Source organism: Rosa chinensis, chromosome 1, assembly GCF_002994745.2.
Source record: "Rosa chinensis cultivar Old Blush chromosome 1, RchiOBHm-V2, whole genome shotgun sequence".
Taxonomy (NCBI): domain Eukaryota; kingdom Viridiplantae; phylum Streptophyta; class Magnoliopsida; order Rosales; family Rosaceae; genus Rosa; species Rosa chinensis.
The window spans coordinates 60,652,002-60,722,044 of NC_037088.1; the positions used below are offsets into that span (position 1 = coordinate 60,652,002).

Consider the following 70,043-nt stretch of genomic DNA (forward strand, 5'->3'; position numbering starts at 1 on the left):
CTATCCCTACTTCAATTTCTCAGTTGTATAAGCAACCTTGTACTATATGTTAAAACACAAGAATGTAGCTACTTTCTTTCACAGAATCACAGCTATGTGCAACTGTAGAGCTTTACGTGGCTAACACAGCCGCAGAGAACTCATTGCTTACATGAACAGAACCATGAAAGAAAGTGTTTCTATTATGCAATAACTTCTTCGGATCGGAGTTTGATTGGGGTTTTACGTTCTGCGCTTTTAATCTCATACTATGATCTAAAATCTGAAAAGTACGTGTCTCCTATCTTCATGGGGCCTAAGAAATGCAGGACATCGATCAAAAGGAGACGGTAGAATGTGTGCCTTTGATTCAGCATCCAAAAATCAACAAGAAGACAGCACCAGTTGAAAACACTAATCCTGAAATGTCTTACTGAAATGTACATATGATGGGTTCAGAACCTCTTCTACAATCGCTGTAGGATCTTGCAGCAGCCCTTACATGTGATGAAGAAGACGCAACTACTCTTTCATGCATTCACAAGGGACTAACTGGCATGATCATCATCCAGGGTTCTCGTATGCTCCATACAACTTTTACAGAATTCATTTCTGGATCATTGTAAATCCAACTGTGTCATGTTCGATGGCTACAACCAACCCCGTGACCTAAATTTTGCGATGTCTCTTTTGTCAAAAAGAGAAGTGGGGTATGAGATTGCTCTACTCGAAGTAGAAGAATTAGCTACTTCCCTCGATCTGTGACCTAATGCCATGCATAATGATGCTATATATATGGAGAGATTTTTGTCTTATACATGGGTCACCTCCAAGATGATGGGTACAGATTTCACGTCCTCGAACGTCACACACAGGCCACCACATGCACTCATTATGGCTCGAAATTACGGATACCCTTTATCAACTCTAAGCTTTGTACGACAATGTGTATTCTAATTTTAATGTCGGATTTAGAAGTTTTTCTTTATGGTTACACACTGTTTTGCTAATTCACCCTCCTTGCCTTGAGAGGTTTTAGCAGTTAAAACATCTTATCCGCACACATTAGAAGAAAAAAAGAACATGAAGCTAATTGCCTACTACAATGGCATCATAAAGACATCAACACTTTGAGTGCCGACGATTCCTTAGACTCGTACACCTCTACACCTATAATCAGACTTGTGAATGGATTAGACTTTCGATATTAATCCAATCCAAATCCAATGTTTGTAATAAAGATGGACGAGGTTTTTGAATCTGATCGATAATCGATCTATCTCAAACTTTATACTTAGCTCTTGAACATAGTATCTCAGAGAATTCTCTACATGCATCACTCTGATATGCCACACATAAGGGATGGCTTGAAGCCAAAGAGTCAATGACCTAAATTGTGAATAATAAGTAACTCCCCATTTTGCATAGTACTCGTACTTTTTCTTTTATGGCCTACCAGAGAGAATAGGGTCATAGACCGATTGACCGCTCATGACCAAACAACACACCCTTTATTCATTTATGTGAAGTAACAAGAATAATACACACGTAATCTGGTATTATTCATTGAAGATAATCAGGTGCTGGTCTGAATCTAATAGTATATTCAAGAACATGCATTACAGAATCAATGAAAAATATATTAGAAGCTAGAAAACAATGCGTGCCGATATCGATCGCTTTCAATACAATATATCACAGAAGAATTGTTTTGGCTGGAATGAAAGAGGACAAAGCGATATAGCTGTATGAAGTCTAAAGCTTTCTTTGTAATTGCATGGCTGCTCTGCTGCTTTCTCAGCACACAACAAGCTTATATTACAGCAAAGCAATTAGTAGGGGCGTTCGATTATGTAAGCTCCAATTCTGGAATGACGACGTTTCGACAGTGACCCTTTTTATTCTTCAGGGAAGAAGAAGAAGAAGTTATATACATACATGCATAATGAGAAGATCGACCTAGCTAGGTCATTTTCATTGCGTTAAACTAATTCATATATACTAACATGAAATATTATATGCAAGTATATATCCAACCAAACATTTGGGTAATGGGCACTATTATTTATATTATCCTTGCATGTATATGTAGATTCTTCATGGATTGCCAACAAGAAAGTCTCTGTGTATATGAACAACAGAGGCACTTATCACTCAACTTTATACTTCGATTGTGTTTTGTTTTCATTGTCACATTTGCATGTGAATGTACTTTCCCGAAGTGCAGCTAGCTCACGTGAGGTTTTGCTAGCAAGTCACAAGAATCCCATAATACTACTGTACTATACTACAGGATAATTTATCTTAAAACAAGTAAAGGAAAAGAATGTACTGCTAGATTGGACAGAATAGTTGTTGATTTGAAAGAAAAGTTTCTACATTGTGAAAATTATTACGGTACAATACATTAATAAGTTTATTTGTTGCATCCGAATTTCGTATGTATGTATGACGGTATAAAACCATGTTGGGCAGTAGAATGCATGGCGATAATGATTTAGGGTTGAATGGTTGATGAATAGTTCATGTAATAATATTAGAGTGAAGTTATACACCACTTTAGCAGTATATTGGATACGCTAAATAATCACTTATTCTATAAATAATGTAATGGGTTTTCTTGGATAGTGAATTACCAAATTTTGGAACCCTAATGAAAGGATCACAGATGTTATGTGAAGCACCGTAAAAACATGGCTCTATGCATGTGGAGATTGGTGGTGGCATTCCTTGTCATTTTATGAGATTTATATTCCATTTTAAAATAATATGGAATGTCACGAGAAACATTTCTGAATAAAGAAATACTTTGGTTGCATGATTGTGCCCTAATCAAATGGGGTTCCTTCTTTGTTGTTATTTTGTTTTTCATTTTGATTTGTTTAGTCACAAGATTGGATTATATACATAGACACCAAAACGCGTACAGGTCATGAGTGTGCATCATAATCACTCACATCACTAATCACTCCCTAATGCATGAGATTATTATAATTAATCAGTCTATATAGAATAGGGTTTAGCACATATGCCTTATGTAAATTAAGCAAGAAATAAAAAGAAAGGAATGTCTTATATATTTTTCGCTTCGCTAGTGTTCATAGTCATTCCAAAAGCTTTCTTGTCATCATAAAACATGTGAAGGAGAACAATCAAATCTTTAAAGAATCTTCTCCATATATCAACCTCCAACTTTGTGGCAACTAACGAAGACCTCAAGAAGACCATATGTTAATTATCAGCACAAAACCTGTGATAATAAAAATATATAGCTTAGTTAACCTTTCCTTTCATCTGCAATTAGTCTTCAGAATAAGAAAACAAAGCAAAAAACAAAGATCAAAAGGAATGGGGGTAAGCTAGCTATTGGTTATTAAAACAAATCATGCAAGTACCTGAGAATAATATGGCCTGCAATGAACCAGAAAGAAACCAATTACTTCCACATTTGATGATGAAGAAATGTATTACTAGCTAATAGGTTTCAAATGTATTATGTATGAAGACAAATTGCTTATCTGTTTAATTTGGTTTCTTGCTACTTTTCCTCAGAATTGTGATTTCGATAAGCATCAAGTCACGCTCATTCGACAAAATGTTGAAGGTGGGTATTTTGTTGATTCACGCCCTTAGAGCATATTACAAGTGGAGGATATTTCCTGGAGATAAAACAGACTAATCATGTACTACCTGATTAATCAGTGAGGACCGAGCATGAAATATCACATCAGTATATTACATATAAATTGAAAGAGTGTGTGTATGTGTGTGTGTGTATTTATATATACACGGTCCGTCTCAGGTGCGGATGGTACGGATTTCCTGTTTTCGACCACTTTCCGGCCACATTTTCACATCTTAACCGTTCACCTTTTAGGTTCTAATGTATAGATCACCTCTGCAAAATTTCAGCCAATTTGGTGATCGTTAAGGCATCCAAAACTGCAATTTACCATTATAAATACGAACGGTTCCGATTCGACAGATTCGGTCCGTTTTTGTAAATTGCAGTTTTGGATACCTTAACAATCACCAAATTGACTGAAATTTTGTAGAGGTGATCTATACACTAGGATCTACAAACTGAACGGTTAAGATGTAAAAATGTGGCCGGAAAGTGGTCAAAAACAGGAAATCAGTACCGAAATTTCAGTACGGAGGTCCGCACCTGAGAAAATTCCTATATATATAGACACACACTGTGTGTGTGAGAAGATAGCAAATATAAAGGAATTACTAATATAATTATATAATGTGTGTGTCTATATATATATATATATATTTATATTTATATGTGTGTGTGAAGATAGCAAATATAAAGGATATATATACACACACATGTGTGTGTGAAGATAGCAAATATAAAGGAATTACTAATACATGTATATAATTCTATGGAGCTAGGGCAAGAGACAAAGGTCAGAGCAGGGTGTGTGTATGGAGAGTATTGTTTGGTTGTAATGATTAAGGGGCACACATGTGAATAGGGTTTGGTACGTGATTTGTCTGTGTCGAATGGCGACAATGTTGGAAGCAACAAAGGACTAGCTAGCTAGTGCAAAATTTTCTTATAATATATGTATATCATTTTTGTGATATAATCATGCATTCATGCTAGTAACCAAAAGACTATGATACATATTCTAAGGTCTCGTGATATACATAGTACTTTCTCCTCATCTACCTGTCCATGGAAGTAGTAATAGTTTTGGGAAATTAATGTTTAACTAAAATTCCAAGATTCATATATGCAAGGAGGTGGTGCCGTGGTGAAACACTGAAACTGAGTAATTGTTCTAGATATCGGAATACTATAGTGTACTTGATGAATAACTGTATGACATGTTCCGTAATCTACAACTTCAATCTCACTCAGCGCTTTAGGTTTAGAATGAGTCCTGATCACATGGTCAGCAACTGACCATGGATTTTCTGGTCACTGACCGTCCGATTGAGATCGGACGGTTGACAGCTCTCATCTTAAATCTCATTACTTAGCTGTCAACCGTCCGATCTCAATCGGACGGTCAGTGACCAGAAAATCCATGGTCAGTTGCTGACCATGTGATCAGCACTCTGTTACTTCATGGTTTTGTTGGAAGAAGAGCAGCTAGCGTTATACCCAAATTTTAGCAATTCTATATCCTAACATAATCAACTAAGTTTTTAATCTTCATGATATTTCAAATAATAATTTGGATCGTTACATACACTATTTGATATACAAAATAAATTTTCCGTGTAACATAAACTTAAGAGTATACAGATCTAATCAAGAGTTGCCTCAAAATTAATTCCATGCATTTCACTCGTTTGCAGTTACTATTTTTTTGCTCGGATGAGTTTTCATAATTGCTCTCAAACATATATATAGGTTGTGATTGGACTGGTAAAGATAGAACTAGCTAGTTAGATTGATAGAACATGATGGAAAGCTATTGTCCTCATGCATGCACAGGGATATCCTAATATTATTGCATGGTATGTTTTTTTAGAGTCTCCAAGAAATTAAATAGACTGTGAAATTCAACTTGTATGTCATTAACTAGCTAGAGACGATCTATGAGAAGGTTTTGAAATGGCGCACGTGTAGAGAGAGAGAGAGATACTGAGAGAGAGATCGAGAGGGAGAGGAGAGGTTTGTGATGTGCCTAAAAAAGCCCCCGTGAGGAGTGTTTGGAGGCATTCCAAAATCACAAAACTAAAACATATATACATATCGATCCTTTGTTTTTGTTGCTTCCTCGATCCCTCTTCTTCACTCCTTTCGATGTGGTTTGCTCGAATGGCCTATTAACATTCACAGAGTTACCTCCATCACGAGTTCATGATTCCTCCATTCCTATTCCCTTCCCGCCTTTACTTCTTTACCCCATCGTTTCCCATTCTACCCCTTCTATAAATCATTATGCTCGTTGTTTTTTTTTATGGAATCATTATGCTCATTGTTTTCCCTTCATTATTACATTACTTTGTTAGTGAGAATCCAATATCTGAATAGAGCAATTCGACAACATTATTTCGAGTCATTTATTTATCAATAATTGATTTTAGGTTCAATGCTCTCTTTTATTTGCAAGTTTTGTATTTGATTATTAGAGATTGTTAACATTTTCCTTAATTTGTAGCATAATCAAGTGGCTTCTTGGCATTTGATTGGAAATTTTTGTTGGGGAGTTTGTTGCATATCAACTTGCAGATTACTCCAAAAACAGGCATGTGAAAGTGATCACTCTTAATCTACATCAATGTTACTGTTTTTAGTATCAAAAAGCATTAGTTGGTGTTGATTTATTAGCTACTTGATCAATAATTAGCAACATGTTTTACAGTGTTTATATTCCAAGGTTCTTTTCTCGGAATCATTTTCAAATGGAACAGATTGGGTATTTTATATGGGGAGTGAAATTCAACTCCTCATTTTACAATTCACACTTCATGTTATTTTTCAGTATCTTAATATCACATTTTTACAATCCACATTACAAAAATACGAAACTTAAGATATTAAAAAAGGAAATATAGAGTGTAGATAGTAAAATCAAGAGTGTGAATTTCAATCGCCTTTTGTATATGCATGTCCTTTTTAATCTAAAATGGGAGAAAACTTGAACTTAAGACCTCATTTAACGTGATGGAGAAAACTTATTGTAGATCCAGTATTTAATTTGTTTCTGGGTGCAGATGTCAAAAGGTGATGACTTTATTACAAGGGGACACTAAATTGATAACAATCAAGTGACAATGCCATCAAATTTCCCTAGATATTGGATCACTAGTCAACATCTAAAAATCTCTTATAATGTATATTTATTTCACCTCTTACAAATAGACACAAACTTAAACAGTTGACGTTTATAGTTTCTAATATACGTACGAATTAATCTTTGATGTTCTTTAGGGTTCTAGGAAATGCTATAGATTTAGTGTAAGAATTTATCCACAATTAAAGGAGTAAATTCTTACATTTAGATCGAAATTACACATTGAAACAATTTCACCTCCCTCAAATTTAGGGCTGTTAACGGGTCGTGTCGGGTTGGGTTCGTGTCGGGTCAAGATATTTGTCGTGTCGCAAGAGAAAACCCAAACCTAACCCATTTAATAATCGTGTAAAAAACTTAAACCCAAACCCAACCGATTTATTAAACGGGTTATCCGTTTCCAACCCGCTTAACCCATTTAATAAATAGGTCGTGTAGTGTTAGACAAAATGATCCATTTAAAGGTTAATAATACGACCCATTTAACTAAAAAAATGCATAAATTGATTAAATTCACAAAAAAAACTCCATAAGACGAATAATATAAATAATTATATATAATTCATAAATAATTAAATCCAATAATTATAAAGCAAAATATTTCAAATTGTTTAATCCGATGATCAAATACTCCCAGCGTCCAAAATTTTAAGAACAAGTACAGCATAATTGGGTTATACGGGTTCACTTCGTGTTGGCGGTTTGACCCGTGGCCGACCCATTTATTAAATGGGTCATGGCGGCTTGACCCACGGCTGACCCGCTTTTTAATCGTACGGGTTCCGAGTCGTGTTTTCGGGTCGTGTCGGAATTGACAACCCTACTCAAATTGATATCTTTGTTGCCTTTTAGCAACAAGTAGAGTTCATAATAATTTCATATCAATTTATACGTCTTTGCCTCTGAAAAGTAAGTATTGATTCCACCATTACTTCATTTGTTTGATTAGTTAGCTAGAGGAGTTGATTATTAGCAACTTTCCAGATAATCAAATTTTTATGCACAACAGCAACGATACCTATTTAAGTAATTATTTAATATGGCTCTTTAAGAATGATAAAATACATATGAGCACTGAAATATATATATATATATATATATATATATATATGAGCTTTTGGATTAATGTAAGTGACAGAAAAATGTGAAAAAAAAATCAAACTAAGATAGGTCAGAGTTATCGATTCTTTCTGATATGAAAAATACAAATAACCATCAGTATCATTTATAGGGTAACTCATCTAATTTTAGTATTTCTCACAATAATCTTTTCCCACTTTTCCTGGAATTTATATGGCCAATGAAATCTGCTATATCTAGCAAGGAATTAAGAAATAAGAATTAAAGATGATTTTTTTTTTTTTTTTTGAAACGATTAAAGAATAAAGATGATTAAATAGGTGCAGTCATCCCAAGGAACAAGGAATGTTTTCACTAGGTTTTCCATATTTGCCAATGTAGCTCGCAACACAGATATAAAAACCTAAAAGTACGTCTTAAGGCATTAATTTGTACTATGATCAGAAGGGCAGTATAGTAATTGGCTACATAATATAATTATTCATATTATATATTTTGTTGTGAAAAAACTGAGGCAGTCATGTGGGAAGCAAACAGGTGATCATATAGATTTGAGAGCTCATCCCCCTCCTATATAAACAGCTTTCAGAGCTTTTCAGAGTTGTAAGGAAGAGAAACAAAGAGAGAGAAGCATAAGAGAGGAAGGGAAATCAGAAGCTGAAAGATAAAACTCATAAAAGAGAGAAAGATATCGAATCCGATATGGTTTCTAGGGAGCACAAGAGAGCAGCACTTTATGAGAAGCTGCAACTTCTTCGTTCCATTACTAACTCTCATGCTGTAATTCCCTGAAGCCTTTGCTTCCATTGGCTTAAAGCTTCTTATCCTTAAGCGAGCACCGAATTGCATGCTTCTCATTTTTGTTTCCTTTTGCATCATATTTCGTTTATCAAAACTATATACTTTGATTTCCTTACTTTGTCTTTGCATACCTCTCAGAAACCTCTGAAACTCTAGCTCATCCCCAGTATAATTGTCTTCCTTCTATGTATCTATATGTTTTCCATGGTTTTCCTTCCGTTTGTTATCATACGAGAGATTAATTGTTTCTATAATCTATAAAATCTACTTATAGAGAAACACTAGCATGTAAATGCAGCTATAGCCATTGTGTTTATTTCATGATTAATTTTCACTATGTTCTTAATTTCTTTCTGAAAAGTCTCATTCTGTAGGCTTTCTTGATTTTTAAACTGTTGAGAAATCTAGACTTGTGTTAATCAGATAGTAATTATTGTTTATCTACTTCTATGATTTACTTTAAAGAGAGGATTGGAATTTCCTTAAAATTAGGAAACCGTCAGTTGTAGTAGGCAAAAATTTCTTACACATGTCAGTACTTCTTGAATTATCTAAATCTATGATGGAGACTGGGAGAGCATGTAATTCTACAAATCTAACTGTACATTTTTATTTATTTTTTATTTTGTGAATATCTGGGTGACAGCTAAACCAAACCTCAATCATAGTAGACGCATCAAAGTATATTGAAGAGCTAAAACAGAAAGTGGAAAAACTCAATCAAGACATTGCAAATGCAACTTCAAGTCATGACCAAAATCAATTGCCAGTGGTACTTACTATACTGTAAACTCGATGAAAGCATGCACTTAATTGCTTCTTTTTTTTTTGTTTGCCTCGTTTTTTATATTCTCATTTGATATTTGCTTCCAGTATTTCTTTATGATCATTGATATCTAGTACTAATTGGTACAAGGATATATGTATGTCCCTTTTATCATATCAGCAGGTTACAGTGGAAACCCTAGAAAAGGGGTTTCTGATAAATGTGTTTTCGGAAAAGAGCTGCCCCGGTTTGCTTGTGTCTGTACTGGAAGCCTTCGAAGAGTTGGGTCTAAATGTGCTTGAAGCTAGGGTTTCCTGTGCAGAAAGTTTCAGACTGCAGGCAGTTGGAGGAGAAGTAAGACATTTAATATAAACATATAGTAGAATGTACTATTTATTAATGAAAGAAATAACTTACTTTAGTATTGCAGAATGAAGAAGAAGGCGAAGGGATTGATGCTCACGCAGTCAAACAGGCAGTGGCTGTGGCTATTAAGAGCTGGAGTGAAAGTACCGAACATGAGTAATCAAGCTTCGGTTAACATATTAATGCTCTACCTAAGTACCTAGCTAATTATATATCTCAATTTGGGATCATCAATTTCCATCCCCTTCTTATTTCTTGTGTAGCTAGCTAGCTAAGCTACGTTGGCATGAATGATCTTGATCAAGGAATCAAGCTTTTAAAAGAATGAGTAATTATGTGCGATTATTTGATCATATAACAAAATTCGACTATATGAACAAGCTTCATCAGAATAAAAAAATATCCACATTGGGTTACCAACTAGTGAATAGAGTTCTTAAATCACGACTTCTCATCTTTTTTTTTTTTTTTGAAATAACGACTTCTCATCTTTGCATAGCATAATATGAAATTTCGGGCCTCTCCACTCATTGCTAAAATTTGAGTAGAATATATATTGGTATCAAAAGTAGTCAAACTCCAACAGATCTTCCAAAAACTTTAATAATTAGGTCCGAAGAATTTCGACTGAAGGCTTTCAATCATGCCTTTGTTGGAACAGTCGATGAATGTCATTATTCTCATATGTTTGATGTTTCAGACTCCAAATGCGGACCTACATGTAAAGCCCGGTGAAGGAGGTTGCCATGCATCACTGAATTTTTTTATTTTTTATTTTTTAAAAATTCTTTTTCTAGCGATGCATACCAAATATTAGACTTAACTTTAGTTACTTTACTATTTCCTAATGCGCGGTGGTGCGATCCGATCAAAGCTATCTCATGGGGAGGTGTGGTTGGCCAGTCGGGCGATCCAGTTCGTTTTTTCTTTGGTTTCGAGTTTTGATGATGGGTTGTGCGACGGTGTTGAATGGGACGTTTGGCTGAGCTGCGTTTGGTTTGATGCGGCGGCGGGTGTCTAGTGTCGATGCTTTGACGGCGGGGTTCAGTCATGAATCTGTGTTGATTCTGGGCCTGAGCTACGCTTGCTATTTTGTTTGGGCCTTGGGCTGGATATATTGTTGGGCTTTGGGGTTCTTTAGGATTTGGTTATTTCCAATAACTTCCTAACTTTGTTTGGGGAAGCTAGTGGGCGTAGGCCCAATAAAAACACTTTGTGTGTTTTGTAGTCTACAAGCTATGAGTTTTTTTTTATACCTAATTAATGAATCTCCCGGAGTACTACAATTGAGTGCATTGACGAAAGGAAATTCACAGTATTTTTTTTTTTTTGAATAAAGGGCTGGTGTGGCTGCCCTCAAGCTTTGATTAATGAAACCGTCGAATATAAGAGGGGGACATTGAGCCTAAACCCCTGATGACAATAGGCATCTAGAGTACATCCTGAAATAATATCATGAGTCTCTACTAAACAATTATATTCAAATACGCACCAACTAGCAAAGAACTCGCTCCAGACGGTTCTATTTGCTTCCCAGCGGTGGCATAATGGAAAGATAACTCGATCTGTAACTCGAATATAGCATAGCATAATATCCATTCTCACAGCTTTCCCATCATGTTGCCACTGGAAAATACATCCAGTGACACCAAGTTTCACCCTGCCACTAAAAGGTAGCGACCATTTGACAAAACAAGGAACTCGCCGCCTACCCAGAGCAGATAAGGCACATTGAGTGCACACACAGGCAATAAGCCTGACTAACCCTACACAACTAATATAGGGACTTATTACTCGCATAAAGCGCAATAAAACGAAACAGCAAAGATAAATAACAAACTTAAATAAACAAACAGCCTGGGCAAGGCCCAAGAAATGGGCCCAAACTCAAGCACCAGCCCAAGCAAAGAGATCACAGCCACCAGCCCAACTTTGGTTCAACCACCGACAATCCACCATAGTTGTCGCACCTTTGTCGATGCGCCACCGCCAGTGCAGCATCAACCTTGGAAGATTGCTCCACCGCTAGAGCTTCGTCAGCCCAATCACTCCACCGCTGACGCTTCCCGGGCCGTGCTCCACCAGTCTAGGCATCCCCTCTCCCCAGATTGGATCTGGGTATAACCATGACTCCAGCCCATAAACACTCCCCCAAGCACCTTCCAACTCCGCTCTCGCTGGACCCCAACCCGCAACCCAGACCGGTGATTAGAAGAGCCGAGATTTTCCTGCGACAGCACCAACCCCGCCATCACACAAACAGCGACCAAACCAGCCAATTAAAGTCGAACATTCACCGGACGGCAACCACAATCTCCTCACCCACCTCCCTCCAATCACTGCAGTCCAGATCGAACCCCTACAAGCTACAGATCCCAACGGCCATCCGACGATAACGTCTCGAGGACGCGCCGCCTGACGGAGAGCGCAATTTTTCCAAAACCCTGCTAAAGAATTGTTTCTTTTCTTTCTATTCTATAATATAAACAACTCTTTTCGTCACAGTATTTTTCTGTGTTGATGGAATTGTCATAAGGCTTTCAAATAAATGAGCTTTATTGTACTAGTGGATAGGGCTGGCAATTTGGGCCGAAGCAACCGAATGGGCCGAAATTCGAACCGATCCGAACCGATTTGGGCCGAAAATTCGGTATACCGACTTTCGGCTCGGCTGAGCCGTACCGGTTGGCTCCATTCGGCTCGGCTACGGTATGTCATACTATATACCGACGGTATACCGTACCAGCCGAATATAATGTATACATACCGCAAAATATACATATATGTATAAAAATTGTGTAAGAGGCAGGGTTCGAACCCAGGTCCTCTTCCTCACAGACTTAGCGCCCATCCACTAGAGCACAAGCTGCTCTCGATATATAATGCTACAAATTTTATATTTATTTCTTACTTAGTTCTTATTGTCAAAAGTCAAAACCAACAAACCCTAATACCCTATCACTTACTCACTCGACCCCAGCCTCTCTCACTTCATCAGTTCTTCTTTTTTCTCGACCCAAACCCGCCTCCCTCCCCAAAATCATCGATCCCAGATTCCAGCCCCTAAAATCATCAAAACCATGGACAAATCTCTTGCAGTACGACATATCCCAAATCCCCAGCCTTATTTCTCCACAATTTTGACTGATTAACCTTTGTTGTTTCAAAATCCCCAAACCATCGAAACCCTAATTCTGGAAAAGTGTTACTTCCTTCACCGAAAGGTAATCTCTACCCCTATTCTATGTTGTTATTCAATATTTATTGTCGATTACTTGATTTTGATCAAAAGAAACTCCAAGGTCAAGAAGGTCAAGCTCACCGTCCTCCAGTTCTACAAGGTCGACGACTTCCGGCAAGGTGCAGAAGCTGAGGAAGGAGTGAAAGAGAAGGCAGAGGGTGAGCATTCTTCTGGATTTTTAATTTGGTTTTTAATTTGGTTTTGTTTAATTTGGTTTTTAATTTGGTTCTTCTTGATTTTTAATTTTTGTTTTCTTTATCTGAGAAGGTAGTTTTGGAGCTAAAAAGTACTATTGCAGATTTGCAGGTGAGAATCACTTATTCTCCTTCAATTGAGTTAATATTTTGTTTCTTGTATTTTGTTTCTTGTTTAGCTTTAGGTTAGCTATAACTTGAATAAACTGGTATATGATTTGTGCCTTTTGTGGTGGTGTTGACTGTTGAGGACTATATAGTTTGAGACAAACTTGTATGTTTTTGATAGGCAGTGTTACAAATTATACAAATGAATTAAGCAGCTGCTCATTAAAATAGTTACGCAGAGAAACCTTGACATTATAGTAAGCAATATTGCAAAGGAAAAGTGAGGTAGTAAGTGGACAATCCTGGTTCTTTATCTTCTCCGTTTGTAATCCAAAAGTATTATGAAAAAGGGATCTTTAAAGCAGCTCAAATATTATCACTAACTGCTTCTACAAGGAACCAACTGTGGCTGAGCTGGAGCAGTATCGCGAGCTAGAAGCAATGGAGAGAGGTATAATTTTGCAAATATTTGATTGAATTTACTCGTTTCTGCGATTTCTGCAATTTTCTTGAGCTTTTACTCTCTATCAATTTTCTGTTTTAATTTGTAGAAACTGCTGGACTTAGATTGGATGAACCAAGCTCTTCTACGACCACTGCTGCAACATAAAGATGTTTAGGTTCATATCTTTCATGATACATCATGTTTTCTTTAAATTCATCAATTCTGGGCTGCTACATCAAGTTGCTGCGTTATGTTTTAGTATAATATTGACAAACTGAAACTGTGCAGCGGCATCCCCATACTGGAGAAGATGAGGTGATGGCTGATCGGAACATTAAACCAACCTAACTTGTGTTTTTTTCTTCAGTTTTATGTATAATGGGGCTGCGTATTTTTCAGTTAATTGTTGGTCATGTAATTTCTTTATAAGTGTTGTGTTATTCTTTTATTTTTATTTTTTTGGACTTTTGGATGAGTTGCAGCTTTGTACTTTGTTGTGGACTTGTAAAATGTGGCAATGTGCCGTATGATGTACTTTTACACTTCTAGGTTCTATAACTTGTAGTTGTAGCTCAATGATTTAATGTGTGGATGATATGATGTAGTGGGCTACAGTAGCAGTCAATATGGAAACCATAAATAGGCTAAAACTGTGCTGTAAAAGCCCAAAAACTGGAAAACTGATTAGTCAATAAGTATGAAAAAATTAGGCTGCTAAAAGTAAATAGCTGGAAAATTGAAATGGGCCTTCTCAAACCCAAAAAATTGAGATGGCCCAATAGTTCGGTGGAAGCCCATTACCGAATCAAGCCAGCCGAATAATCGGTATACCGAAACTTCGGTTTGGGCCTTGCTCGGCCCGGTTTCGGTTACAGTTTGGGCTTACCGACCCATTTCGGTTCGGTAGTGGTTTGGCCCAATTGTGGTCGGTTTTGGGCCGAATCCAGCCCTACTAGTGGATGGTGTCCATATTTCCTTTCCTGCTTTACCACTGAGTTATGGTACAAGCATATAGGGTTTGTTTGTATGTGTCACTCTGACTTTTGGATTAAACAAAATCTCTATTACTTTGTCAAAATAAATAAATATTTATGCTTATCACTCCACCATTAATCTACCTCTGTATGAACAAAATTCTAGGTCCGCCACATCAATTTATCTTTTAATCTAACTAATCAGGTTCTTACTTTACACATTCGTTGATGTCAATAAAGGATTAAAGCTTCTCAAAATTACGTTACTAGGAAAGAAATAAGTAAAGTGGGAAAGAAATTTCTGGCAGGGTATAGAAAATATATCTTACCGGCCATTTACCAAAGCTAGTCATAGTTAAAAAAAAAAATATATCAAATAAATATATAAATCAAAACCATACCAATGAAATTCCAAATAATTCAACAATGTCCTTAGGAGACCCTCACCATTATTGATAGACTAATTATGGCATTGATAGGTTATCCGGTTTTATTCCGATTTTCTTATGTAAGTTCTGTTAGACTCTGGCCTGTCTTCATGACTTTGATATCTAATAACATCAAATCCTATTAAAATAAATAAATTCAATAACTATACCTAATCTGAGTAATTTTCTTCAATCAGCGAATGCCCTTGTAATCTGCATGCATAATCCGATAATCGTGGATTTTTAAGTGCCGATGCCTCATATTTAGCAGAGAAAAGGTATGTCCCCCTTGTTTTTGACTATGAACTCTAATGTGTTAAAGTGATAGAAGAGAGTCAAACTCAAGAAAGTCATGGTCAAAGGTGCATACGAAAGATAAGCAGTACAAATAGGGAAAATCTCTTTTACTGTATAGTCTGTATTCAGTCGCAACGATTGTACAATTACCAAAGAATTTCAATACCAATTGCCTCTTACTTCTCTCTCTGTTTCTTCGTCTTCAACCTATAGTTAGGTTTTCACTTTTCGCCATTGTTGCTTTACCTTCAAGCTTTCATCATTATGACCTTGATTTTAGCACAAAGCACCCTTCTTGACCGGGGCTAGATAGGAACAAACATTCGCAACCTCTAACACATCAAGAACAATATTAGATAAGCTCAGATTTTTTTTATCAAATGACGCTCACAGAACTTCAGTAAGTATGGGATTCGCTACTTGTCAGCTGCGAGAGACAATGCGTAGACATGCTTGTTCATCTTTTCTCCAGGCAACTCCGCTGTATAGAGGAATTCTATCAATGACTCGAGCTTATCATACTTCAATTCAGGCAATACTACGAAGTAGTCCATGTTTTTTTGTCGTAGAGGTTTGCAAACATCCGATGAGTCAGTTGTTGAAATCTTCTGCTCTGCTTCTCTACAATGAATCACAATGTTTTGAGTCCCTGGCTCCCCACTAGCTTAACTAGCATGTACATAAATATGCTATAGTATTAGTGGAAGTTGATTTTATGAAGAGGGGAAAGAGATAGAGAGAGTCACCAATATTGGCTTTGTGTGCATGTCTCGAAGGTCCCTTATCACCAGAGCGAATTAACTAGTATGTCATTGTCAATTTGATCTCCAAATGTAGAGGAAAACCTCAGGAATCTATTCTTTTCTCTGAGTTCTGGTATTTCTTTCAATTATTTCAGAGGATTAGTTAACCGTTTTGACACATCCGCGAGAGATTGAAGGAGTAAACCAAATTAGCAACGTACGACAAAATAATGCTATTGAAAACTTTGTTTTGAACTTGTGACCATTAAGAACAAGTCTCTTGGACTTTTATAACTGTGTACATAGTACACATATTAAATGGACTAGTTGAAAGGCAAGGCCCATTTGCTCTGAATGTCTATCTTATAGATGTCACATGCACATATTTAAAGAATTAGAGATCAAAGTCTTATCGATGTACTACTCGATCCCGGGGACAAGAGTTCTCCAATACCAGCACATTGCAAAATGCACATATTTAAAGATTCAGAGATCAAATTCCTACCGATGTACTACTCGATCCCGGGGACAATAGTTCTCACTACTACAAAAAGGGACAAGAGTTCTCCAATACCAGCACAAAGTTGCAAAAGCTCTGTGAGTGAAGTTGAAGGAGAGTGCCTTGGAGCATATTGCCACAAACATGCGTGAGCTAGTATTTTCCGAGTATTATACATATGCGCTTAAGAAACCACATTCAGCCGTGCAAATCACAAGGGCATCGTTGATGGTTGCTAGAAAATATTGTGTGGATAAATCATAGTTAGGTACCCGAGCACCAATATGCAATTTACCGTTAATAGTTTAATACGTAGGTCAAATACCTAATCTATCTAGAATTGGCTTTGGTAAAAGAATATATGGATTCTTCAGAATTTCTTTACAAGTGACTCAAAGTCTCAAAATATATGGATAGACTTTTAGGTCCGTATCATGGCTGAATGAATGTATGATGCTGATGAAGGAAAACAAGATCACAATTTGAGCTTATTTTCTATCTTTGATAGCAGTACTTCTATGCATGTTTTTGTTGATAAACATGCATTACCAATGGATTAAAATTTTGAACTGGCATGGACAATTTACCCAAAAAATAATTTTAGCAGGCAGAGAACGTAGAAGGTTTTGCTGAATGTGATTCATCCTCTAACCTTTTAGATCAACTTAACTAAATAATGTTATCATGCGGGAATAAACGAACAAAACAGTGAAAACACTAACCCACGCAATTTCTTCTAGCATCCATCAATGATGCCCTTGTAATTTGCACGCTTAAATGCGGATTCTTAAGTGCAAATGTATCATACTTAGCAGAAAATACGATCTCATTCATGTTTTTCACAATGTAGTTCAAGGCATTCTCCTTCAACAGTAGAAAAGAACAAGTGTCTGCGACCTCTAAAACATCGAGAGCATTGGACGAACTCAAAGACTTGAGCATATGGCGTTCACAGAGCTTTTGTAAGAATGATACTCCGTACTTATCAGCTGCAAGGGATAATGAATAGACATGTTTGCTCATCCTTTCTTCAGCCAAGTCACCACTATAGAGGAGTTCCAAGAAACATTCGAGCTCTTCATGATTCAACTCGGGCAATGTTATGGTGTCATCACTAGGAGGGGCTTTGCATCCGTCTGAGTCGAGCATGTTGCTAAAGATTTCCGATCTAATTGCCTAAAGTAAAATATACACGATGTAAATGCATATGTCCCAAGTAAAAGAAAATATGGAACATGCACGATCATCGTGGGAGGGAGGGAGGGGAGAGAGTTACCAATAACGCTCTATGTGCAGGTATTGAAGGTCTGTTTTCACCAGAACGAAGTTGTATGTCGGTGTGAATTTGATCTCTAAATGCAACAACAAACCCGCTTACGAATTTAATTTTCTCATCCAGTTCTTCTGATGATTCTTTCATATCAACCACCCATGTTGACACATTCATCAAATTCTGCACAAGAAAAAGAAATAGCAACATATCAAGATGACACAATGTAGCAGATACTAATAAATTCGATTAGTTTTGTACCGACTAATTAATCGACCATAACGAAAAGTTCATAAACTTTTTTCCACTGCTACCGCTACATAGCAAGACCGGGTTAAAACACGGCGAGGCAATAAGATTTCTGATACTCATGCATGGATACAAGCCTCCTTTATCAAAGCTTAAAAGTACATACGTATGGTTGGGAATCCAAAATCTGAAGTTACTATGGTACAAGTAATGGTTTGTGAGAGCCAAAATGATTTAGCACAAACGTTTTGTTGTATGGGTTTTCTGTATATGGAAGTAATATATAATGAAAATGAAGAGAATGATCATAATATATACAGAATCCCAATGAATATCAAGCCCCTTAATGAAGAAAGATGAAATTAACTGAGCTTGCCTTACACAAATTTGCTTTATCAATTCCTTGAGCAGCTTCGAGCTTGTTTATGAAGGAGATGAGGCTTCTAGCTCCCTCATAACATGCCCCGCATATCGTATTTCTTGGAGGCCTTAATTGAGCCGGCATTGAAGTACAAACTGAGCAGTCCATATCTACCTTAATCTCAAACCTTGAGCAACCACAGTTACAGAAAAAAGAAGAGGAAGCTGTAGGCCGGAGGAGAAGCTGCTTAATTGTTATTAATTTTGAACGCACACAACTTAAATTAGAGGCATTCCATTTTCTCTTGCTTTATGGTAGAGGGTTGTTGGACCTTCCCCTATCCCCTAGTTTTTTTTCGACAAATTCCCCTATCCCCTAGTTAATTAATCAATTTTATGAACCACCACGAAGATTATTGCCTTAAGAAGAATACAGAACTGTATCGTATTCGAGTGAATTGACCAACCCAACCTTGACGTAGGCTTTTGAAAGAACAAGTTGGAGGGTGTAATCGTCAATTGGAGGAAATTGGGAAGTTGGTAGGCCACATTTTTGAGTGAGTTTTAGTTCAGACGTATAAACAAACAAATATCTTATTGCCAACAGAAGAATCAAAAGGTTAGGAAGAAGAAAACGACTTTCCAACGTTACAACAGCAAATATGTGCAAGGCAACTAGCACGTCCCACTGAGTAGGTCAATGACTTACTTAAACTAATAAACTTACACAAATTAGGCTCTATAATGATATAAACCAGTCTGGCCGGTTTGTACACACCACTGGCCAATATGATTGCCACATTCCTGATTCTTTGTGTTCATCATTGGCCGGAATTCATTGATTATCATTTCATGAATAAACGAAGAATTATTTCGTCTACCATACGTGACAATTATTTAGTTTTTTCGGTGGTTTTGGTTTTAGGTGGACAAAATTCTAACACCATTTTGATCCCTTTTAACGTCTCGAAACTACCATTAGTCGAAAAGTCAAAAGAAACGTATTGCTTGAACCAACATTGCCACATTGGTGTACTTATATGTTCATATATATATTTGCATTATACAACGTACAACTGGTGATCAAAAGGAAAAAACATAGAGAAATTAAGAAACTCAAATAGATCATTTAGGGACATGCAGCCGACAAATTATTAAGAAATTAAACGTTGAAATGAACTCATCCTAGGATAGATGAACTTAATAGAGATCGATGGTGCATTGGTGAAGCTTTAGTGCAGGCAGCTACGGCTAGCTAGCTAGCTGCGTAGTGACTGCATAGTTAATTTGGAGAAGCAGCAGCACTGTGTGCTTCCTCATAGTAATGGAAGACTGCCGCGGCGGATAGGACACCCAGCGTCAAGGCTTGTGCGTGCATCCTACCAACAGCAAGCATTCGAAATTAGTACTCGATCTGAAAATAAGATAAACATCTTCCATCAAAAGTATTTTTTCTTCACAATACTTTTCATGGAAGATGCATGCTTGTTTGAAGCACATAAATTTCGGTTGAAGATAAAGTGCTTCTTGTAAATACATCTGAAAATACTTCATGGGGATGCAACTATTGGGTGCTTTCTCCTTTTCTTCTCTCTCGGTTGAAAAAAAGAGAAAGCCTAATTGTGGCTTCCTCATTAAATACTAGTCTTTAGGTGGTTTTCAAGAGAGTAATATATGAGCAGAATATTTTAGCGCTTTTTTTTTAAATTCCACTGTAAGGTACCAGAGTACCAATCAGACTCTTAATCGGATAAGTAGGAACATACCTAGCATGTATAAGCTTAAGGCTGGTCTTGAGAGGTGTTCTTGCAGTTGAATAAGCAAGGGATGCTACAACTCCTGATGCCCATAGTCCTCCTGTAACACCCATTTATTAATACACATACTTCTTTACTTTTACCCAAAAAATTAAGAAGAAGAAGAAGAAGAAACTATATGATAATGCTACAAGCACTTAAGCACACACCAATGCTGGCCAGCTTGTTCTTTGAAACCCAAGACTGAATTGACTCCATCTGATTAATATCTTCTTTCTTCTTCTTTAACAGGTACTTCACAGAGAAACTGAAAGAGAAAACAGGAATGATCGAGTATATATATTGAACCGAATGAGATCGATGAGTAGAAAAGAGCTTTGGGGGGTTGGTATATATAGAGAGAAGTGGTTGATCTTGGGAAGTGTGCCTGTGTTTATTACTTTTGATAGGTTTAGTGTACGTACGTGGCCGCTGGTCTGGTATAGATGGTTTTATCTAGCTTCTAGTTTTCTAGGAACCCTGGTTTTGATGACATAAACTATAGGCTGCTTCCCTTAGTTTTGGCCTCTCCAGTCTTCAGTGGATTTCTGCTGTGTTTTGCAGACTCTATTGGATTGCGGCAACACACCGACCTTTGGACTCGTACAGTAACAATATTTTATTTAATCCCCTCTATGAGCCTTCAGAATCTGAGACTAACAACTGGCATGGGATTTTGATCACCTCGAATATTTAAGTATTTAACTCCATCATGAAAGGACAGGTGGCAGGAAGCCCGCACCTTCATTTTCATGTATGATGATGAAGCAGTTCAGTGTAAAATCACTGTATGAATTTACCTTGGTGAAAACGTTGAGATTAACCAAGAGATAATTAAAGACGAGATTAGCGTGTAAGATATGTATTAAGTTATTGGCTAATCATGTACTTTTTTTTGGTAAACCTCGACGATGAACGAGGAAATTTATTAGAAAAATGAAAGAAGACAGCCACTCGGGAGGGGGGGGGCATAAACCTTACCCAGCAGAACACAAAAAACAAAATACAAGAAAAACAACTTCGCCTCTACAAACCAATCAGACAAACAACTAACATAAACGAAAATTAGGAAGACCTAACCAATCATGACTACAAAAAGAAGTAATAAATGAGGGCGGTATATCCCACCAAACCAAACTTGTGCAGTTGACACCATGATTTGCCAAAGCATCCGCAACTTGATTACCTTCATGAAATATATGCAATGAGTGAAACTGCGTTTGAGAGATACGGTGTAAGCAATTTCTCCACTCTATGCTAAGCCGCCAACTTACTAAAGAGTTGTTTGTGTTTAAAATATTTTCACTGCCCCATGTTACTGGACAAAGGTTATGGAATCTGGAGATGGGCACGTGTGTGATTACGAAAAGAACTGAGAATTTGCCGTCGAAACCAGCAAAGCCACTGAATTTGGTTGAAAAAAGTGAAATGTTTGAGGACTTGTCTGAAGTTAGTATATTACATCTTAACCCCTTTAAACTTTATGGTGATTCCCTTAATAATATTAGGTACATTTTCATTTTAGCGAGAAAGATACAATGTAATGAGGTCGCTTTGAATATGTGTAATCATCTATGAACTATGGTTCGAATGCTATTGGATCTCAGTAGTTTTAGTCACAAACCATAGCTCGAACGTTGATGCAAGGTATTAAAGTCACTGTGATTACATGTATTTACATAGAAATTGTAGCCCAAATTTTGATACAGGGTATTGGGATATCTACAAATCCTAATTCGAAGACTATTGGTTTAGTCACAAATAATTTCATTCAACGAGAACGTTCCTTAACTTGTTTGGAATTGACAAAACTTTAGGAAAGAGCAATTTATATTGATATTGTTTATTGTCAGACCATCCTTTTTTATATCCCATGCATGAGAAATTTTTGTGTCCTACCGACTGACACATGGTCTGTCGCTCCAATACAATAACGCCATGTGGATTTTTCTGACACCTCATATCATAGCAAGTTTACTCTCCATCCTACAGCAATAAAACTACACAACGTGGGGAAAAAAAATCTTAAACGGAACGTTAACTATTGCCGTCCACTATCAGTTTATTTTGAAAGTATATTCATCCTCTACAATCTTCGTTCTAAACTCGAGATTTGGGTGATTTGCTAACCCTGCGATTTTCCCCTTCAGTTTTATCAATTCTCTTTTGGGTAGATTATGTGCTTAGATGGGTGATTCGATGGATGAGACTGCTGGGTCCGAAGTGTTCTTAAGCTTTAGTTTTACATCCGTACTTCCAACCCCGATCCTTATAAACACATAGAGAATGGGAGAACCAAATTCACATAAATAGAAAGGGGAAACAAAATTCGCAAGGATCGAGCAATCGAGCCCACCATGACAAAGGTGAGTATCATTATATTGAACGATTTCGATTAGTTCTGTAATAGAATATGAAACTGATTAAACTTGTATAGATCTCTCTTCTTGAGTATTTCATTTCTGGGATTTGATTTCGACACCCAAGTGATGAGAGTAGTAGTCAGATGGAGGCACACCAACAGCTACACCCAATCGCCTCAGATACCATCTTCTCTTTAGCAAATGCTATTTTTAGCTTTTCATATAAATCTGTGATTTGATTTTTCAATTCATGAAATTGAAATTAATGGGTAAATTGCATCTCATTTCGTTTTGGGCATTGAAATTTTCTGTTTGTTCATGCTCTGGATTTATAGGAAGTAAGTGAAAAAATAGATATAAAAACTAAAGCTTAGTTATATATGATAGGGTGAGATAGGTAAGATTACTCAAAAGTCTTCAGCAATGGAGCCGTCAAAGCTAGGACTAGACTCTTGAGAAATTTATGTTCACAAGAATTTTGATAATGATCACCATTCATGTATGTACAGCCTCTGAACTTTCAAATATTATCTTAGTTTGCAACTAATGTAGTGCTCATGAGTCCCGAAACATTGTTTTACTGAGTTAAGTTCATATCCATTCAAGCCTCTGGTCACTGATTAAATATGTTCAGTCTTTCAAGGCATGAGTAGTATAGTATGTTGTTTAAAGAAAAGCCAGTGTAATGCCAAAAACACCACCAAAGTCAAAAGGTGTGCAGCTAAATATCACTGGATTCTACCGCTCTACCAAAGCAAAGAAACTGGAGATAGAAGCTTAGCTATATTTATTTTCTGTAATTAGACATTAGGCCTACATTAGTGTGGGTTTTTTTTTTTTATCAATTTGATTGAGCAAAACAAAATTTATGGTGTTCCTTTTGAATGTTGTAAAGCTATCTCTTTGATTTTGTGTTGCCATCTGAAGGCTACTGGTTGATTATCTGAAGTACAAGTTCCAACTAACATCTGATGCATACCAATTTTTATTAAATGGTCAATTGCCTACTTTGAAAATTGCTAATGCAAGTGCAGTGTGATATTCACCCTCACAATGTAATAGATTAGTTGGTGTTATGCATCAAACACTTGCTATACCATTATACAAAATTTATGGTGTTCTTTTTGAATTTTATAAATCATCATCATTACTAACTTGACGATTCACAAACATTGAATCTTTTCCCAAAGCAGTTCCCATGCTATGTTCTCCATCGTCTTCTATGTCAATTAATGTAGGCATGTCAATTAATAAATTGGTATATATATATATATATATACTGTGTAATATGTAGCTGTAGTAAAAGAACAAAGAACTTGCTCAAAAAAATTACATAGAACCACGAATCAAGATGAGTAACATAACATGCCAATAAATATATGGACTCCACCATCATATTAAAGGATAGTATTTCAAACTTGGGGTGCAGACAATGTGAAAGTAGTTCATAATAATCGGAGCAAAAACACTGAAGCAAGTGTGTAAACAGGGACTAATAAATTATTTGGTAATTCACTCCAATCAATCATCTATATTATAGAGGGGTGTCAATTTACTCTAGAGCACAACTCCTAAAAGAAACCAAGAAAACAATAGGAAGAAAGACGCACCAAACTAATAGATTGAAGAGCCTCAGCGAAGTAGCTAGGGAAGAGTGAGGGGGGGGGGGGGGGTAGGAGAGATGAGCAAAGCAAGAAGCTATGGAGCTTGGGGGAAAAGAGAAGAAAAAGAAAAAGGAAAAAAAAAACCAGCAAAGAAAGAAGCTATGGCAGCAACTTGCAACAACTGAAGCAAAAAATTAAACCCAATTCGGGAAAAAAAAAAAGAGGAGCAGAGCAAGAGGCTATGGCAGCAACTTGCAACAACAGAAGCAACAAACTAAACCCAATTCGGGAAAAAAAAGAAAAGAAAAAAGATGAGCAAAGCAAGAAGCTATGGCAACAACAGAAGCAACAAATTAAACCCAATTTGGGAGAGAAAAAAAAAACAGAAGCTAGTAGAACGTGGAAGAGAAAACGGAAGCAAGTAGTCTGAATTACATGAACTCTTACTATAAAAGAAGCAAACTTTGACTTAATGCTTTGGGACCCATTTCGAAAAACACAGAAGCAAGTTCATAAACTTGTACCAAATACATACATATCAGACTCAAAATAACATGATTGAACATCTTTGTTTACCTTGATTTTGATCATCGTCTGCATCTCTACTCATTGTTGGAGAGAGGAAGTTCAATCTTTATAGAAAGATAACAGATTGTAGCAGCAAATTCTCTGGTTGATGAGATTTTTTTTTTCTCTAGGGTTCCTTTGAGAGTATGGTTAACGAAAGCTGCTAATGGAAGGTTTAGAAGTTTTTTTTTTTCACGTTTGTCTAGTTTACTGCAGTAGATTATAAGGTGAAGTTATCATGATATGAGGTGTCAAAAAAATCCACGTGGCGTAATTGTATTGGAGCGGCAGACCATGTGTCAGTCTGACATGGTTCTACCGGAGGACAGAAAAATTTCTCCCCATGCATAAGCTTTTAGTTGATAATTTGATTACGTTATTTTTTCTTTGTTAATCTTGGTTGTTTCCATTCAAACATATTTATCGAGAATCTAATTTTGCCACAAATATAGCTGTTACAGTATAAATCTAACTTTTAAATTTAGACGAGTCAGCTCATTTATTGAATCATTGATGTTAAAACAGTATTTACCTAATTTAAAAAAAAAAAAAAACAGTATTTTGGTTTTATGTGTGTGCTTATTATCTACAATTTTCTCTTAAGCTAAAAGAATAATCAATTTAACTTTGGGGTTAAGCCCAGTACCTATGGCTGTCACTCGGTCGGTTCAAATCGGTTATTGGTATTACCAACTTCAAAACCAAAGCTTTCGGTTTCAAAACTGAGCTACCAATTACCAACCAAAATTTTTGGTTTTTAATTATATCTACCAAATTCGGTATTTCGGTTTTCGGTATTACCAACTTTGGAACAACTAAATTAGAATTTTGAATTTTATAGTCATAAACGTTGTATTCATCTACTAATTATAACTTTCTTTTGTATATATGACATCAAGTTTTAGCAATTTTCACTAAAACTAGGTTATTTAACCATCTTTGACTAGGTTACTTAAAATACATGTACTATTAATATAGTATATATAGTAATATTCATACTATTATAAAAAAAATTTATGTTTATTTCTTAATATACATGTATGTGTATTGAAATAGTATATAAATCTAATATTTAGAAAATCGGTAGATTCGGTATTTACTAAAACCAAACCAACTTTTTTGGTAATTTTCGATTTCGGTTTTATCGGTCTCGGTTACCAAAAAGTCAGTTTACCAAATCTAAAACATCGGTTGGTATTCGGTCGGTTTGGTAATTACCAAACTAAGTGGCAGCCCTAGTACCTACTGGGGCATGTTCTTAAGCGGGCAAATCAGTAGTTTCTCACTCCAGCCCAAACCCGAACCCGAACCCGCTCTCATAAAGCCCATAACCCGAATCCTTCTCACTTATCGTCAGGTAAACCAAAACCAATCCAGGTTCTCCGACTTCTCTCTTCGAAACTGATTTTCCCGCCATCCCAAGCTTCTCTCGCACTCTCTCTCTCTCTCTCTCTCTCTCTCCCTTAACTTTCGTATAAAAGCCCAAAGAGAAATCCAGAATGAACAGAGTTCGAAGAGGTAACAGAAAAACAGAAATGGAAGCTTCACAGAGAAAGCTGAAGCCTCTCTCCGATTGCAGCAACACCGTTACCGTCACCGTCACCGTCACCGATAGCACCGCTGCCGCCGCCGCCTCCACGCAGTCGTCCACGGCCTCCTCCGGTACGATCAAACGCCAGAACCCGACTCTTTCCTCCGTCCCCAAGACACTGCACGCCTCCTTGACTGCCAAAACCGAGGCCGTTTCGGACCCTAGGAGATCCGCTCCTTCTACTCCTCTGGTTTCCTCCTCCGTTTCAGGTAATTTGTCTCCTCCGCTTCGTTTTTGTTCCTCGTTTACCGATGGAGAGGGCTGGGTGCTTAGTTTCAATTGCAGAATCTAGGGTTTCTGAAATTGAATACGTGGATTTTGGGATTGAGCTGTGAGTTATTTGATTTTGGATCTGGCAAGTTGATAAACCTTCGTAGAATTCGTTTGCATTCGATTCAGACTGAAATTGGTAGAGATTGGATTCTCCTGACTCTCTATGTTAGTTAAATTGAACTTGATGCCATGCCTTGATAAATCCTATATAACTTTATTCTGTGCCGATTGTTGAAAATTGAATATGGTTTCAGAGCTTAGTGAGTAAATTCTGTGTTTTTTGAGGTTAGGTACCAGCGATTATGAGGTTTCAGAGCCTTCTTCAGTGTACAGTCAAAGACAAACGGCATTAAAAAGGAAGACTACAGGGAAGGAAAATGATGTACAATTTAGTTGCCCTCGTACACCAAAGACCCGGAATGTTGGGTAAGCCTGTGATTTCGTATGTGCTACATTTGCTACTCAGCAAGCGTTGGACTATCATCACTATTATAATTGCAGAACAAAAGAGCATATATAGAAAGTATGGTATTGATTTCTGCCACTAGCTCATTTTCTAGACTTTTTACTTATGCCAATGAAACTTGTGATAAACTATTGTTCCGACTGCCAATAATTGGTCTGAAGAGACCTGAGAAAAGTATGTTAGAAAAGATGATGGTGGAATAAAGATGCGTTGGATGATCTATGCTTTCAGGTGTCAAAAGGTTTATTTGTTGATAGGCGAAGATGTAGATGGTTTACTGGTAAAAGTAATTCCTCAAAATTTTTGTTACTTATTTACCCTAATTTCAGTTACTGTCAATTGTAATTGGAGAAATTTACAGTTTTGAGTCATTTGATGCACTCTGATGTGAAATGAAGGGTAGTAATTAAGTATTTAAATGATTGAAGATTTATGAGGGAAAAAAAACTATAATCAGGCCTCTCTAGATCTCAAGTTTAGCTGTTGTAAGATGTTGGATATGCTATCTATATTAGGAGTCATTTTAACAAAGGAGCACTAGGATTATATCACCATTGTGTTCTTAAATGAGATAGGGGCAGGTGGAGGTTTATTGATAGTTCAGTTTTCATGACTAAGCTACCTTGTTGTAAGGAGTTATTTATCAAACGTTGGGGTTGCTAATATAAGAGTAGGATAAAATATTGATTCTGAAGGAGTAATCCTATAGCGTACCACTTGAGTAATCCACGTGAATCAGCAAGCTCGACATGGAAAAGTTACTGGTTCCCATAACTTCTACTATTTCCGTTCTCCATTCTTCATGCTTCTAGGTTGTCATTCTATTTATGTGGATATTATTGTACATAGACGGATACGAGACATATTTTCTCCTTGCTAGATCTTAGAATGTCTTTCCATGTATTACTAATGTTGTTGTATGTATTCATTGCATTCAAAGCAGGAAAAAAACTAAACAAGATGGACATAGCATCCAATCTGAGATGGACAGAACACCAATTGCTTCCACTCCTACACCTCGCATTTCATCATCAAGTTCTGGTAATTTGTCTACTCCACTTTGACTTTATGCCTTTCTAGTTGGATTGGTCATATCGAGATCCAATCTGAGACAAAATCAGAAACCTAGATTTCTCTTATCGAGATTCAATGTCGTATCCGTGCGACTCTGTGCCTTTCTAGGAAATTCAATTGGCTCAGTAGCTTCTCGATACTTAAGTTGGCTGTATTTGGTACTGTTGCTGTGATATATAGATTGGCTCTGCTTATGGTTATTTGAGTTTTGTGCCTGCTGTGATATTGTTATGAATATCATACTAAGATTCCGATAGTTGCACAAATCATTATACTCTGTGTGACTAATTAACTTGATGCTATGATCATATACAACTAGCAACTCTTCTATATAATGTTCTTCAATGCCATTTATTTGAAAGCTCTTTTGGTTTGGGACCTTAGAGTCTGCTGTTTGTGAGTTCAGATACCAGTAATCGTGAGGTATACGAACCTCATTCAGTCTATACTCGAAGACAGACTGCATCAAAAAGAAATAGCAAAGGGCAGGAAAACATTGGAGCTTCTAGTTGCCCTCCTGCACTGAAGATCCGGAATACTTGGTTAGTCTCATTTCCTTTACTGTAAAAGATAGTATTTGAGGTTGATATTGGAAGAGTAGGATAAGATATTGATTCTCAAGGAGCAAGGGCCGCATACTTGAGTGATCTGCTGAGATACTTATTAGTTGTGACACTCTATGTTGTTTGAATGAGTGAGTTCTAAAATCACAATTTGTTGCTTCTTCAATGTAGCCATAAATCTTTTTTTTTTTTTTTTTTTTTACCTTTTCATGCTTGTATATTGATATTATATTATTGTGGATATTTTACATATCTGTGCATGTGAGAGGCTTTTTGCCCGATTCATGACATGTTTTTCCCTGTTGCCTGAAGTCTTTACTAATGATCATATTTGTTCCTTGCACTTAAAGCAGGGATAACTCAAATGAAGATGGATACAACAGTCTATCAAAGAAATCCAAGGCTTCTTGCAGAAAGGTGTGTTTTCACTTTTTATCTTTCTTGGCACATGACTTATACACTCATTCAGTCAGTGTTTATTCCTTCTCAGCCTTGTGCTTTTATGAGTAATCTATACATACCTGGGTATATGAAATAACATGGTATTCTTCCGTCTTGACACACTTTGATGGCTTATGGCACAATTGCTTGGTTCTTTGAAATGTGAATTTGAGTTGTTTGAGCTGTATTCTGAGAGATATGTACTCGTTGCAATAACTGTGCTGATTTTGGAGCTGAATGTCATATTCTTACTATCTTGTAGATTTTGTGTGTAAAAGAATTGGACATAAAGTATATAGGGGAACTTAGTCCACATTATTATAAGATGGGTTGTTTATTGCATCTCAGTTGTGTAAAGTTTAAACAACGCTGACAGTTATAAGGTCCATACTTTATCCTAGGAGGTTGTATGTTTTTTGAATCACTGAGTTGATATTTGTCTCACTTTTGATCCATCCGTAATATGTGCAGAAGGTTGTACCAACTAAAAAAGAAGCTTCTGAGTACACTTCGCCAGACCTTGAAAAGCAGAGAGCTTACTTTGCAGAGCTTGATAAATATGAACTGCCAGTAGAGGAGGCTGAAGAATGGGAGTTGGATTGAATGGAAGAGCGCTACTGCTTCTTATGGATGAGCAAAGCAGTCCAATCTTTAGTGTACTCTGTATAGTCAGAATAGTGTGCAGTTGACCGGTTACTAAAGTAACTACCATACCACCACTTTCCAGTTTAACATCTATGCAAGTCTTTGATGGTTATAAATAGTTTCTTATGTAAAGTCTTTGAGCGTACAGAGTATTCAGGAAGAAAGTAGTTCACTCTTTACGGATAGTTTATTGTGCTTGGCCATGATATCAATATACCACAAAGTTTTGGAAAGAAAATGGTCGCTGGATATGTTACAAGTACATATCCATCTTATGTTCAAGTCTACTTACATATTTGAATGCTACTTTGTTACTTCCAATTGACTTTTCTGCAATTGATTCTGATTTCACCCTGGCTTCCTGTGAGAGGCTTTATCTTTCCCATTTTGACCATGGACTTGGCAAAGTCTTCGAAGAATTTGAAAGTGTTGCTTGCGTATATTTTTACCAGAGCATCAGCAGATGTTCCGTTGAAGAGCTCCTGGTCTGAATGAAGAAGACCCTTTTCTTTCAGCAGATTCTTGTAATATAAATTGTCAAAATATGTTGGGGTCTGGAGGTCAAGGCTTGCAAGGTTGTTATCATTTCCGGTTCTTGGGCAATTGCTCTGCAATGACTTGGCAAAGACGGCATCAATAGTGGTGTCGTTGTAGATGCGTGCTCGGAATGATGTGCATCTTGCCAGGCCAATGGTGTGAGATCCTACAAATTGCATGAACTCAAATGAGCCACTTTCCAAAAACATAGAGCTGTTTCATATTCCATTTGTTACCTGCAAGTGCGACTAAATCCCTCAAGGATAGACCCTGAGCAGCAAAGCTCGAGAGGAGACTGCTTATATTTGATGTGGGTGGAGGGATGGAGGTGTTTGCAGCACTCCTACTAGCACTAGTGGAATCTCTTCTTCCCAAACCAACGTTCCATGAAGGGCCACCCAACTGTGATCAAACGCCATGAAAAATAATGACTACATGACTTGACGATTTGATTCAAAATGCTATACTTACATGTACTACAGAGTCACGCGCAGCTAGAGCAAGAATATCAGCACACGACACCACTCCGGGGCATGCCTTCTCAAGCTTGGCTTTAATCTGATCAACTACTTCAAATCCTCTGACCGAGTTGTTATTTGGAACTGCTGTTTTCTCACCAATAAAGCCTGGTGTATCATCCAGCAGTATTGAAGCATCACAGCCCTGAAATTTTTCAAGGAAACCCCAAGTACAATTGAGAACATCACTAGACAAATGCAAGTGAATGAAGCTATGTTATATCTGGCTAGTAGTACTCACATTTACAAAGCAATCATGGAAATGCAGGCGGAGTAACGAAGCCCCTATGCGTGTTTCGTTCTTAATTGCTGCGATAACTTCGCCTTGCACGATAGAGAATGCATTTGGGCATGTAGATGAGTAGTACTTTGGAGATAGCTTGCCATTAATATATTGAATAAATGCACCAGCAAAGACCAAGATAAGCAGGAGTAATTTGTAAGAAGCCATGCTATACTGCACTGCACTTATCTAATTTCACACACATATATACACTACATGTTGCGTGCCTAATAAGCAGGAGTAACTTGTAAGAAGACCAAGATATGTAGGAGTAACTTGTAAGAAGCCATGTTATACTAGTATACTGCACTGCACTTATCTATTTTCACACACACATATACACTACATGTTGCGTACCTAATAACCACAGAGGTCAGAACTCACAATACAAATAATGCAGTGATTATTGAGGGGTTAGTTAATCTGTCTGATTTTTCATTTATTAATATGTAAAGGGACTAAAGCCTAAAGGTACGTACCAAAAAAAAGCAGACTAAAGGGACAGTTTTCAATTTTTCAATAAAGTGTACGTCTTTAGTTAAAGAGAAGGTTGAAATGTCCCTCTTTTGGGAACTTCTAGGGGTTAAGTCACATATGCATTATAATTGAAATATTAAAAAAAAAAAAAAAAAAAAAACCCTTTTTAGCTGCAGTGTCAAGGTGTTTGTTTTCTTTTTTCCTTTTGGTAGTGCCAAGTTTTCTTTGGAGATGATTTCATTGATAGGGCAGCAGTATAATGGGTGTGATAATGAGGGTCATCAATATATGAAAAATAAATTTCAGAGAAAATTTGGCCCAAAGTTGCATGCAGGCTCTTTATGTGAATTTGGCCCAATAAACCTCAAAACATATCCATTTGGTGTGAATCAATGCAAAGCCAGCCCCAACTTGGTGCTTCGATTCCATCTAGAACAAGTACGGTAGGTCGGGTCCATGGTGCTTCCATTCCATCTAAAACGAGTAGGGTAAGTTGGATCCATGGACCATACAATCATTCACAAGGCTTTCAACTGGTTCGGGCTTTCATTCTCTCAATATCAAAAATGTAGATACGATAAATTACAAAGTCGTTTTCAACTTGAAATTCTCCTGTGCCAAAAGCTTATCATTCGTAGAGCATGATTTTTAGAAGGGGAGTAAAAAGAAACATGGAGTGTGGATTGTAAATTAGGGAGTGTGAATTTCACTTCCCTTTTTGAAATTTTTTTCAATTGGCGGAATACCAAAATCTCCAACTTTTTTTTTTTTTGAATCAAATCAATAACTCTAATACAACAAATAGTCTATTGTGAGTCGAACTCACGACCTCTCACTTATAAAGAAGAGACCATGCCACTAGCCCAAATGGTACTGGGCACCAAAATCTCTAATTAATTATTTTTGATGAATTTTGTTGTTTTCTAACTTTGAAATATAATTTTTTAAATGGTGTTGTGATATTTGAGTTCTACCAATTAGGGATGGCAATGGGGCGGGTTGGGGATGGGGATCACAATACCATCCTCATCCCGGGGTCATTCTCCACCCCCATCCCTGCCCCAATCCCCAATAAAAATATATTGGGGATTCCCCGTCCCCATCCCCTTTGGGGACTAAAGCCTCCAAACCCGTCCCAAATCCCATATAAGAATTAATAAATAAAATAATTTTGTCTCATATTGCCTTTTTTAAAATCAAAACCTACAACAAATAAAATTAAAACATGATTAAATTCATTAATCATAATTAGTGAGTGCAAAAGTCAAGACACAATTAAAGTAAAAGTGTAGTCATTAAAGTAAAATAATAAATATATATATTTGTGATTTTTATTATAAAAAATAAATTAATATATATAAAAATTAAAATATACATAAATCAATATATGTATATATTATTGGGGAGGGTTTGGGGATGGGGTCACAATACCATCCCCAAGGGCGATCTTAGATAGAGGGGATTTGGGATCCCCATCCCAATTTCCCATTTGTCTCTGAATTCTCCCCCCATTAGAGGCGGGTATCTAATAGAGCTCCGCCCCGCTGTGAATTTTTGTCATTCCTACTGCCAATTCGAGAAGAGTTTAAAAATTAGAAATTAGTATTTGAGGGTGGAGAAATTTTTGTGAGAAAATAAGAGCATGCAATTTAAACCAAAAATCATGTGCTATAATCCACAATTTTGGGTCTTTTCTATGACAATTTTTTAACTTTCCATTTCGTTTTAGATTTTATTTTATTAATTTTTTAAAAGAAAGTTACAGGGTCCATATTGCACGAGTTGGGACATGAGATGTATAGGGTTTAGGGTGAGCCAATACCCAGGGCCGGCTCTCAACATGTGCAACAAGAGCAACAGCACAAGGCCCCTAATTGAGAGGGCCCCAAAATTTTTTTTTTACATGTTTTATGTATATAATAATAAATATTAAAAATTATAAATAATATAAAATAGGGCCCCATAATCCTTTTTCTACATTCACAACTTCACACACCTGACACCGATATCTCAATTTAGAGGGCCCATTTTATTTTTCATTGTTTTATATTTAAATAAATTAATATTAAAAACTGAAGATGAAATTAGGTCCACCATGCCACACGACCAAACCTTATCCTCCTCTTTTTTTCTGCGTTCTGTCTCTCCTTCATCTCTCCTCTTGTCAATTCTCATCGACCATTAAACCTAGGGCTGGATTCGGTACTAAACCGATCTATTTTTCCCCAAACCACTGTCGAACCGACCTCTGTCGGTATCAAGATTTTCAAACCGCCGCCGATCAGACATAGTCGATATACAGACTGTCGGAAGCCAAGATTTCGGTTGGCATAGTTCGGTTTTGAGTGGGTTTGCAGTAGGAGATTCATGTTTGAAATCTGATGATTTTGAGACTTTTTTTCTTCCTCCTCCACCGGAGATTCATGATGTTGGAGATGAGGATGATCAGATGATGTTGATCTGATAATGGAAGATATGGTAATTACTAATTATATGAGGATGATCTGATGATGAATCTGATGTTGATTTTATGATGATCTGATGTTGATCTGAGGATGATTCGATGTTGATTTTATGATGATCTGATGTTGATCTGAGGATGATTTGATGTTGATTTGATGGGGATTGTGGAGGAGGAAGAAAAAAAAAGATCAGAAGATGAAGCATAACTTGAGCAAAGCCATAGGTCTATGAAGAAGAAGAAGAACATCGAAGGAGAAGAAAAGAGAGAGAAGGAAATGAGCTTTGTTTTGTTTAATCTATCATTTAAGAAACTATAAATAGAAAGTTTGTACATAATATATTAACAGCAACTTCAGCTCAAGTGATCGGGAGTTGGGTTGGTGTACAGGAGGTGAGGGGTTCAAAGCCCACCTCTTACAAAGTTATATATATATATTTTATATATAATTCGGTATATATACATGTATACGGTCGGTTCCGATTTTCTGATATCTAAATTTGGAGATCTTTTGGATACCTGGTTAGGTTTACAGTTAGATTCCCGAGTTTTGATACTAATTTTATATATTGAAACAGTAATCTTGATTTTTGTTCTTGTTTGCACGGTTCAAAATTAGAACACAAAATTGGATAAGCTAATTGATCAGTTTGCAAGTAAGAAGGCAAGGAGATGGATTTTCAAATGAATATCAATCAACACTGCTAGAATGTGTTATTTTGAGGGTTTTAGATCAAAGCATCTTTTTGTAATTATTTTTTGCTACAAACTTTATGTTTGTATTGAATATTTAGCCTCTTTTGTAGGCTCATCTAATGATATTGATCATATATTATTGGTTATTTGATTTTGCATTGTGAGTTTGTTCGAGTATAAATTTCATATAAGATTGAAGTTTGGAGGGCCGCATCTTAAACTTTCGCACAGGGCCTCTGAAAAGTTTAAGACGGCTCTGCCAATACCCACAGCATTCTGTCCCCAATAAAGCCAATAGCCATGAAAATCTAGTTGTGGCTATAGGCCAAATAACTAGTAATGGTAGTTAGTTTCTATAGTTTTAAACTCTCTTTATTTTTTCACCTTAAGAAGTGAAAATTTTGTATGTCTAACTCTTTAATGGAGTATCGATCAACTTCAACATATTTGATCCCGTCATGTTAAACTACGTCAATACCAAAACCCATAAACTACGTCATGTTATCACGATGTAAAACCCATGAGCTGCTTAGACTAACCAAAACATGGGGAAATAATTACAATCAATCAAAGTGAACAGGTACTCTTCTAGATTATGGTCCCTGCTTCCAAGTTCCACTAAAGTTCATCTTAATTAATGTGTTGTCTTGTTGGAGTGGGAACTGGAAACAGTGATGTTCGATCGATGTCAATAGTTACTGCAAGTGACCACTACCATTCCTGAGCGCAACTTGCTTGGATTGGAATGGAGCTACTCCCAACTTGCAAATTATTAGAGCAACTCAATCACTTGATCTTCATTGTCATATAGTACCTCATGATTTCAATACTATTGAATTCAATAAAACGTGAAAAGTGCAAGGCTATCTATTTATGCAATACTAGATTACATTTTAATTCTAGAAAGCTAGATATTTAACACGGCCGGCCTCTCCCATCAAAGCAATGAAAGCATCCCAATTAACTATGAAGTTAACATTAGCAACGTTACAATTGCAAAATAAACTAAACAGGTTTATATCTACATGCATATATACGTACATTTCATATTAGATACATTTTCTTTTACAAAATTTAACCGTTAAAAATTAAAAATATCACCTATTCTAATACATGTTAGAATATCTATATATAAACCAAACTGTCTCTTTCTGGACGGCTAAAAATAATTTAGGAGCTAGGGCACAAATCCAATTACAAGGTTAGGTTCAATTGGAGCTACATATATATACGAGTGAGTGATAAGCTTTGGCTTGGGTAGGCTACCTATAGTCAGTTTGCTGTTGCTGTTGCTGTTGTTGTTTACCCTCGCAGTCATGCAACACAGCATATGCTGACATTATTGTTAAATTCCAGTACTAGTCCATTGGCCATATATTTCATTGTAAAATGCCATTCTTGTCAAAACCTTTCTCCCCCAATAAATGATATGACACAATGCAAGGGGGCCGCAATATTATTAAGAAAAGAGAATGAAGGCGATAATCATCATTATTAACTTGAAGTTGATCCAAGCCAAGAAAAAGTATCAAAGCGATGGTTTGTCCCTTGGGATATTTCAAGTAGTTGTCAACTTTGCAGTGTTTACTAATCGAATGAAGCGTTTTCGATCGATCTTTCTCGTCAAGGATAAGGGTACGTAACGACTAATGACATATATGACTGATATTGTTTATATGTATCTTCTTTGAAATAGCTTGCTTGCACCGCTATGCTTTGCTATAGATCATCTTTATATCGATTATTTTAAATTTCTGGTTGTTTTGAGTTTCATACTTCATAGACTCGGCTAGGGATCATGCATTACTTTAAAGATGTGAAGTCTCTGTAATTTATTATTAAGTACATGCGTGTATGTTTTTCCGCTTTAGTTTTGCCGGGTTCTAACCTGAGTCATGGCTCATGGGTAATACTGTCTAATCACGTCGATAGTACATGGGCAATATAAAGTGACAAACATTATGCTGTAATGAGTGATGAAGCAAGAGCAGTCGGGGACAAAAACAAACACACACTCTTGTGGTGCAATCTGTGGGTGGACGGTTCAAATAGCTTCCATTCAATATCAATGGACGGTGCTATTCAGACAGGTAGATAGTCATGGATGGGTATGTTACTGAAGCATCAAGCTTTCATGTAACACTGATATTATAGTACTCAGGTTACGTTGTTGCTCTATTCATCATTCCAAGTTGACCAAGCTTGCTCTATCAAAGCGCGCTGCAAGATTCTTCGTCCCCCTAGTTGATCGATTATCTTCTCGTCTAGATTCCAAAAAGATCAGCATCCTAGAGAATTAATATCTAAATTTCACCCCACTGAAGCATATATATCTAGATGATAAGCATGCACCACTAGCTTAAAAAAGAAAAAGTCTATATATGTATTCTACCCAGCTAAGCTAGGAATTGAACTTCTATGAAGTTTGAACCATTCGTTAATTAAGAGGAGCACTTGTACAATGACAGGAACTGTACATATACATTGCTTCAACCCATTAGTATGAAACGAAAGATCACCAATCCCAGCACATCAGCTTTTGAAGGAACAATTCTTAGGTTCACCCTTAGGGTGAATGAGCATATTCACCCCCATTATCGATCAACATAGTTTTACTTAATAAATTTATAATTCAACGGTCCATATCTTAAATAAGTCTTTAAAGATAATTTTTGTAAAAAATCAATCGCATCAGAAATAATTTAATTGTCTAATTGAATCAAACAAATAGATGGTTCTAACGACACTTACTACTATTATGATGAACCATCTATGTATTTCATAGAAATGAATAACTAAAAGGTCTTCAATTTGATTGATTTTTTATAGAGCTAATCTTTATATTACATTATACAGCTTGAATGGTCGGATTAGAAAATTATAAAGTTATTATGCCTTAATTGCAAGAGATGATAAATATACTCATTCACCGAATGAGTGAACCTAAGAATTGTTCCTTTCAAAGTATGTAGGTCCGGTAAAATCGGATGTTGTCTAGAAGATTAGCATGATTTCCGTAGAAATATGCATGATACACGTAATTCGAAAAAAATGAAGATATATTTTGAGATCTTCACCGTTCTTTCTTCTTCTACAACTTTTACCTATTCTTTACATTTTTTTTTTGAAGAAACAATTTCATTCATAGCACACATAGGCCAGAATGGCACGATACATAGATCCCATCAGAGGTGATAGGTGCAATTACACTTGAAAATAATTCCCCTCCTTTATGCAGGAGCTTAGCAGAATAACAAAATTCTAAACTATAATAATAGCAGACAAAGTTCCCGGTGCTAATGCCCTCAATTGCGGTACACTAAAGAACTTTGCACCTAGATGTATAGAATCAACTATTATTCTGTAGGCTAAAAAATGAAAATACCTTAAAATTTCTCCTTGCCCTCCGGGGTCTTCCGAAAGACAAGAAATTTATTGTAAATAGACAAAACTAAAACATAGGGATGAGTTTAGGGCAAACACCCCATCCCACCATAGAAACCCAAAGAGGAGTAACCCAACCACGACCCATTAAGGCAACCTTGACATGACCCCAGCAAACCATCGCCGTACCAGAAGCCTCCGATACATCGACATAAGGCTTTGCTGCCGTCCGGACCACGCCGTAACGACCCCCACGGGCCAGACCACGCCGCTGCGACCCATCCCAAGCCCAAAAGCCAGATTGCCCGTTCCAAACAACACCACAACCCCTTCCTCTTTCGAACCGTAAACCTGTGCTGTTAAAAGTTAAAATGAGTTCCTTCGATCTCGGGCAACATGGCTACCGGAATACAGAGGCAACCACTCGAATCGCTGCCAAGAACAACCCTGCAAAAACTGTGATCCAGCCACTCCAATCCAAGAGCTACTCAGGCAATCAATCAAATCCCGTCCGGTAGCAAAGCCATATGGCTTCGGTGTGGTCAAAAGGCCAACCTAAGCTAGAGCCGCCGCCGGATGAGAGTGTTGGGGAAGTTTGGAAGCTGCCTCCTTACGGCTTTTTCAGAGAGAGAATTTGATTGTCAAACATGTGAATATATTTTGTTTTGGTTTAGGTGAACCTATGGAGATGATATTTATTAAAAAAAAAAAACGAAATGAGAGATAGGGATAATTAATTCAAACTTCTCAAAAAGAATAATATGGACCGAACTAAAACTGTGACGGAATAATTTTTATTACAAAAACCAGAAAGTGGAGCTAATTGCCCATTTTGTAATGAAACTTGATTTGATTGAAAATGGAATCCTACCACAGTAACTTTCCATTTATATAGAAACTTACCTCAAATAGTAACTTTAGTTTTTCCGCTATAACTTTCACATATAAACTCCGATTTTTACGTACCACATATCTACAAACTCGGTTTAACGTCCTATACCATTTTGATGAAAAAAATTTCTCAAAAACTGATCCAAACAAAAAGTCAACTTTTAGGGTGACTAAAAGTATCGAAACAAAGTAAAATGTGAAAGTAATTGTCATTTACCGTCGAAATGACTAATAAACTGGTAAATTGAGATACAGGACGTAACATAGCCCATCTTAGATTTCATGGTAAAATTTGAGGCGGGTCATGTCATAAACCAAATTAAGGGCTTAATACAATGAGTTATTTAACTAGCTTCTCTCTTTGGGAAAACATGTAATGTCCCTCTCCTCTTGTGGTGTTGTTGTTTTTTTTTTTTTTTTTGAAAAGCCTCTTATAGGCTTGTTAGATTAAGAAAAAACGCAAGAGTCCTTCAACTTCAATTATGGGATTAGACCGTTAATTAGGTAGCTTTACTTTCTTCACTTCCCGTTCCAGCTAATCACAACTTGAAACCATTTTCTTCTATTCAAGGTGGAGGACCATATACATTCAATACTGAGGTCTAACAATAAATGATATATTGGTCAGTGCATGTGGGTTTTTAAGTGGGCATGTATGTGGGGGTTCTTCCGATTCATCTCATCCTTTTGGCTAAACAATAATTTGAGGTATTTGTCCTAATTATTAATTGAGGACGTTAGGCATGTGGTAATTCACTTAAACAAGATTGGTAGCTCCCACATCATGCATCATATGTGGTACTTGGTGCTAGCTAGCTGCAGGCTGGCTATAGTCAATAAGCTCTAATCATGATACTAAGGCTAATTTTATGTCATGTTCATATTAATTTTTGTTTGGAAAATGATTTGTTGCCTCAATCAGGCCTAAGATTTGTGGCATCAATATTAGGTGTCATGTCATGTCATCCACACACATCACCTATTTGTCAAACCATGCTATGTAATTCTTGAGAAAAAGACCATCTTATCATTCCAAAATCTAATGACTCTAAATTATTTTGACTTTCTTCTAAAGAAAAAAAAATTGGCTTTCTTTCATATTCATATGATTGTATATATTCTTTTGTTCATTATTTTCTCTTTTTCTTTTTTTTTGAAAGGGGCTAGTGCGGCTGCCCTCAAGCCTTGATTAATGAAACTGCATAATACAAGGGGGGACGTAGAGCCTGAACCCCAACTTACAATAAGCATAAAGAGAAGATCCTGAAATAATACCAAGACTCTCCACAAAAACTATGTATTCTAACAAGCACCAATTAGCAAAGAGTGCACGAAAGGCTACTCCATTTGCTTTGACATAGTGGTGACATACCAGAAAGATAACTCTATCACGAAGAAGCATAATTACAAATAGCACACATTTCCCACTATGTTGCCGCACGAAAATAAATCCGACTACACTTAATTTCATCCTACCACTAGCAGGTTGCGTCCATTTAATCAAGCAAACGGCTCGCCTCCTCACTAGGCCAGACAAGGCACATCGAGTGTGCAATCCGGGACAGAGCCCATGTCGCCCTACCAAAACTAGGTAAGGACTTATTACTGGCATAAAGCCACGTTTAAATAAAGGTAAAAAATAATAAAACATAAAAGTAAATAAGTTTGGGCCTAGAGCCAAAGCCCAAGCCCAAGCCAGAATTGCAATTTGCTGATGTCACTGCACCTCCATCTCACACGCGAGATCCTGACCATCCCATCACCGGCAACAGGTCCGCCACCTCCTACTTGGCACCGAGTAACTACTGGTCGTTCCTCCACCCCTTCATCATCCCAATCATGCTGGTGAGAAGCACTACCCCTCTCAACCATCCTCTTCCCCCTGCAACTCCAATAAATCTGAACCAAATCGAAGTACTCAGATCGGATTCGAGTATATCAGAGTCTACCATTGCCACCACCCATTCGTCACCGCTCAGCAACCTCACCTCTCACCGTCTACGCTCCGATCTTGGGTCGATCAACACCAGCGCCACTCGTCTACCTCCTAATCGACGCCCCCCTTCGCCGACAGGATCCTCAAGCGATCTGGACTCTAGATCCACCACCACGTAGCCTGCAATCTCATTGGGCCTACTCCATAATTGCTTACCACCGGACACCAGGTCCACTCTAGCCAGTCCTTCGTAAAGGCGGGCCGCCTGACTGGGCATTACTGTCGTCGGGGACTGACCAAGCACGTTAATTTCTCGTTGTTTACCATAGAGAGAATAATGAATAATTCATCAGGTTCCTAACCCCATTGTTTTCTCTTTATGTAGCTAGTGTTTAAACGTTAGATCTGAATTTATTATTATTTGTTTGTTTTTCCCTTATATCTAGATTGTAGATGTTAATTAATAGCTGCTAACTTCTTACCTCTTAATTTAGACATAAGTATTTCCCAAATTCAATTTATTAATGCTATTTTTTTTGGATGAAATTAATCAATATTTGGAAAGAAAAGTCAACGTCTATATCTTGGCACATAATTCAATATATTAATACCATTTGGAAAGAAAAATTAAAGGAAAGAATTTAACTAAATGAAGAAAAATATGGGTCAAAGAATCTGTAGACGTATCTCTTAAATTAATACATAATTAATAGTTGATATTTTTTTTGTCACCTAATTAAATTCATTAATGTAATTGATTCGATCTATAACATCTAAAAGGAAATGTAAAAGGGTAAAGTTAGTGAACTTAGTGTTGCAATAGTATGATGTGGTAAGATATGTAATGTGGAATTGAAAATAAAGTTTGTATTTACTTACATGGCATGACACCTAAGATTTGAGGCCACAAATATTAGACCTATGGGGCCTTAATGATCATTGCCCTTTTTGCTTAGAAGATAAGAGATGATTAGGCGGTATTTGCTCCTTAGTATCAACGTCTACAGGACACCACGTAGCCTGGACCAAATATTAGAACAAATATTATGTATACTGAATTACCTCCACATAACAGACCAAACACGCGAACCGTGAAGAACATAGATTTTGCTCACCCAACTCAGCAGCACAGACTCACAGAGTGTGTGTTCTACAGCCATCACCATCATTCCTCCCCACAAGGGCTCTACCACTTTCATTCATCATAACTGACTGGTCCTTGATCCCCATGTATGGCTAGCCCCCTTCCCCACGCACACTTAAACTATGATTAACATATTTAGACAACCTTAATTCATCAAAATATGATTCCTTCACGGCTTCACCTGATCAAACTCAATCAATCAAATCTAGGGAAATCAAGAAAAAAAAAAGTTTAAATACCTTTCTAAGGGTAGCCAAATGAAACTACCGCTTCCGGTCTCCAAATTTTTCTTTCATTCTGGTGTTTATTGTTTCTGCAGTAAATGAAAATTCGATCAAGGAGTCCATCTTTATAGTCAACTGCCTCGGTTTGGGGACCCGATTTTGATACGGCCCAACAATTGAAAATAGGTTATTCACAAGTAGGGCTGTCAATTCTGACACGACCCGATAATACGACTCGAAACCAGCACGAAATAAAGCGGGTTGAACCTGCACGATTCGAAACCCGCACGAAATAAAGCGGTTGAACCCGCACGATTAAAAAGCGGGTCAATCATGGGTCAACCTGCCATGACCCATTTAATAAATGGGTCGGCCACGGGTCAACCCGCCAACACGAAGTGAACCCGTATAACCCGATTATGCTATACTTTATTCTGAAATTTTAGACGTTGGAAGTATTTGATCATAGGATTAGACAATTTGAAATATTTTTCTTTATAATTATTGGATTTAATTATTTATGAATTATATATAATTATTTATATTCTTCGTCTTGTGGAGTTTTTAGTGAATTTAATTAATTTATGCATTTTTTTTAGTTAAATTGGTCACATTGTTAACCTTTAAATGAGTCATTTTGTCAAACACGACACAACCTATTTATTAAATGGGTTAAGCGGGTTGGAAACGGGTAACCCGTTTAATAAATTGGTTGGGTTTGGGTTTAAATTTTTGACACGATTATTAAATGGGTTGGGTTTGGGTTTGTATCTTGCGACACGACAAATATCTTGACCCGACACCACCCATTGACAGCCCTATTCACAAGTAATTATTCTATCGTCCCGGAATATCAAGTGACATTGTCATGTGGTGGTCTAAATCAATCATATTACTCAAATTTGGTGGGGTTTTGCAAAGGGATGAAAAAAAAAAATTAAATTAAAAGAACCAATCAAATATAAATATAAATTATATAGACCGATGACATCTACTTGAATCCCACGTCTACCATAATCCGGAACCATATTATAGGGCCACAGCAAGGATGTATTTGCCATGCATTAAGCATAGGCCACATAGTGTGAGAGTCGTCTCTCACTAGCTAGCTTTCTACTATATATAGGGCCACCACTTCCACTGCCCTCACTACGCAAAGAAGCTTCATAGCTTTCCAACTCTATTCCTACTTTGTTTTGCTTCTATATATCTCTCATCAAACTCTGATATATTTAAGTATTTAACTAGCTTCGTATATATATAAACCTACGTGTGTTCGATGGAACTGGAAGCTGCCAAAGCTGGGTACACCGGAGATGGCACTGTCGACCTCCGAGGACGCCCTGTGCTTGCCTCTAAGACTGGCAAATGGAAAGCCTGCGCTTTCCTTGTTGGTACGAAGCTTACAAATTAACCACCTCTTCTAATCATATCGTTAAGTTGTAATTTCTACATCTTTCTATAACTAAATTTTGGTTCAGGGTACGAAGCTTTTGAGAGGATGGCCTTCTATGGAATAGCTTCAAATTTGGTGAACTACTTGACCACACAGCTTCATGAAGACACCGTCTCCTCCGTCCGGAATGTCAATAACTGGTCCGGTGCTGTTTGGATCACTCCGATCCTCGGCGCTTACCTAGCTGATTCTTACCTCGGTCGTTTCTGGACTTTCACTGTCTCATCCCTCATTTACGTCATGGTAATTCTCAAACACTCATTTAATGATCCTAGCTTTATAATTCAATCTGAAAACTACCATCCAACTGAAGATAGTGATTGACACTTCATACTTCCACATGCTATTGAGGTTAATTTTCAATATTAAAATATTCGAAAAGAACACTGCAAGTTCAGTCTGGACTGGACCATATTCTATATCTCAAGCAAATCCAGTTATATTCTTCTTTTCTCTTTTGGGACCAACGAAAGTTTGATTGGTAACTCCTTGGATTTGAACATGCTAATTATGGATCTGTATTAACCCCCAATGATTTTTGTTTCTTTGGTATGAGATAACATTCTCCGTCATTAATGCTAACAAGTAACAACGTTGATAGCTAGAAAATGAAACTCAACTGATCGATAAAGACATGAAAAATTTGTATTCATCAATCAAAACAACAACGGGGGTCCCTATTCAATTTTTAGTGGAAATTTCCAAAAAGAATTCCCTAGCTTGATAACATCATTTACTTCATTTTAATTACAGGGAATGATGCTTTTGACAATGGCTGTTTCACTCAAAACCTTCAAGCCAACCTGCAGCAATGGCATTTGCAACAAGGCCTCTACCTCACAGATTGCTTTCTTCTACCTCTCTCTATACACCATTGCTTTCGGTTCCGGGGGAACAAAGCCTAATATATCCACCTTCGGGGCAGACCAGTTTGATGATTTTAACCCCCACGAGAAAAGGATCAAGGCCTCATTCTTCAACTGGTGGATGTTCAGCTCTTTCTTAGGTGCTCTGATTGCAACCCTTGGCCTTGTCTACATCCAAGAAAACGTGGGATGGGGGTTAGGGTATGGTATCCCCACATTTGGTCTAGTAGTATCCTTATTAATCTTCTATATTGGGACACCAATGTATAGGCACAAAGTTAGCAAGAACAAGAGCCCAGCTAGGGACATCATCCAAATTCCCGTTGCTGCCTTTAGAAATCGGAATCTTCCCCTCCCAAATGATCTGTCTGAGCTCCATGAATATGAGCCACAACATTACATTGACAGCGGAAAACGCCAGGTCTATCACACCTCAACTTTCAGGTAACTAATTAAGCTGTAGACTGGTACTATTCCTTAATTAAATTTGTTTAATTAGTTACTGTTTCTTGCTACTAATTGCTGGTTTGGTTACGAAGTGAAATGTACTGGCTGGTAGAATCGTAATTAAAGGATACCCTTTTCCATAGGGCATGGACTCAAAGTAGATAGTCAATCAGTCCTCATATGATATTCCATGGTCCTTTACTCCTTTAAGCCTCGGTGGCAGAAGTGGAGCAAATGTGAAGGGACCTAGGTCCCCATTGATTTTATATGCATAACTAGGAAAAATACTGTGCCAAAGGCGAAGGCAGGCTCCAATATGGCTTTGAGTAGCCGTTGCTTCTAATAAATTGTTCCCATGTGTTGACAGTACCCCCACCCCAATTAACATCATTTTTGAATAGTCATAGTCATTTCAGTCAAGTTATATCTGTTAGAGGAAATGTCAGGATGAGATAAATTATATATGAGCAGTAGGTACCCTACCAATTTCTTAAATCCAGACCAAAATAAACAAGAAACACAGCCTCCACTAGTAATCTCATTGGGGAGCGGATTCTGTAGGCAACTGTTTTGGCTTCAAGTTTAGTAAGTGAAAAAAGACGTTTCCTATCGTATGTGTTCTGCAAGATTACATGTACAAATTGATCGTATAAATGCCTTCAAAGATATTGTATAAGTAAATATCAGACATCTGAAAGGGGAAGGTGTAATGAAAAAAATGAGAAATACTTCTAACTTAGCAACCGCTCTAATTAGCATTTGAAGCAAAAATCTAAAAATAAAGACGATATGTAGTCTAGTGGATAGATAAAAACTAGGTTGTAAATTTTGTCAAAAAACAGGTCGTAATTTGTTTATCAAATAAGCAACAGTAGTTCACATACATCTTATTTGTTTCATCCGGCTGTCTACTTATATTCGCTTTTCAGGTTCTTGGACAAGGCTGCTATAAAAAATGCCAACACGGATGCCTCATCAAGACCACCATGCACAGTGACTCAAGTTGAAGGAACAAAGCTGATTTTGGGAATGGGGATGATATGGTTTGTGACCCTAATTCCAAGCACCATTTGGGCACAAATCAACACTCTCTTTGTCAAGCAAGGCACCACACTAGACAGAAGCTTGGGCCCGAATCACTTCCATATCCCAGCAGCTTCTCTAGGGAGCTTCGTCACCCTCTCCATGCTTCTCTCCGTGCCCATGTATGACCGTTACTTCGTGCCCTTCATGCGTGGCAGAACCGGAAACCCTAGGGGAATCACACTCCTCCAAAGGCTTGGGATTGGATTCGTCATCCAAGTCATAGCCATTGCAATTGCCTATGCGGTTGAGGTTCGTCGCATGCGTGTCATTCGAGTCCACCATGTTTCGGGGCCTATAGAGGTCGTCCCCATGAGCATATTCTGGTTACTCCCTCAGTACACACTACTTGGGGTAGCCGATGTGTTCAACGCCATTGGATTGCTGGAGTTTTTCTACGATCAGTCCCCAGAGGACATGCAGAGTCTCGGCACAACTTTCTTCACAAGTGGGATTGGTATTGGTAACTTCTTGAACAGCTTTTTAGTGACAATGGTGGATAAAATTACGGGGAGGAACGGGGGTAAAAGTTGGATTGGGAATAACTTGAATGACTGTCACTTGGATTATTACTACGGATTTCTTCTGGTCATATCTTCCCTAAACCTGGTGGCTTTTTTGTGGGCTTCAAGCAAATATATATACAAGAAGGAATCTGTATACGTGAAGGAAGGGTGCATTGATTTGATTGAAGCCAAAGCAATGACCACACCTCTAGGAATATGTAATTAAGTGAGCTTAAACTTTCGATCTCAGTTTAATCTAGCTCACAACTCTAGGAAATCGATATTATGCATGTGCGTTTAATTTTCTCTAGTAAAAGAAAATTCAAACACAGTATACAGTATTTGGATTTATGCATGCTGAGATTGAAACTAAAATGTTATCAGTTTATGAGCAAAATAATCTACTTGTTTAGGGAAAATTGAAATTGGGAGATAATTGAGTCGTGCTTTTATAGGGGCCACTTTATATAGAGGATTACAAGACATAAAATCAGAGTTGTACAAGGAAAGATAATAGTACAATTAATCGGATATCTCTGAATATCTCTAATTCTAAACCCTATTACAACTAGGTCAAGTAACCTAGAATTTGGGCCAGACACATATTTTGGATTTACTTGAACACTTCCCCTTGTGTCGCCCAAACATGGTGCTTCTCTCGTTGCCTCATTAAAAACCTTGCCAAGTAACAAAAACCATGTGGGACAAAAATAACCTCGGTCGAAGGGGAAAAAGAGCACAACACACCCTTCACGTTTCGAGACCATACATGTAGACATCTCCCCCTGATGTCTGCATCTCCCCCTGATGACTACGGTCATGGGGGTTTGGATAACTTCCGCAAAAGATGCTACCAACATGTTTCTCGAAAGTGGAATTTAGGCAATGACTTAGTGAGCAAGTTTGTCATACTGTCCTCATATTTAACCTAGTTCACTTTGATCTTGAGGAGAGTCTGATATTGCTGATTATCCTTGGTGATGTCGCTTTTAATATAGTCTTGCTTCATTTGTTTAAAACGAGCAGCATTATCCTATACGCTCGTATGCGCATCTGTGGTAGACTTCAAATCACAATTGTTTGAACATGCGTAATTATGGATCCAATCCATATACATTCACGAACCACTTCATGAAGAGCAATAATCTCTGCATTGTTCGAAGATATAGCGACTAGGGTCTATTCTGTAGACCTCCACTAGGGTCTATTCTGTAAACCTCCAAGATATCACGGTCTTTACTCATGGTGAACACTTAGTACCACAAACATGGGCTTTAGACACCATTATTAATGGTGTGAGTTGGGCCTTGAAACACCAATCAATGGTGTGTAAAGACAATAGACATGGGCCAAGTTACTATTATTGTAAGGGTTGGTATAGCTGGTGTGACATATACCCATTGGCTCACTATCAGGTTTTTGGTGACTCAATGGGTGGGTACTATTCATGCATTGGTGAGAATGATTCAACCCACCAATATTGTGATTGGTGGAGAGAGATATGGTTGGTTGACTAGCGAAAATAATAGCATATCACTATAATTACCAATTTGAGTTTGAATTTAATTGTTTGAAATTTGACTGATCAAATCCGGTTGCTGGTGAAGATGCAAGTCTAGAGCATAACCATGTCAAACAATTCAAAGGTTCAAGCAGCCTACCATGAATTATTGCCAGTCTAATAAGAAAATGACTATTAATCAAACCCATTCACTGATAAATTTCGAAGATCAGTTCAGCCACATACAAGGTCAAATTTGGATAGCCAAAAACCTTGATCCAAAATCTCATTTCCAGGCAGCTGGTATCAAAAATTGTGAAGGCTTCAAACACTTACCTTACCCCTTACAATTCAGCTCCGGAGATTAAACAGAACAAGCCCAACAAGAACAAAATTTTGACCCACCAAACCACCAAAAATCAAGTCTTTCATATCCTATCATCATCATCATCCTTATCCTTCACATCCTCCACCACGACTTCATCTTCTTCCTTGTTCTGCAACACATCCAAGTACAATTACACAAACACAAAACTCAATAAAATCAAACACATAATTCTGGGAACAAGCGACAGACCTGAAGGCCGTTCTTGAGGGACTATTCGGTGAACGAGACCTCTCTGACGAGCTTCTCCTTGACGACGGTCGGCGACATCTTTCGGGTTGGTCAGAAGTCTGGTAATAGAAGGCAAGCAGAGAGAGCAATGGATTGAATTTCTTCTTCCTTCACCTTCCTTGATGATCTTCTTCCTCAATCCCAGCTTTTCGATCTTCTTCTCATTGACATTGAGAATCGGGTTGTTGCCGGCTTCACGATATTCTGGATCTCGTCGGATCTCTTGAATTTCTCGGCCACAAATTCGATCGTGAGATCTGTTGGAGTTTTTAAAGACAAAGTCGGAGATCTTGGTTGTTTCTTCAGTGAAACTGTGAAACTCTTCATGGTTTTTTATGGAGAGACTGAGAGAAGGAGAGAGTTAAGAGAGTAAGGCTGAGGACCTGAGGTAGAAATAAGGCCAAGGAAGAGAGGAAAAGCTTATAAACAAGTAAGAGATAAGGCTGGCGCCTGAGGTAGAGATAGGTCGGTTAACTACAAATCTACAATGTTGCGTAAGAGATAAGGCTGGTAGAGAGTAAAAAAATTATAAACAATTAAGTGGTGTTGGTGACTTATCAAAACACACCAATAAATAAATAAATATGGGTCATAGACCTATTTATTGTCAACAAACACAAGAGTTGGAAAGATTAATGAGGTGCTGCCACCAATCCTGCATAAGTGTGTAAAAATTAGTAACTTTAGGCCACATTTGTGGTAGTGACTTAACCAATTTGGGAATGACCTTTGTGTGGGTCATAGAGATACTCAACATCAGCAAAATCTTCCAAAACACATGTTGTTTTGGGATGGGGATAGTGGATGCAGGCCAGTGTTGGCGGCGTTCCTGGTGTGTGATGGGTCAGAATCCATCGTCTCTCTGTAAGGATAGAACAAGCTCATATCAATCGTACATCTGAAGTACCGAAAGATATCTTTTACACCAATCCAATGGTGTTGCGTTGGCGCAAAGCTATATCTAGCTAACAAGTTCATGGCAAATGAGATGTCCAGTCTTGTGCATTAAGCTAAGTACAATAATGCGCCTATTGTACTTATGTAGGGCACTTCTGCCTCTAGCACACCTTCGCCATCATCCTTCAAACGAAGATGATCCTTTTTAGGATCAAGACTACGGACGATCATAGGGGTGCTTGAAGGCTTGGCCTTGTCAAAATGCCTAAGCATCTATCGACATGATGCTCAAGTTCCAAACCGAGACATAATCATCTTTTCCCAAAATTCTTCATCTCAAAAGGATTTCAAGTATTCAGCGGTTTCCCTTAACTCTTTAAGGGCTTCCAATGAAGATCATGTCCAACATGAACCGCGATAGAATTTGAAACTTGTTATGGAAACGCGTGTGCATATCCCTTTCCAATCAAGTAGTCACTAATTTAGTGAGCGTTTCATCCTTATTGTAAACTGTTAGCATTGAAGCCACCCTCAAGTGCAAGAGGTACAAGTTATAGAATAGAGGATTAAGTAAGGATGTCGAACCCATGAGGATTGGAAAATCATTTCCTAGCTAGGGAAAACCTAAGGAAAAAGTAGAAGAATATGCAAATGTACAATCACAAACAAAGACTCACAAGTGAACCAAAGTTCATGTTGAGTATGTGCAAGATGGTGTGTAGATAGTTGATTTTGATTTTGAGATTGGTTTTTATTCAAATTGAAACAATGAAAGCAAGTAATATAAACTAAGCTAAACAAAATAAGTTGTTATCAAATGGAGTTAGGGCATCGGGTTTCACCTTTTGCCTCCCTTGCAAGTATTAAAGCAATTGAATATGAATGATGCAAAACTAATTGTCCAACTACCCTCTTAGCATCCCGATAGGACTACTAAGGCTTAAACCCCTTTCATTTTATTAACTCTAACCGGATAAGTCTAGAGCTAACTACCTAGAGACAAATTCAATTACCGGATAGGTCTCAATCATTTGCCCATAAATGCATAAAGCTTAGAGTTTAGGTAACCAAGCAAGCAAACCAATCCTATCTCTAGGAGATTTTAGCTCACTACCCTCACATGCACACATGGTGTGCTTTCATGCTCCCTTTTTGCCTAAAGGTAATCAATCTCTAGGAAAAACTTCATGTCATGACAACCACATAACTCAAATTGATTAGGTCTAAGTAATGCATTCAACTATTGACTTAGCATGTGAGAATGACAACATGAATTTATATCAATTTATAAACAAAACATCAATCCAAGCAAGTTTGGCTAGGGCTTTCAACCCTAGCCCCAACTAGTTCACTGCTCACACATAGCTAGATACACAAGCTTTAACATTCTATTAAACATCAAATACATAAAGAGATAGGGAGTAAAGGGTGACTATTGATGATGCCGGAAGAGGTGGTGGAGATGGGTCTCTAAGAACATGATGTGGTGGTAGTCACCTCCTTCTCCTTGCTCCAAGCTCTTGATATTGGTAAGAAAAGTGAAATTTGGAATCTCTAAGGTGAGTTGTGGTGTTGAATGGTGGAGGAAATGGAGGTTGTAGTAGTGGAAATGGTGGTTTTAGAGATGGAGATGGTGGTTTTAGTGGTGGAAATTGTGGTGTCTTCTCTAGAGAGAAAATGGATCTTTGATAGGATGAAGAAGATTGAATGGAGTCAAGAATGCTGAAGAATTAGTCTTTGGCCTCTCTTTGATCAGTGATTACACGCATTTATATGCATGTAATTGTTTCTAAAACACTAGAAATAAGCTAATCCTTGAGCTAATTATAATTTAATTAATCTAATTTTATTTATTGTGTAAGAAATAAACGAAATTGTTGAAATCGAGTGAAAATCGTGGAAAATCGGAGCAAGTGAGAATTTCAACAATTGGAAGAAATTATCGATGTGGTCAACACCGATAGAGAGCAAAGAAAGAAGAAGAAAAAAATTATTATATAATTAATTAATGTGCAACAGCTTAATTAACCCATGGTTAATTGAAGCATGCTGCACGTGATCTTTGATTTGGCTTACCTAATGAGCCACTGACACGTGGCAGAATAGAAGAAATTTTTTACTTCTCTCCTTTCCCTCCTTAATTCCACGCCACTGATCATTTTGTCCCAAAAAATCACAGCCTTCTATTCTTCTCTCCCATTCTTTTTACGGTGGCCACCCATTCACACTTAATCCATCTTCCTCAACAGTAGCCACACCACTATATATCCCTTCCCTTCTTCCCAAAACAGAGAACATCAACAGCGCCGCACACAGTAGACCTCAACCCATCACTTCTCTCTCTCTTCTCGGCAAAGCACACACCCTCCTCCACTATTTTTCATTTTCTTCATTTTTCCACCATCAAATCTTCATCAATTTCTCAAGGAATTTTAAGAAACATCAAGATTTGAGATTGGGTAAAAGTGAAAAGTCATAAATCAAGACTTAATTGCCATTATTGCTCCATAGCAATTTGTGACTTGTTCTTGTGACTTTTCACTCTTCTTCACATTTACCTCTTTAATTAATTGATGAATATTGTTGTTAATTTGTGGATGGGTTGTGAGTAGTCTATTTAGGAAGCTAGGGTTTGAGCCTTAGCATAGATTTAATGTAATAAATATGTTTTGATGTAATGGTTTTCAATTTCATGTTTGGCATATGTTCTATTCTATAATATTTGGCTTAGATGCATGCTTAGGAGCTTGATTAACTCTTGAATGTGTAGATGAGTATGTCTAGAACAAATTAGGGGACCTAATCACTTCTCTAATTTATAACTAGGACACTTGTTTAGACCATGGTTAGTTACAATACCAATTTTGATTGTCGTATTGGCTAGCTTGGGCACCTTGATTCTAGGACTCTTCGCCTTTTGGTGCAACTAGAGGCCCTAACAAGGCTTTAGATTGTCCCAATTAAGTTTCTACGACCCTTGATCCGGAGTAGGAATACCCTTTAAGGAATCTAATGACTATTCTTGATGCCACTATGAATTGAGTGACCATTGTCAGAATATATTTGTGCATTAAATTTGGCTAGGAGGATACCCTAGTGACCTAATTTCCATTTCTTGATTAGTTTCTATTATCTTTAATTTTAATTTTCAATTGTTAATTTTATTTTCTTCGCAATTAAAAATATCAAATTTCACAAACCACTTTCATTGTCCATGCCATTTGGTTGTGAGTTTCCGCATTTATTTGTGGTTCTCTTGACCAATTTTAGGCTTGGTTGTTCCGAGCCGGGCATGTAAATAGCTTGGTGCTATTTTTCTAGGTTTTGTTTATTAAATTGTTGGTGACTTAGTAATCGGCATAACCAAGGATTGAAGTTAGCTTTTCAATCCCAGTGGTACGATAAATTCGGGTTCAAATATTTCCCACTTCTTTGATGATTGTGCCCTTATTGCGCGTAAGTTGCATTTAAGCACCAAATCAATCAGCTATGTGTGTCCTCTTTGGTCCCATAGTGTGCAAGAGATGCTCTTACACCATTTTCCCCCAAATGGTCCCAAATTGGCAATGTGACAAAAGGACAAGGTGTAGGGAGATATTTGAATTTCAAGTGATGGGAGATTCTCACTGTAACGCCCCAAACCGCACCTCACCAGCTTGGGCACGTCACAGTGCCGCGGGGCTCTAAAATATAAACTGAAAGCTCGATTCACATTCTAGAGGACCGCTAGGCATTTTGTTAGAAAACTTTTTGCAAAACACAACGGAAGCTACCAATATCACTACTAGAATTATGTTATTAGACATCGCATGTTTTAAATCGGTCAGACTTGCCCACGATGTAAAAAAGTAATCTAACATCGTTTTACGAAAATACCGATTTAAATGTATATCATTAACATCAGTTCTTAAAATGACCGGTGTTAAAAGTTTTGTTTGAAAATTTGCGGGAACCTATTTATGCAAAAAACGCTAAGTATTTTCAGTGAAATGAAGAAGCGGGGACTAAAACTCAAAACTTTCGCACTTAGAAAAAAAATTGCACCCAACCTCAAAAATGAAACAGAAAACCCTAACTTCCAAATCCTATCTCTCTCCCTCCCTCCCCCCCCCCCCTCCCCGACTCTCACTTTCTCTCTCTATAAACTATGGAGAATATGTTGAACAAGCTATGGACCAACCCCAAAATCAATGAAGATTTCGACAGTGGTAGCCTTCCCGGTGGCGTCATCACTCTCGCCTCCTCCATCGTTATGCTTCTGCTCTTCTTCGAGGTCGTACCACAGCATCCCTTATTCCTCTTTTCCCTTTGTTTTCTTCTCTCTCTCTCTCTCTCTCTCTAATCAAAAAGGGGTTCTGAAACGCGTCGAGCCTTCCTCATCGCCTCCGACTCTCCAATCCCTCTTCGACTTGGTTTATGAGGTACCTTTTCTTTCTCTACATTTGCTTTGCGATCTCTTTGCCTTTGCTTCCTTTTCTCTTATGTAAAGTTTGCTCCTTTTGATGACATGTTATTGGGTCACAGATCTGGTCCTTTATCTAATTGGATTCTTTCAACTCTTATTGAGACTGTTGCTTACTCTGCTTAAGATCTTCAATCTCTACAAAGTTTCTGTATCCTGTGCTTATCATGTTCTTTTAACTTATGATTCGGTTTCCCCCCTCAAAATATGAAACTAATTCGTAATGTTCGTTGTTGTTTGTAGGTGTAAAGGAGTTTGAGGCAAGGTGGATTGGATGGGCAGGGGTAAATGTGCCAGATGATATTGGACAGAGGGCACTTACTAAAGCTCTAGCTGAAAAGGTTCAAATTCTGTACATGGATTTTTATTTCTCTATTCATAGACATAGATCCAGCTCTTTTTCACTAATTGCGAGGTGATTGTGCTTGAACATTGTAACACACTGTTTCACTCGTACTGTTGGCTGCAGAAGTGTATCCCCGTCTTCCTTGATGAGGAGATTGTTCATCAATATTACAATGGCTATTGCAACAATATTTTGTGGCCCCTTTTCCATTACCTTGGGCTTCCACAAGGAGATCGACTTGCTACCACTTGGAGTTTCCAGTCGCAGTTTTCTGCATATAAGAAGGCAAATCAAATGTTTGCAGATGTAGTTAATGAGCACTATGAAGAGGGTGATGTTGTTTGGTGCCATGACTACCATCTTATGTTTCTTCCAAAATGCTTGACGGAATATAACAACAAAATGAAAGTCGGCTGGTTTCTCCACACTCCCTTTCCTTCCTCTGAAATTCATAGGACACTGCCATCACGATCAGAGCTCCTGTGCTCAGTTCTTGCAGCTGATTTAGTTGGGTAAGTATTGGTTGCATAGAAATGAATAGGGTGACTCCGGTCCAGTCTTGTTACAATAATTTTTTGTCTTCTCATACTGGTATGAAAAGTTCAGTGATGTTCAGTTGCTATTTGGATTACATTTTTCATTTTGCTTGGTATGTAGGTTGATCACTATATTGGCAAAGATCATATTTTCAAACGCATCAATATTCTGATAAAAGTGTTGTGCTACTATAAGAGTCGCATTCTTGATGCTCATCATGGTTTATTTTCAACATATGCTTTGGAAACATCAGTCCTATATATATTCCATCTTTTTCATTCTTCTCTAGATGGGCCTTTAACGGTGAGTACTTGTAGAATCAATTTTGAGTTTTATATTTCAAATCATACAGAAGCTCAAGCACTTGATTGTGTTTCCGTTTTGTAGGTCCTCTACAGATTTTTGGATTACTTCAGCAAATTTGATTGGGAGAAATATTCTGTAAGTTTAAATGGACCAGTTTGCAAATCCTCCCTACCTGATATTGTGGTTAAGAGATATCTCTTGTGCCTGTAATGTTGGATGGCTGTTTTGTATTGTCCTGGTCTCTGAGTTTCTTCTCTCTCTGAAGCTAAAGTACCAGATAATGGAGGGGATGATGTACTGCTAAGTGAAGAGTTTATTAGAAACTGTGTAGACATGTTCTCTACTCCAACAATTAATGATACTGATGAATCTAATGATGAAAGGTTTGAATCTCTTTATTTTTCCTTTTACTGCAAGTTCTATACCTATAGGCTCTGTGTAATATGCTTCCTTGAACCAACTCTACCTGTTTCCAAGTTTGCTGTATGTTGTTGCTAGATCTAGTTTCTTGAATTTTTATTTATTTGAACCTTCCATGCTCTCTGAATGATATTGCAGCTGTTTTAGGTAGTATTCACTGATAATATAAGATGTTCTTTCTCCTTCCTCTTCAGGTTGTGATTGAAAATTTTGGGAATCAGATTAAGCAACTACAAACCTACAAGGTGCAGTAGATTGAATCACTTGACTAGAATTGTTGAATTGTAATTTGTTACACTTTAGAATTTTTTTTTTTACGTGTATGGATATGATATTCTTGTTAAGTTAATAATGCATTTGGTGGTGTATTTTGAGCTGTGTATAATTGGAGGAAGAAATCGATGTCTTATGATTATCAATATATCGAATTGTAACTCAAAACCGATGTAATCAAAACTACTGCACATCGATTTCTCGATTTCTAATCACCAAACCGTAATCTATTATGAACATACAAATCACCTACCATGGAGCAAACCGATGTGTGATCAAAAGGTGACCATCGGTTTTGGAGAGCAAAAATGATGTCTTAAATGAACTAACACATCAGTTTGAATAAAAATAGCCGATGTACATAATACCATTGAACATCGGTTTACTTAATTGGAAACGATGTTCTGTCTTAAAGGATACATCATTTCTGAATAAAAAAACGATGTAGAATAAAGATACAGACATCGTTCCTAGGAAAATAATGTGGCAGCCTACATGTAAAAATGGCCACGAACAAACAATACTCATGGGAGCTGATGTCTACAAGTGTACTGGACATCGCTTCTGGAATAGAAATCGATGCAAATGTTCAAGTAGGTATTGTTTGACATATACTTTTTTAAGCATAAAATGTGAAAATATGAAGAATTAGACATACCTAACATACAAAAATATGATGATTATAACGATTATACATCGATTTGTTTTTTAGAATCGATGTTGGTTGTTGTCTGGGACATCGGTTGAAAACGCGCTTATACTGATGTCTATACTTTTCTCTACACCCACTAAGACATCGGTCGAAAATTAGTTTAACATCGGTCCAGAACCGATGTCTATGAACAAAATTCTAGTAGTGTATTTTTGAGGTGAAAAACTTGAGTTGCTGAAATCTATTTCACTCATCCAATACTTGGATAAGGATCACACGAGGTATGAATTTCAATGAAAGAGAAATCAACTAAATTTGACACGATGCTAAATAACCACAAGTTCCGAAACACGGAGTTCGAGAAATGGAAATCAGAATAAAGCCCAGAAGGTGGTTTACCAAACTTGTTCTGCACACCCAACTCCGTCCGCCATTGTCCCGTCACCAGTGCACAGTACCTACATCCATACTGCTGTAGGGGGTGAGCTTTCGTCCTCGCTGCTCAACAGGAACTCTACCTCAACTAGACTCAAAACCAATAAACAAATATTTGGGCTGCCCAGTATGAAAACAAATTTAAACCAAATATTTAAAAGAACGACAAACTTTAATGTTTTTCAACTAAAAACCCGATGCATGATGCTTAAATAAATACGGTGCCAAATCCAAATATTACCTGATGGCCGGTCCCATAGACCCACTACACGACCTTACCTCAAATTAATTTATCGCCAGGTAAGCGTAGCGAGAGCGTCCGCTACCTAGCTACACACACGGATCGGGTCATCATTGCAATCGCTCACCGTCCGACCGGTGTAACTAACCCTCCGGAGGTTTTGGGGATCGAACCCAAGGAAGTCAGAGCCACCCTTCGCTCTCAAGCCATCACACATTTTCTCACGGATTGGTTAGTATGTATTGCATTTTACATAACCAACCCATACCACTTATCATGCATCACATTAATAAAATATAAAAGAAACTCATAAACCGACGAGAGTCCTGAATCCCTACCTGGATTCCGATGTGTTCTCTCACGTACTCTGAGAGTTGCGAACCTTCTGTTCCTCGGGTAACTGGAGTCCTAGATTCTGACATTTCGATAATTAATAACTTTGAACAGTTAAACGAAATCTCAACGATTAATATATCGTCCAACCCCAACTTTTCCTGGTTTGACCAGGAGTTGACCAAGGGTTGACCACATTTGACCATGTTTGACCAATCGAGATAGATTCGATAATTACCTAAATTATCGAACATTGACTTGAAGTTACGTTATTGACCAAAAATATATTGAGTGCACCCGATTACTAAGGCCACCCAATACACAAGCAAACCAATAACGACTTCACTAACGAAAGATCTCTAATTTACTTAACCGTTTTGCCGCATAGTAATTCCACAGAATTTACTATGGACACCCAAGCTTTATAGCTTCACCATATTTTTTATTTTAATTTCCACAACCAATTCACAATTTCTTTACAATAGCCACAACTTCAAACATGCAACACAATACCCATTCAACCATGCAACTACAATCAAGTCAAGGCATATTCCAGCTTGCTAACTACAACACTTAACAAGCTAAACACACATTCCGGACAAACCCGAGCTCCACCACAACTCCACAGTTCATTGCACACACACAACCAATTGACTACAAAGTTCCAATACCCGCAACAGATGCAACCAATCTCAGTCCACAGTTGCAATATCAACACAGAAACAACATCTCATTCACAAGCCAAATTCAATTCCCTAACTTCCGATTACTATTCTAAGAGCAAAACTTGAATCAATATCGGAAATACACCAACCCAAATTCACAACTAGAATTCGACAGAAGAACGATTCTGTTTCAGAATTCCAAATTTACCTTTGAGAATTACAGAATCGTTAACAGAGACCAACTTGGGCAAGCCTAAACCTGCAGCTGCCGAACTCAGTAAATGTCGGGTCGAGCCCACTGAATTTCTCCCTCAATTTGAAGTACAGCAAGGACCAAAGCATCACCGAACGCCAATTCAAGGAACCAAGCTTCCCCGGACCTCAACTGTTTTTCCAAGACGCCAGAAACAAAATTAGAAGCCTGGAATCGCCGCCATGGATGGCGGTTCTGTCGATACCCGAACTAACCCAAAACACAAATTCATCAAAACTTAATCGAATTCGAGAACCAGTTAGACCAGCACGTAGAGCGTGAAGAGAGGGTTAGTTTTCCTACCTCACACCGCCCCGAAGATCGCAGGAAATTACAGAAACATCGCCGGAAAGTTCAAACCTTTCAAGCTTCGAATCCTTTCCACAGTCCGTGCATGGACGATCTGAGGCCACAGGCGTGACGACGATGATGGGAGGAAGAGAATAGTGGTCTTGCGTCGTTGATCGGTGGCCGGAGGTGAGAGTTCCGGTCGGGTTTCCCTTCCCGGTCGTCTCTCTCTCTCTTTCGGGTCAGAAGCTCCCATCTCTCTCTCGAGATTTCTAATTCAATCTTTGTCCTTGATCTGATCAAGGGCATAATATACCTCAACCAAAATTGTAATCAAGGGTCAGGATGAAGCGGTGGATAGATCAACGGCCAAGATTGCACCGCAGAAAATCCTATTTCTTTAATTTATTTTCTAAAATTTCCCAACTTCGGAAAATCACGGTAAATAGCTCGGGTATCCGGAAAATTCCCCGAAAATTTCCACGAACTCGTCATGACGTGTACTTTATTATCCAACTCCTAAATTGAGGATTTCACTTTATGAAAATTGCTGAAAATTTCCTCGAGCATCTTGACCTTTATTGAGATCGTTGAATAATTTCTCGTACGATCTCCGCTAGGCTCGACATATTTTTTTTTCCGGGGCTCACACTCACCACCATGGTTCTCCTTTGCTAGAGAAAAGACTCTCCATGAGTGGCGGCTGGTAGGAAAAGTTTGCCTGAAAAATCGCTGAAAAAGTCAATTTGCAATTTTCTTCCAATCTCCGTGTCTTCTTCAGCATTTCAAGCCTCAATGACATCCATTACGAGAGAATTGACGCGCTGGAAGCAGCACGCAATTTAACCCTGTAAAATGTCATCGTTAGTATATGGTAAATAGGGATCGTTCTATCCGGGGATTGAGAGTACACCTGTAATTGTGTAAACAAATAAAGAAATTAAACAATAAGAAGTATTATTTACAAAAATAAAACAAAGAACAGGAATATAAGTAAATACAAATAAATATAACACAAACACAAAATCTAAATAAAAACTAATTCTAACACAAAACTAACTAGAAAAACACACATGAACTGAAACTAACATCCTAAAAACTTAAACAAAGTTCACGAGTTCTTTTAAGGTATTTTCAAATTATATTTGAAATATTTACAAGTACGAAAAGCTAACAACACAAATTTATATACAAGAACACATATCACGAAATCAAATAAAGGTTTTGGGGAGTTTTGGAATGAAAATTTTGGAAAACAAAAATAAAACAAAAGTTGAAGATGAATGGAATCATGAACAGAAACTTTTGGTAACAATTCATCCACTACAATTCAAGATCAATTTGTTACATGCATCCTTAATCCTTTACTAATACCATGAAAAGTTATCAACCAAGAAACAAAGTTAAAAGCAAACAATGTCTCTTATTTTACTTCCCTTTACACAATTGATCAAGCAAAGCACCTAACCAATATATTTTGAAAACAGGTTTCACACAATCAAAGCAATCATGCAAACTCAAGTTTCAAATCATTAAGTTCATGTGAAAGTTTGGTTAATAATTATGCAAATCCATGTACACAAAGCATGTCAATTCAATGCATAAACAATCTGATTTCGACTTATGTCCTAAGCCTTTACTACTCATTTGAATTAGGATTACAAAGCATAAACCTAATTGCTAGCTCCAATTACATGCAATCACTCTATGTTTCGAACCAAAGAACCAAAAACATGTAAACGTTTTCTTTAAAACAAAATCAGATTATCTTCTCATAAAGATGAAACACACAAAGATCAAGAACACATAAACTAATATTACTTTGAAAAGAGCATCAAAATTGTTCCAAAAATAAGATTATGAACTCATAATTTCAGTTTACAAAGAAAATAAAAACAGAATTCTCTATCTACAATTACACATAACCGTGAACATATGATGATAATGGTGGAATGAACAACCCTTGATTACGTCCCAAAGATCCAAAGCAGCTCTAAGGTGGCGATACAAGGTGGTGATCACAGTTAGGAGGGTGGATGGCACAGCTAAGCTCCTTGAAGATATGAAAACTGCTATGGTAAGAAAATAGAAAGAGGAAGAAGATGGAAAATTGATGAAGGAAGGTCTCTTTTTATTCTCACAAAAGAGGGTATTTATAGGAATACATTGTAGTGTGAATGTAATGGTACGAAGTCCATTATAGTGGCTTCAATGATCATAGCTGCAGCTCCACATGGTTGCTGAAATTATGAGAGCTGCCATGCTTGTTGCTTCCCCATCTCCTTTATGCCACACAAGTCTTCATACCTATATTTACACACTCAAGTACTTATCTATACACTCAAGTACCTATTACAAGATATAGATATTTATACTATAACAGTCTAAATGTTCTGTCCAAATGGTACTCAAGTTTGAAAACAAACTTAGATAGATGATGAAGAAACAAAATTGAGTTTGAACTCCTTTGACATAAAACAGATTTCCGGCAGACTTGACCTCAGTGCACTAAAACGGTCATAACTTCTTCTAGAAAATAGATATCGATGAGCTGTAAAAAGTTCTGGAAACTAGACATCCGTAGCTTTCCAACCATATAAAGATCATAATTTTCTGAGCTCTGAAAGATTTTTGACACTCCGTTGAAGTTGACTGATCTGCAGTGGCAGTTTTCCGAATCTGTAATGGATTTGATTTTTAAAGCACAATTTGTGTTCAAATTGGTAATGATCTTCTTGAGACTTCTTAGATGCTTCCACATGTCTTCCACAAGTCTCCTAGTATGAGTAGATCTCCATTTTACCTGTAAAAACACTAACTAAGTTAAATTGATCAAGATAAAGGAAATAACTTAGCAAAATATAGGGTTTAAACATTATAAACGTCACATTTTATGCTCCTATCAAATTCCCCCATACTTAGCTTTTGCTAGTCCCTTAGCAAAATCAAAAACTAACAAACCAAAAAGACTAAGACACAAAACAAAGAAACCAACGAAAAATTGACTAAGTATGGAAAGAACACAAAGACTCAAAGAAACCAAAAACGTAAAACACAAGACAAAACAGAAAGAAGAAAAACGTCACACATAAAAGACTAAAACAAAAACTAAATTCAAAGACAAAGATCAAGATGTTGACATCACAAAGACCTCTATTGCCCTTTAACATATTGTCTCAGAAATCTCATACTTTCAAGTCACCAAGATTAGCACTTAACCAAGAATCACATCATCAAGATATTCAAGAGCTAATTACAAAATATAATCCACATATAAGCATGTAAGACTTGGGAGTAAACAATGGTGGTGGGTGGAGCTTAACATATTTCAAACAAGTCATGATTCAAACCTCACATGAATATATCACTCTTTCTTCTCTCAGATTCAAGGCTCATGCTTAAAAGCTTTAATCACTCAATTATATGTGAGAGAAAATATTTTGAGGCAATCAAATAGCTCACATATATAAGAAATGAAAAGCACTTTGTGAATATAATTTTTCAAGATCTCATGAAAGATATCAACTACATGCACAAATGGACCCAAGCCATAGGTTCAACTTTTAAAACTTATCTCCACAGATCAAAGGCTGTCCCATTTTAAGGATCAAAAAGGTTTTTATGAAGGGTTGTAATGGGGCCAAGGCTTAAGGTTTAAAGAAATAAAGGGATAGGAAAATCACAAAGTATCCTAAAAACCTAGTAGAGCACTTATTAATGTAGAGAGACTAAATTTCGAATCCACCATGCAAACATGACGCCATGTATCCTCCAAAGCTTTATAAAAGGGCCAAATGACATCATGTTGGGCCTATGCTTCATTCTAACCTTCTCTTGAACAAGTGTGAATTGGACAATGACCAAATTTCTCAACAATGGGCCTTCACTTTAAAACAAACTCCAAATCCACTAAGTATAGGGGACTAAAATCCATAAACAATAACACAACTTTTTTTATTTTATTTTGCCGTAATATTCTTTTCTTTTCTTTTCTTTTTTTCGATTTCATATTTTTTTTAGGCAAATACATACAAACATTACATATGGACAAGTCTACCCCCACACTTGAACTTCTTCATGTCTTCAAAAGTTTTCCTTGACACCAAAACTCCAAGCAAAGTCTCAAAAATATGCTCTACTAAATCTTTAGAACAAAGGGTAAAGATATAACTATACTAAGGTTAAGGGTTAAGGGATTTTTGAGGGTGATGAAATAAAAAGGCTCAAAGTAGGCTCAAAATGGTTAAACTAGAGGAGTCCCATGACGGGCACAAATAGGGACACAGATTATATTTGGCTATGGTGGTAAAAATCCTAAGTGCCTTTAATCCTTTCCGAAATCAGGGACATGTATTGATAAAAGTTTCAACAAGCATAAAAGTGAATTCTAGCATTCTCTAGTCCATCAAACTTAATCTATGGCATGTAATCAATCAAGATGAAAGAATAATGAGATCAACAAAATCATCGCCAAGAAAATAAGAGTATAATTCATTTTTTTGATTAATCACTCAACAAAGAAAGGGCACATGGCTCAAATTCTCACAAGGGTTATTATGAATCATAACTTATCATCCACATGTTCATATTCTGTACCAAAGTTACGCATGCACCATATCTACTACACATTCATATGCTTTTCATAAATCATAATTAACCAAAGAATATCATCAAATATTATCCCAATCTTGTGATCCTCTTTTAGCCTTAATTTCAGAGATATAAGCTCATCCTAGACAGTTAAAAGGGCATCCTAAGACTCAAAGAAAAACAAAATAAAATTTTTTTTTTTCTTTTTTTTTTCAAATTTTTTTTTTTTTTTTTTTACAATTTAATTTAATTTCAACACTTAGGTACGGGAACAGGGAGTCTCGATGTGCAATGGGACTGAAACAGCTACCCTTTTTCAAGACTATGTTTAATCCAATATACCTTAGTGTATCACAACATTTTCTTTTGTTATAAACATTTTTTTTTTTTTACTAACTACAAAAACTACTAAAAACACAATAAAGCAATAATCCTTCCCCCATACTTAATTCATGCATTGTCCTCAATGTATAAACAAATATAAAGCATGCAAAGTATAAATCAAGCATAGAAGAGAAAGGTAAAGCAACGAAACCTAAAATAACTTAAAATTCATAAAATAGAAGGAAGAGTTCAAGAAAGAAAATCTGCGTTTGATGGCTCCTCCACAGCTACAGTTGAAATGGGTTGCCTCCCATGCAGCGCTTAATGTTTAAAGTCTTTCAGCCTAGACTTGTACCTCCATTTACTCCTTTGGAGGAGCGGTATGCGGGAGGGTAGCAGCCCTCTTGCTGGTTTCAGCCTCCGGAGGAGGGTCCTCATGGTGTGATGCAGTAGCGTCCTTGCGAAGAAACCCAGGAGGATATTCCTGCAAGTTATTGACTTCCTGAGCAAGCTTGTTTATTGCAGTGTGACAGCGGATCAAAGAGCAGTTCATCTCAGAGATGTAATCGATCATGCAATTGACTCTCCAATCTGTCACCATAATACCATCGCGGAGAGAGGAACGCAAATCATCAATCGAATCCGACAAGCTTTCCAGGGTGGCCATAGGCCGAGGAGTACGAGCAGCTGGTAAGGAAGAAGACTCTCCGGGATGCAGTCTGGGAGAGCGACGAGGCACAGGAGGGGGACTGCGGGTACGCTCACGGATAGGACGATGGTCCCATGGACGAGTAAGCCCAGCTCTAGTGGCCGCTTGACGACCTTCTTCTTCCAAAGAGAGAACACGGCGTTGATTGACGCCCCTGCGAGGGGTAACCTTGGTTCGAGCCATGAGGAAGTAGATGGAATTTGAAACTGCACGCTTAGACAAACCTTAGTAAAATCTGGAGGAGACAAAAAAGGATGTATATGTAAAGCACAAAATAGGGTAGAAATCTCAACAGGCACACTGTTTTAACAAAGCTTCTCCGGGAAGGAGAAGAGTTATGACAGTTCACGGCCCAAGAAACTCCCCCACGTGTAAATATTCCTTTCTTTTCCTGGATTTATGGCATGCTTTCGGCTATAGCTTGTCTGTCACGGATCCTCGAGATTCGTTTGATTCCCCCACGCGTCCTTTCTTTTCCTTGATTCACGGCAATTAAACCTGCTTTCGGCTGTAGCTTGTCTGTCACAGCTCCTTGAGATCAGTTTGGTTCCCCCACGTGTCCTTCACGAGCCAACAGCTTTTCCGTGTTTTCGGGTGACTTTAATCCAACGCGTAGATTTAATCTCAGAGATCGTCGATCCAACGGTGGAGATCTGCTCACTCGTTCTATAAATAGGTGCATTCTGAGCGACTGTTCACTCCAAAAGAAAATTCTTCCGAGTTCCAACCTTTCTCTCTCAACCCTTCAGCCTTTCTTTCGAAACTCAAATCCTTTCTTCATCAACATGGAACCACGAACTCTGCAACTAATGGAGTTACAAACCCAGCAACAAATGGAATTACAAGCCCAGCAACCAACCGAGGAGGGAGGAAGCATCCAAGCAGCCGGGAGTAGTAACCGGTGGGCTCCCACACCGCCTCAACTAAGAATCCTCAAGGGCCTTTACTATGATAAGGGTTTTAAGTACCCAACTCCAGAGCAGATTCAAGAGATCTGCCTTCATCTGAAACAGTATGGGCAGATCGAGGACAAAAACGTCTTCTTTTGGTTCCAGAACCTCAAGGCTCGTGAGAGGCAGAAGTTGAAGGAATTTCGGAACGTTCCGGTTGGTGGATCTCTCGATCTCAATTTTGGTTCCACTGGTTCTACTAGTAATGACAGATCCACTGACAGATCCATTGATCTAAACTTTGGGTCACGTGTCGGCTATGGTGCTGATGGATCGATCATGGAACAACGAGGAGAATATCACCAGGAGATTGAAACCCTTCCACTATTCCCCATGCATGGTGAGGACATCTTGGGCAACATGAAGACTACTTCCGAGGGAGGTGGCGGTTATGGCGGTGGCTCTCACATTTCCCTTGAGCTCAGTCTCAACTCCTACAGAGATGCAGACATGGCTTAGTATTATTATTATTATTATTATTATATATATATATATATATATATATTTTTTTTTTCTAAATAGCTGAATTTAATAAGACTGAATGAATGCAAATTTTTTTTAAATATTTTTTTTAATATTTTTTTTATTTTTTTATATAAAGGACTCAAAAATAAAAGACAAATATATATATAGGACTCAAAATGAAAGACAAAAATATACATCTCTTCCCCCACACTTAAATATTGCATTATCCTCAATGTAATCAATTAAAAGCATGCAATGTAATAAGTAAGCATAGATAGAAGACATTTATGAAAACAAATCCTAAAATAAAAACTAAAGAGAAAAATTGAAAAATAAAAAGAAATAGGGAAAGAGAAAGCAAATCTGATTTGCATGGGTTGCCTCCCAAGTAGCGCTTGTATTTTACGTCTTGCAGCCAGACGGTACCTACATTAAATAAAGTTAGTAACTATAATTAACAAAGAAATACAAAATAAAAACAAGTATAACTATTAATTACAAACTACAAGTATTAACAAGTATATTGTACATAAGACACAAGTTAAGTACTCAAGTGAGTAAAAAAAAACGTGAAAATATTTTTACAAGTTTAAAATGTGAAACAACAAAATAATTTACACGTATAGAGTATTCACAAGTATTTCTTTTATTATAAACATTATTGATATCGAATTAAATTCCAAGCGGTAAATCAAGTGGACGTGCGGCCCAAGTATAGTCGCCTAGACACAAACTCCCTTTCAAATCGTTTGGGCAACCTTACTGAAATGGCCAGGTGGGGGAGGACGAACACGAGAGGAAAAATCCATTTTGGCATGAGCTACTCCCACATAGTGGTTTAGGCCCATTTGCAAGCACTTCTGGATTCAAAAAACTCGTCATGAACGTTGTCCCCTTCCTAGACACCATTCCACATAGGCTATACTTACTAAGATGAAAAAGTTCATAAGTGTGAAGACAGTTCAACAAGTGTTAATAAAGGCCCCCCTCAACCTTAAGGGACCTGAACTAGGTACCAATAAGGGGTTTAGACCAATATTAACAAAAGAGACTTCACCTATTCCTCTCAATTTACAACCTACAATTAAAATTTGTGTTCAATAATATACATAATATTCAAACTAAGTTTCAAACAATTTATATACAACAATTATAAACAAAAACAAGTGATTTTTCAAATCCCCGGCAACGGCGCCAAAAATTGACGCGCTGGAAGCAGCACGCAATTTAACCCTGTAAAATGTCATCGTTAGTATATGGTAAATAGGGATCGTTCTATCCGGGGATTGAGGGTACACCTGTAATTGTGTAAACAAATAAAGAAATTAAACAATAAGAAGTATTATTTACAAAAATAAAACAAAGAACAGGAATATAAGTAAATACAAATAAATATAACACAAACACAAAATCTAAATAAAAACTAATTCTAACACAAAACTAACTAGAAAAACACACATGAACTGAAACTAACATCCTAAAACTTAAACAAAGTTCACGAGTTCTTTTAAGGTATTTTCAAATTATATTTGAAATATTTACAAGTACGAAAAGCTAACAACACAAATTTATATACAAGAACACATATCACGAAATCAAATAAAGGTTTTGGGGAGTTTTGGAATGAAAATTTTGGAAAACAAAAATAAAACAAAAAGTTGAAGATGAATGGAATCATGAACAGAAACTTTTGGTAACAATTCATCCACTACAATTCAAGATCAATTTGTTACATGCATCCTTAATCCTTTACTAATACCATGAAAAGTTATCAACCAAGAAACAAAGTTAAAAGCAAACAATGTCTCTTATTTTACTTCCCTTTACACAATTGATCAAGCAAAGCACCTAACCAATATATTTTGAAAACAGGTTTCACACAATCAAAGCAATCATGCAAACTCAAGTTTCAAATCATTAAGTTCATGTGAAAGTTTGGTTAATAATTATGCAAATCCATGTACACAAAGCATGTCAATTCAATGCATAAACAATCTGATTTCGACTTATGTCCTAAGCCTTTACTACTCATTTGAATTAGGATTACAAAGCATAAACCTAATTGCTAGCTCCAATTACATGCAATCACTCTATGTTTCGAACCAAAGAACCAAAAACATGTAAACGTTTTCTTTAAAACAAAATCAGATTATCTTCTCATAAAGATGAAACACACAAAGATCAAGAACACATAAACTAATATTACTTTGAAAAGAGCATCAAAATTGTTCCAAAAATAAGATTATGAACTCATAATTTCAGTTTACAAAGAAAATAAAAACAGAATTCTCTATCTACAATTACACATAACCGTGAACATATGATGATAATGGTGGAATGAACAACCCTTGATTACGTCCCAAAGATCCAAAGCAGCTCTAAGGTGGCGATACAAGGTGGTGATCACAGTTAGGAGGGTGGATGGCACAGCTAAGCTCCTTGAAGATATGAAAACTGCTATGGTAAGAAAATAGAAAGAGGAAGAAGATGGAAAATTGATGAAGGAAGGTCTCTTTTTATTCTCACAAAAGAGGGTATTTATAGGAATACATTGTAGTGTGAATGTAATGGTACGAAGTCCATTATAGTGGCTTCAATGATCATAGCTGCAGCTCCACATGGTTGCTGAAATTATGAGAGCTGCCATGCTTGTTGCTTCCCCATCTCCTTTATGCCACACAAGTCTTCATACCTATATTTACACACTCAAGTACTTATCTATACACTCAAGTACCTATTACAAGATATAGATATTTATACTATAACAGTCTAAATGTTCTGTCCAAATGGTACTCAAGTTTGAAAACAAACTTAGATAGATGATGAAGAAACAAAATTGAGTTTGAACTCCTTTGACATAAAACAGATTTCCGGCAGACTTGACCTCAGTGCACTAAAACGGTCATAACTTCTTCTAGAAAATAGATATCGATGAGCTGTAAAAAGTTCTAGAAACTAGACATCCGTAGCTTTCCAACCATATAAAGATCATAATTTTCTGAGCTCTGAACGATTTTTGACACTCCGTTGAAGTTGACTGATCTGCAGTGGCAGTTTTCCGAATCTGTAATGGATTTGATTTTTAAAGCACAATTTGTGTTCAAATTGGTAATGATCTTCTTGAGACTTCTTAGATGCTTCCACATGTCTTCCACAGGTCTCCTAGTATGAGTAGATCTCCATTTTACCTGTAAAAACACTAACTAAGTTAAATTGATCAAGATAAAGGAAATAACTTAGCAAAATATAGGATTTAAACATTATAAACGTCACATTTTATGCTCCTATCAAGAATATGTCTCATCGTAGTCGATTCCAGGGCGTTTTGTGAGAAGCCTTGCTCCATAAAGCAAGATTTCCATCTCTTTTCTCACCACGCTTTCTAACGAAGACCCATTAGTCAATAAGTTTTATGTTAGGAGTTGTTGGCATCACTGGCTCGAAAACCTTCCTCTTCGTTAGAGAATTCAACTTGCCCTGGATCGCATCTTTCCATTCAGGGTAAATTTCTCTACATTGGCATTCATTCATTAATGGAGCGTGGTTCGATATCATCAGACTCAACAAATTTATGAGCAACGAAATGCACGATTACATCATCAATCATGATGAAGTTTCTATCCCACGTCTCATATACACTAGTGTAATTTTCATAGAGCTCTATATTCTCAGGAATAGGTTCTGACGTTGAGGCATCCCCCAACGATAACCATAACCCGGAAGATTCTCATGAGACTGATTTTGAGTCTTGATGAACAAAGGATTGGAATGTGCCAAAGCATCATTTGAACCCACGAGCCTCTCACGCATCCTGGCTCGGGCCATGGCCTGTAACGCTAGAGTGCCACTCTATTTGGCGTTGGCGCCATGCCTACTTCCAGGTAGGGTGGCGTTACGTCCTCTCCTAGGGACGTCAATCCTTGC

General features: G+C 37.3%; 7 protein-coding genes and 2 long non-coding RNA genes across 13 annotated transcripts in view; 6 read left to right on the forward strand and 3 right to left on the reverse strand.

The window, feature by feature from the left end:
• Window positions 1-954, forward strand: part of LOC112193309 (pentatricopeptide repeat-containing protein At2g27610) — a 4,492-nt gene extending 3,538 nt beyond the window's left edge. The window contains exon 3 of the mRNA XM_024333500.2: window positions 1-954. This exon is cut by the window's left edge and continues 619 nt beyond it. The gene's annotated coding sequence lies outside the window, so the exon portion shown is untranslated.
• A 7,397-nt stretch (window positions 955-8,351) lies between these two features.
• LOC112178603 (transcription factor SCREAM2) lies at window positions 8,352-10,179 on the forward strand. 2 transcript variants are annotated; one of them, XM_024316767.2, is made up of 4 exons: window positions 8,352-8,603; window positions 9,271-9,396; window positions 9,571-9,744; window positions 9,821-10,179. In XM_024316767.2, exons 1-4 carry the CDS (start codon window positions 8,526-8,528, stop codon window positions 9,914-9,916), a joined length of 474 nt encoding a protein of 157 aa, XP_024172535.1. In that variant the 5' UTR covers window positions 8,352-8,525; the 3' UTR covers window positions 9,917-10,179. The 2 variants fall into 2 exon arrangements, with proteins under 2 accessions (XP_024172535.1, XP_024172544.1); XM_024316776.2 differs by having other exon boundaries at window positions 9,574-9,744.
• Window positions 10,180-12,758: 2,579 nt separating this feature from the next.
• LOC112190810 lies at window positions 12,759-14,105 on the forward strand. Its single transcript, XR_005805445.1, has 5 exons — window positions 12,759-12,980; window positions 13,059-13,155; window positions 13,265-13,750; window positions 13,851-13,919; window positions 14,033-14,105. It is a non-coding gene; the product is annotated as an uncharacterized LOC112190810 (long non-coding RNA).
• Window positions 14,106-16,939: 2,834 nt separating this feature from the next.
• Window positions 16,940-20,733, reverse strand: LOC112188975 (BTB/POZ domain-containing protein At3g56230). 2 transcript variants are annotated; one of them, XM_040513646.1, is made up of 5 exons: window positions 20,531-20,733; window positions 20,331-20,421; window positions 18,581-19,943; window positions 17,962-18,138; window positions 16,940-17,861 (listed from the first exon to the last, which is right to left on the reverse strand). In XM_040513646.1, the coding sequence occupies exons 3-5, from the start codon at window positions 18,731-18,733 to the stop codon at window positions 17,403-17,405; spliced, it is 789 nt and encodes a 262-aa protein (XP_040369580.1). In that variant the 5' UTR covers window positions 18,734-19,943; window positions 20,331-20,421; window positions 20,531-20,733; the 3' UTR covers window positions 16,940-17,402. The 2 variants fall into 2 exon arrangements, with proteins under 2 accessions (XP_040369580.1, XP_024183999.1); XM_024328231.2 differs by lacking the exons at window positions 20,331-20,421; window positions 20,531-20,733 and having other exon boundaries at window positions 18,586-18,724.
• A 5,569-nt stretch (window positions 20,734-26,302) lies between these two features.
• Window positions 26,303-29,953, forward strand: LOC112182019. Of its 3 annotated transcripts, none has more exons than XM_024320478.2 (6): window positions 26,303-26,694; window positions 27,049-27,184; window positions 28,165-28,265; window positions 28,705-28,840; window positions 29,212-29,278; window positions 29,774-29,953. In XM_024320478.2, exons 1-6 carry the CDS (start codon window positions 26,394-26,396, stop codon window positions 29,903-29,905), a joined length of 873 nt encoding a protein of 290 aa, XP_024176246.1. In that variant the 5' UTR covers window positions 26,303-26,393; the 3' UTR covers window positions 29,906-29,953. The 3 variants fall into 3 exon arrangements, with proteins under 3 accessions (XP_024176246.1, XP_024176313.1, XP_024176382.1); XM_024320545.2 differs by having other exon boundaries at window positions 29,215-29,278; XM_024320614.2 differs by having other exon boundaries at window positions 28,168-28,265.
• A 146-nt stretch (window positions 29,954-30,099) lies between these two features.
• LOC112181937 (peroxidase 4) lies at window positions 30,100-31,568 on the reverse strand. The gene is made up of 4 exons (XM_024320377.2): window positions 31,244-31,568; window positions 30,956-31,147; window positions 30,721-30,886; window positions 30,100-30,650 (listed from the first exon to the last, which is right to left on the reverse strand). The coding sequence occupies exons 1-4, from the start codon at window positions 31,451-31,453 to the stop codon at window positions 30,259-30,261; spliced, it is 960 nt and encodes a 319-aa protein (XP_024176145.1). The 5' UTR covers window positions 31,454-31,568; the 3' UTR covers window positions 30,100-30,258.
• Window positions 31,569-43,583: 12,015 nt separating this feature from the next.
• On the forward strand, window positions 43,584-47,231 carry LOC112174293 (protein NRT1/ PTR FAMILY 5.1). The gene is made up of 4 exons (XM_024312067.2): window positions 43,584-43,892; window positions 43,980-44,197; window positions 44,708-45,264; window positions 46,197-47,231. The coding sequence occupies exons 1-4, from the start codon at window positions 43,778-43,780 to the stop codon at window positions 47,080-47,082; spliced, it is 1,776 nt and encodes a 591-aa protein (XP_024167835.1). The 5' UTR covers window positions 43,584-43,777; the 3' UTR covers window positions 47,083-47,231.
• A 6,786-nt stretch (window positions 47,232-54,017) lies between these two features.
• On the forward strand, window positions 54,018-55,387 carry LOC112186027 (alpha,alpha-trehalose-phosphate synthase [UDP-forming] 1-like). Its single transcript, XM_040507989.1, has 4 exons — window positions 54,018-54,078; window positions 54,576-54,673; window positions 54,802-55,190; window positions 55,336-55,387. The coding sequence occupies exons 1-4, from the start codon at window positions 54,018-54,020 to the stop codon at window positions 55,385-55,387; spliced, it is 600 nt and encodes a 199-aa protein (XP_040363923.1).
• Window positions 55,388-60,817: 5,430 nt separating this feature from the next.
• Window positions 60,818-64,412, reverse strand: LOC121051465. The gene is made up of 2 exons (XR_005805789.1): window positions 64,351-64,412; window positions 60,818-61,884 (listed from the first exon to the last, which is right to left on the reverse strand). It is a non-coding gene; the product is annotated as an uncharacterized LOC121051465 (long non-coding RNA).
• Between the last annotated feature and the right edge of the window lie 5,631 nt (window positions 64,413-70,043).

What these genes read in the sequence shown, in the direction of transcription:
- LOC112182019 (XM_024320478.2), top strand. Translation starts at nt 26,394, where the DNA reads ATGAACAGAGTTCGAAGAGGTAACAGAAAAACAGAAATGGAAGCTTCA. An exon ending in CCAAAGACCCGGAATGTTGG is followed by an intron (nt 27,185 to 28,164) that starts GTAAGCCTGTGA and finishes TTGCATTCAAAG; the next exon opens with CAGGAAAAAAACTAAACAAG. An exon ending in CCAAGGCTTCTTGCAGAAAG is followed by an intron (nt 29,279 to 29,773) that starts GTGTGTTTTCAC and finishes TAATATGTGCAG; the next exon opens with AAGGTTGTACCAACTAAAAA.
- LOC112181937 (XM_024320377.2), bottom strand. Translation starts at nt 31,453, where the DNA reads ATGGCTTCTTACAAATTACTCCTGCTTATCTTGGTCTTTGCTGGTGCA. An exon ending in TCCATGATTGCTTTGTAAAT is followed by an intron (nt 31,148 to 31,243) that starts GTGAGTACTACT and finishes GAAAAATTTCAG; the next exon opens with GGCTGTGATGCTTCAATACT. An exon ending in CGCGTGACTCTGTAGTACAT is followed by an intron (nt 30,887 to 30,955) that starts GTAAGTATAGCA and finishes GTTTGATCACAG; the next exon opens with TTGGGTGGCCCTTCATGGAA.
- LOC112188975 (XM_040513646.1), bottom strand. Translation starts at nt 18,733, where the DNA reads ATGGACTGCTCAGTTTGTACTTCAATGCCGGCTCAATTAAGGCCTCCA. An exon ending in ATAAAGCAAATTTGTGTAAG is followed by an intron (nt 18,139 to 18,580) that starts GCAAGCTCAGTT and finishes TTTCTTGTGCAG; the next exon opens with AATTTGATGAATGTGTCAAC. An exon ending in CTGCACATAGAGCGTTATTG is followed by an intron (nt 17,862 to 17,961) that starts GTAACTCTCTCC and finishes ATTTTACTTTAG; the next exon opens with GCAATTAGATCGGAAATCTT.
- LOC112178603 (XM_024316767.2), top strand. Translation starts at nt 8,526, where the DNA reads ATGGTTTCTAGGGAGCACAAGAGAGCAGCACTTTATGAGAAGCTGCAA. An exon ending in ACCAAAATCAATTGCCAGTG is followed by an intron (nt 9,397 to 9,570) that starts GTACTTACTATA and finishes TTATCATATCAG; the next exon opens with CAGGTTACAGTGGAAACCCT. An exon ending in TGCAGGCAGTTGGAGGAGAA is followed by an intron (nt 9,745 to 9,820) that starts GTAAGACATTTA and finishes TTAGTATTGCAG; the next exon opens with AATGAAGAAGAAGGCGAAGG.
- LOC112174293 (XM_024312067.2), top strand. Translation starts at nt 43,778, where the DNA reads ATGGAACTGGAAGCTGCCAAAGCTGGGTACACCGGAGATGGCACTGTC. An exon ending in CATCCCTCATTTACGTCATG is followed by an intron (nt 44,198 to 44,707) that starts GTAATTCTCAAA and finishes TTTTAATTACAG; the next exon opens with GGAATGATGCTTTTGACAAT. An exon ending in TATCACACCTCAACTTTCAG is followed by an intron (nt 45,265 to 46,196) that starts GTAACTAATTAA and finishes TTCGCTTTTCAG; the next exon opens with GTTCTTGGACAAGGCTGCTA.
- LOC112186027 (XM_040507989.1), top strand. Translation starts at nt 54,018, where the DNA reads ATGGAGAATATGTTGAACAAGCTATGGACCAACCCCAAAATCAATGAA. An exon ending in CAATGAAGATTTCGACAGTG is followed by an intron (nt 54,079 to 54,575) that starts GTAGCCTTCCCG and finishes TGTTGTTTGTAG; the next exon opens with GTGTAAAGGAGTTTGAGGCA. An exon ending in CTTGCAGCTGATTTAGTTGG is followed by an intron (nt 55,191 to 55,335) that starts GTAAGTATTGGT and finishes CTTGGTATGTAG; the next exon opens with GTTGATCACTATATTGGCAA.